Source organism: Gossypium arboreum, chromosome 8, assembly GCF_025698485.1.
Source record: "Gossypium arboreum isolate Shixiya-1 chromosome 8, ASM2569848v2, whole genome shotgun sequence".
NCBI lineage: Eukaryota > Viridiplantae > Streptophyta > Magnoliopsida > Malvales > Malvaceae > Gossypium > Gossypium arboreum.
The window spans coordinates 32,736,978-32,809,066 of record NC_069077.1 but is presented as its reverse complement, the minus strand read 5'-3'; the positions used below and the strand labels follow the sequence as shown (position 1 = coordinate 32,809,066).

The following is a 72,089-nucleotide window of genomic DNA, read 5'->3' as shown; positions in this document are numbered from 1 at the left end:
AGTATCAACTTGTATGATGGATTTCTTTTCTCAAGAAAGTTAATCAAGTTAATGCCTTCGATTGAGAAAATTTATACTACCTTGAGCTAATGCAATTGAAATGAACTTTGATTAGTATGATGAGTGAATTTTGCATGATTACATGTTAAATTGTTTTGACAACTGAAAAGAAGGATTTCCTGAAACTTTATCAAGTAATAATTTAGATCGACTTGGTTGTTCAGTTTGTTTGGGTTATTGTTTGAAAGATTTAATGGGATATTTATGTCTGAAATTTTTCCCAAGTCTGAGAATAAGATTTTATCTCTCTAGGTAAAAGACAGATAGTCTAAATGAAAGTGTATATATCTTAGAAGACTTTGATACGATTTAATATTGCTTTGAATGATAAAGTTTTCATCTTGTGAGAGTTGAATGGTCTACTACATGTTGGTAATGATTTGAATATACGAGAATATTGTTAACCGAAGCCTTGAAACTGGTTTAGTCTGTATTGAGCAAAGACTTCTCGTTTTTCAGTGATGTGTTTTAAGACAAGAAGGGCAGTGTGATAGCTTAAAGTATCTGCTGTCATAGAAAGACTTAAGTTGAGATAGTGTAGCTGACTTGAATTGTTAAAGGATGATAAGATAGTTATGGTATGATCTTTTAGAATGAGATTACTATAGATTTCATATCAGAATTATTCCTATCTTTGAAAGAGAAAGATGTCATATGACTTGTTGTTAAGTAATTGATGAATCTGCAAATCATGTCGGTAAGTACTGAATTTCTGCTTATCAGACTTATGGGATTAAGTATCTTTAAGATTGTTGAATTTCTTAAAATGCTAGTTTTGTTAATTGGATTGAGATTCGGGATTTATATCGTGAATTATTGAAAAAGCTAATTGAGGCTATGAATTTTAATGATGACCAGAGGTCGAATTAGTAAACTGTCGGGCTGTATAAAATGATAGAGAACTTAAGGCCATGATGATCGGGCTGGCTACGCCATTTGAATCCGAGAGGATTCAAGTATGATGTGTATATACATATTCTATGACGGTATGGGTTCGACCCTTGTATACATGAGTTCTCTGATAGAAGTTAAGATTCGATTGATGCGTCGTATAACACGGAATTGTTCATGACTTTAGTATGAGAAATTAAAGAGCTAAGTATTAAACATAGCTTGAGTAAAAGTTCTTCAGCAATGATTATGAGATAGTAGAGTTTATGTGAACTACTCTTTTGGTAAGATTTTCGGGGACGAAAATCCCTAAAGGGGGGGGGGGAGTTGTAACATCCCGAATTAGGGCCTAGTCGGAGAAGCGGTGTCGGGACCACAAATCTGACATAGTAAAATTTGTTTTAATTACATTTTTATGGTCTACAATTTCATGGGATAATTTCGTGAAAATTTCGTTCGAAAATTTTGACGTTTGGGCACTCAATTTGGTCAAAAGGACTAAATTGTAAATAGTTCAAAAGTTGAGCTCTCCATGTTAGAGCTACCTAATTGTTATGAAATTTTAAATTGGAGGCCCTTGAATGGTAATTAGACCATTAGATAATTTTTTGAACAAAAATGGACATGAAATGGGTGAAATAGAATATTTTTAAGTTAGGGGCATTTTGGTAATCTAATAATTAAAATGAATTAAAAACAAAATTAAAAGCCAATTTTTGTCTATATTCTACCCCATGGCGGAAACTTGCATGGAGAAGAAATAGCTAGGGTTTTTCAAGCTTCCAAGCTCGATTGTAAGTTCGTTCTAGCCCTGTTTTTAATGATTTTTACGTTTTTGAAATCTTCGTAACAAGATCTACTCATTTCTACCTATATTTTGAGCTAGGGTTTGTGTTTAAAAATTTACCCATGGATGACATGCATGTGTTTTGATGTCTAATGGTAGAAAATGAATGCTCGTTGTGTAATAAACAACTTTTACTACGTGATTTTTGATGAAATTATCAAAAAGGACCGTTTTCCAAAAGTTACAAAATTTGTCATAAAAATGTGATTTAGTGGAAATTAGGGGCTGCTATAGTTATGAAAATGATTCAGCTAGGCTTAAAATGCAAGGAAATTGGATAAAAATCATCTTACGAGCCTTGAGGAAAAAGTGCAAATATTTGAAAGTTTAAGGGTCAAAATGCAAATTTGTAAAAATATGAATTTTGGACCCATATGAATAATGTGACTAATTAGTAAGCTAAATGTGATATTATAGATCAAAGAAAATGAGATTCGGGCATAGATTGAAATGAATGAGATTATGGACTAAATCGGAATATATAACCGTGCTCGCATTCGAGGTAAGTTCGCATGTCAATAATATTGCAATGCTATGTTTGAATTGAAAATTCTATATTATTATTGCACGAATGGCATGATTTAATATATTGAAAAGTAATGAACGAATGATATATAAAAATTGTAAGAATAATGATATATGACTAGTAGCACATTAAATGTTGGATGGTTCAATTATTGAATACTTGCTATATAATAGCTGAATATATTGAGAATTTGATATAACTTGATGTTTTATTAAGTTGGATAACTTGTGAAAGAGTGAAAAGGAAGGAAAGTTTGTATGTAATAATATAACGATTCTTTTTTTTTCATGTGATTATCTTTTGTTATTATATGAGATGTAGCTGCCTATAGAATGATCATTTGATGTAAATTACGAATCAAAATTGACTAAGAATGATTTAGTAAAATGTTGAAAAGTGAAGAATTTCCCTATTGGGCCTTCGGTATAGAAAAGATACGAATGATCCGTTGTGAGAACACATTTGTAGTACTATGTGCAGGCTACTATGTGTTTAAGACGATTTTAGGTCAAGTGTGTAGTACTAAGTGAAGGCTACTACGTGTATCCGTTGGTTAGGTCGCATGTGTAGTACTAAGTGCAGGCTACGACGTGTACCAGATTGTTAGGCCATATCTGTAGTATTAAGTGCAGGCTACTATGTGTACTAGAGAGCTTAGATTGCAATGGTGATAATATATACAGGCAACCAGGTATCTGTTATTATTCCGATGAGTTAAACGGGAAATTTACTAAGTGAAAATACAAATGAACATGACTATGTGATGAACAAGTGAAGGTTCATGTGTGTAAACTTATGAGCAATGTGCTCGATATGTGATCGAACTTTAGTAAGATTGATATGGAGTAAGTGTTTCAATGAAAGTTACTACAAAGAAAACATGAAAGAGTGAAATTTAGTAATAAAACAGTTTTGGACAGCAGCAGTTGTGTGACTTTGAAAAATCACCAAAAATGGTGAAAATCAAATTAGAAGTTGAATAAGATATTAAATAAAATCTTATTGAGTCTATTTTCATATAAAGGAAACGGTGTAAGCAAAAAAAAAGTTATATTATAAGATATTTGAATTCTTGTGAGACAAATTCAGAATTAGTTTGGAATCCCCTATTTTGAATTGGGAAAATCACTAGAAATTGTACAAAAATAATAATGGGTTATAAATTATATGTTTAAAATACTTAATGAGTCTATTTTCAAGGGAAATAGACAGAAGCATCATCTGAGTCTCGTACTATGAGATAATTAATTTGAAGTGAAGAGTAGTAGGAATTTTCAGATAGCAAAACAGGGGTAAATTTAAAGAATTAACTGTGCTTATTGGCTAGACCAAAAATTATAAAAATTTTATGGTAAGAAGATATGTGAGTCTAGTTTTTGGGAAAATTAGCAGTTCTTAATTTGGAGTCCTATAGCTCTAGATATAAATAATTTAGTTACCATGACTTGAGAAAACAGCTTAACTGGACTTTGAATAAATAGAGAGGAATTGAAAATAGCATGTTAATACATTGTTTATTATTTTTCATGCGAGGTTACTAAGCGTAAAGCTTACTCCCTCCTTTCCATTTCTTTTAGTGTTGTCAGGTTGGCTCGGTGTTAGAGATCGTTAGAGGCAGCATCACACTATCAAGCCAATACCTTTGGAGTATTGATACATATGTTAGCAACATCAAGTGAGTGGCATGTATAGTGACCTAGTTTTATGACATGTGTTATTATGATTTGGCTAAATTTATTGGCCTATAGCGAGCTATTGTATATGGCCATGAGAGGTGGCTCATATTGATTATGGTTTGTAAGTCTAGCTAATCATGTTACTTTTAATGCATATGATGTGATGATATGAATATGCTTATTTGCCATGCATGGTTGGTAATATGTCATGTGTGTTGAATACATGTTTTATGACCAATCGAGGTGGTCATGACCATGAATTAAACGTGTTATATGGTAATAAGATGATAGTGCCTTGAAACCATGGATGTTTGATGTATAAATTAGTAACCATAGTTTAATGGTATAAGTAATTAATAAGATGACAAGGTCAAATGAATGTGTAATAATGTGGCTAGACTAGTTTTTCATGAGTAGGTGGAACATATGTATAATGACGAGATAATGTTGAATGTGTCTTGTAAAGGGTGTTTAATCACTAAAATGATGGCATGAGTTGTGAGTTTGATGTGTATAAGGTTGCAAGGGTTTATGGGAAACATAAAGGCTTGGAAAATAGCCTAAACGTTAGCCACACGGGCAGAGACACGGCCAGGTGTCTCAACCGTGTGGAGGAAACGACCTAGCACATGGGCGTATGGCCTGGTCGTGTAGTTCAAATTGTTTTGCTAATGTCACCAATAGAGAGTTAGACGGGTTGAGGACATAGGCGTGTCCCAAGCCACACGGGCGTATGTGACCACACAGTTCAACACACACGGGCGTGTGACTCTCCAAAGCAAGATATTTGCTAAGTTATCCAAAGTTTATCGAAAGTTCTCGGTTTAGTCTCGAACCACCCTAATGTATGTTTTAGGCCTCGAAGGCCCATATAAGGGACGCTATACATGTGTTTCAAAAATTTTAATTTGGACGAAAAAGTTTTGGCACGGTTTTGCATGTTTGTGAATGTTTAAGTCCGATAACACCTCGAACCCTATCCTGGCTTTGGATACGGGTAAAAGGTATTACAAGTATGCATGGTAGTAAACACACGGGCAGAGACACGACCGTATGTCTCAGCTGTGTGGAGGACACAGCCTATGGCCACGGACGTGTGCCTTGGCTGTGTGCCCTAAATTGGTTGCTGACGTCAGAAACAGAATGTCAAGGTTTTTAGACACGGGCTAATACACGGGTGTGTCATGGCCGTGTGAGGGACACGGGCCATAGACACGGGCATGTGTCAGGCCATGTGAAAACCCCTGTAGGCTCGAATTTAGAATTTAATTCACACGGGCTCAGGGCACGGGCATATCCACTTGTGCTTAGGTCGTGGGAACCACACGGGCCATCAGCACGGCCATGCCATATTGGCCACACAAGCGTGTTGCCCTTCCACATAGTCGTGTGCCCTGTTTCAAGGGTAATTTTTTATTAAGTCGGTTTAAGGACCCGAGTTGGTTCTGAAGGGTTTCCAATGAAAGTTTGAGGCCTCGTATGCCCAAATTAAGCCGTTTAAACAAAGCTAGAAAAAGTTATAAATTTGATCAAGTCTTGGTGACTTAGAAACGTTCAAATGCATGCGTTTAAGTCTAGTAACGCCTCATATTCTGTCCCGGTGTAGGGCACGAGTGTGGAGTGTTACATGCTTGGGGCCACAGGGTCGTGTGGCTAGGTTGTGTAACATAGCCTTAGCCCATGTAACTTTTGAACAAGGGACACATGACCATGTCCCAGTCCGTGTCCTCACCTGTGTAACATACTGGGTAGGGTCACACAGCAGTGTAACTCTCTAAGTTGCCCCACATGTCTATGTGCTAAGCCGTGTGCTAGGTCGTGTAACTCACTAACTTGAACCCTAAAAAATCTTCAAATGACACACGACCATGTCACTAGGCCGTGTGCCTCACATAGTTGTGTCACACACTTGTGTTCCAATCTGTGTGAACCCAAAACTTACCTATAAATAAGTCATTTCACAACCATTTCATGCATAACTCACCATACCATTTGTGCACACTTTCAAGGTATTTAAACATCATTCAAAAGAACATAATCTTGCAAATTCAAACAACCTAAATAACCTAACCAATATGCCATTCAAAGGCACCACAATTACATTCAAACACCATTTACTAAAAACATGTTAACATTACATAATTCCATGTATAAAAGAATAATTCAAGCATCATCAAGCTCACATGTTAGTAGATTCATTGACAATCATATAAACTCATTTATAACATAATATATTTCATAAAATACATTACATATGTGTCAAAACTTTCATAAAGTCATGAACTTTTCCGTTGAGTCACTTATCGTTTCGTTCCTTTTCTTACCCATTGAACCATCTAAAATTACATCAGATACTCGGGAAAGCTCACAAGAAGTGTGCTTTTACAAATAACCGTAACCTTTCCTTTACGTCATTGTTCACATGAGCTGTGAAATGAGCCTGCTCACACGAGCTGTGGGTTAGAATGTAAGCTACACGATGCTTCTTACACGAGTTGCGGAGAATCCGCATCAAATGCAAGACCTCAACCATCGGTAGGAAATTCAAGACCAGCACTCGAAACATGAAATCTCTAATGACATGTCATTTGTATCCTAAGAATTCTTAAGGTTCCTTACATTAAAAACAACATAGTAAACATTTAATTTAAATAACATTATAATAATTACAGTTCTTAGAACTTACCAGGCTAAATTGCAGCAATGACTAAGTACATGAACTATTTGGTAATTTTCTCTTCTCCTCGATTTTTCACTCATTCTTGATCTAAAATAATAATTCCATTCAATTCACTAATTCTAATATAAAAATAAATTCATTTTATGAAATTAAGTCCTTTTTGACTTTTTTACAAAATTTCCCCCAACATTTTACTTTTATACAATTTAGTCCTTAAACCCAAAACATGCAAATTAACCATTTTATTCAGTTTCAAGTTTAGTGGATTTGTTTGGAACCCTATTATAGCTCATATTTACTATTATTTTACAGGAAGTCCTTGTACTTTTACTAATTTCACATTTTAGTCCTTAAACATTAAAATTACTAAACATTATTCTACAAAATAGTCCTATCTAGCAACCAAGCTTAAGATTCTACCATAAAATTTTAGGAACATCTCAAATTCATCAATGACACATTTCATAACATTTGAAAATTTAACAAATTGACCCCAAGGTTAGCTAGATTAAGCTAAAATGATAACAAAAATATAAAAATCACTAAAAACGGGTACAAAATGGACTAACATGCACACATTGAAGCTTGGCCGAAATTTAGGAAGTTCAACAATGGTGTTTTATTCGACCAAAAATCAGTGGTAAAATATTGAAGATGATATCATCTTTTATTACTTTTAATTTATTTATTAATTTGCCATTATAACCTTTATAATTTACCTAAAATTGATTAAATTTGCACCTTGAATCTGTCCACTAGTATAAACAAGGTATATTTACCTATTAAAACCCTTAATTCATGGTTCTTTAGCCATTTAATACAATTAAACTAATAGCAATTAACTTTTTCTTCCTTTTATAATTTAGTCCTTTTTAATTAATTAACTATCTAAACATTGAAATTTTTTAACCAAATTTTAATACGACCTTAACAATAATCCGTAAATATTTAATAAAATTTTTAAGGCTCAGTTTGTAGAAGCAAGGTCCCGATGCCTCTCTTTCTAAAATCACTTGACTTTAGGATCATATCACTTGAACCTAATTATTCATTCAAATAGCATAAATTGTCAATTTAAAATTTATTTTAATACCATATTTGACTTGTAAATATTAAAAAATTACATTTATGAATTTACCCGTAGGACTTGTGGGCTCGAAACCACTATTTTCGAAACCACTGATAAACGGGCTATTACATAAATTCAGTGTTATCATATTCAAGTCTTGGACAAGATTTTTGGGGAGAAGCGATTCTCAAAACTTGTCACATATTGAATAGGGTTTCTAATAAGAAGTAAAATAACCCCCTATGAACAATGGAAGAAAAGGAAATTAAACCCTAATTATTTGAGGGTTTGAGGTTATAGAGCTATTGTCAAAGTTCCAACACCTAAACGTAAAAATCTAGGTGAATGTAAAATTAAATGCATATTTATAAGATATGAACATAATAGCAAGGCATATATGTTTATGATAATTGAACCAAATGATTCAATTTCAATTAATATTGTTATTGAATTAAGATATGTTATTTGATGAAAATAGATTTTGTTTTATTTCAAGATAATTACAACCACGTTAATTCATTCTTCAAATGAGAATGAGATTCTATTAGAACAAGTTGATAATGATGATGAATTTTTTCAAGAATTAAGAATAAGTAAAAGAATAAGTAGGTAAAAGTGAAAGTGAAAGTATAGGCAATAAGATACCTTATTGATATAATACGGAATTTGATGCTATTACATTTGAAAGGGCAATGAAATCTCAAGACTATTTTTTGGAAAGAAGCTATAAAATGATGAGATGAATTAAATAATGGGAAATCACACTTAAACCTTAGTTGATCTTCCACCGGATTCCAAACGAATAGGTTGTAAATGGATCTTCAAAAATAAAATGAAAGTCGATGGAATCATTGATAAATTTAAAGCAACATTGGCAGCCAAATGTTTACACAAAAACAAGGTATTCATTACTTTGGTACCTATGCTTCAATAGCAAAAATTGCTATGATTAGACTCTTAATATCACTTACCTCAATGTATAATTTAGTTACGCACCAAATGGATGTTAACACTATAATTTTAAATGGTGAATTAGAAGAGAAAGTGAACAAGGAGCAATCGGAAGGATTTGTTGTTCTAGGATAAGAGCGTAAGGTATGTAAGTTTGTTAAATCTTTTTATGGGCTTAAACAAGCTCCAAAGAAATGACACTAAAATTTTGACTAGGTTGTTCTAGCTAATGACTATAAAATAAATGAATCTGATAATTGCGTATATAGAAAATTTGAAAATGTAAAAGGTGTCATAATTTGCTAATATGTAGATGACATGTTCATATGTTGTACGAATGTGGAACAAGTAAAAAACATAGAGAAGTTATTGTCAAGTAACTTTCCTATGAAGGATGTAGTGTAGCAGATGTTGTTCTTAGGATTAAAATAACTCGAGAGGAAAGCACTATAGCTTTATCACAATCACATTACATTGAAAAAGTGCTTAAAAAGTTTGATCTTTTCAATTGTATACTAGCACCTATACCCATGGATTCTCAAATAAAATTAATATCTAATGTTGGTTGGAAAATTGATCAATTGAAATATGCAAGTCTAACTGGTTGTCTTATGTATATAATGACTTGTACGATACCAGCTATTGCATATGATGTTGGGAAAATGAGCAGGTATACAAGTTATCCAAGTAGTTTGCATTGGAAAGTGTTTGAATAAGCACTTAGGTACTTAAAGAAAACTATTAATTATGAGTTAAATTAGGGGTAGGCGTTCGATCGAATCGAGTGAAAATATTTAGAGTTAATTGAGTTGACGAGTTATATTTTATCATCTTAACTTAATTTGAATTTTTTTCAAATTGAGTCGAGTGAAATGAAATTCATGTTGAGTCAAATTGAATGAAATTGTTCGAGTTAAATTAAAAATTTAAACATATCAAATTAAAATCTTGTTACAGTTTAACTAATTCCATGTTAGAGCATATAAATTTGAAATTATATATATTTGAAAAAAATTCAAAGAAAAAAAAAGAAAAAAAGACACTTTAGTATGATAAACTTGAATCAGTAATTAACTAGTTTAATTCCAAAATTATTATTTTATAAATTTTAAAAATTTTAACTTTCTTTATATATTCTTTATATTTTTAATTATTTTTAAAAATATAATTTTTAGAATTTTATAAATATTTTAATTTTTAAAAATTATTTTGAATTTTGAAAATTATTTTGAATTATTTTAAATTTTTCTTGAGAGAGACCAATTTGCTTATTTTCAAAATTGACAAGAACCAAAGAGGTATTTATACCAGTCTACTATTTGAATTATTTGAGTTATTCAAATTGTAAATTTCAACTCAACTCAACTCGAACTCAAAACTCAATTTATTTATTGAAGTTGACTTGAAAAATCGATCAACTCAAAATTTATTTTTTTCTGATTTTTCTGAATCAAATTGAGTTTTGCTCACCCCAAATGCTAAGGGCCCTTTTTAAGAGGTGACCACCACTAATTTGAAGGAATTATGTATCTCATGAAATGGCTTAGCCATTCACTCAATGTTTTCATAGGATTAGGACCATGTTTAATAGTCCAAAAATTAAAATGTACCTACTCAATTTTAGAATATGTTAGAGTGTTATTATTAGACTTGCTAATTATTAGAAAACTCTAGATGGAATTTACCTATATGAGTGTAAAGTGTGAAATGTGACCACTTCTAGGAGCTCAAGAGCATGACTTAACAACACTAATGAAAAGAAGACACAAACACATGGCCATAATAATGTCCCTAGATACTATGCATTGATCAATTTTGAAATAATTGTGTAAGATGTGTTCGTTAATCAAATGGAATAATTGGTTCAAAGCTTAGACAACCATGCAATTTTGATTAATTTTAACATGTTTTCACTAAGTGAATGTTCAATTGTAAGTCACTTTCATCTATGCAAATTGATTTCCAAGATTGTCAAAATCTAAAATATTTTAAAAATGGGGAAGATTGTTGGAACATTTTGAATATTTATAGTGTTCCAATAACTATAAATGAAATGTTGTAATTAATCAAAAATTATATTTTTTGGTTATTGATCAAGAGTTATGACTATTCATAGTAATAAGTTAAGTCTTTTAAATACAAAGAGTTATATCACTTGATTTTTTGAAAAAAAATTATAACTATTCAAGCAATATTAGAAGAAAATTAGAAGAAAATCACTGAGTATCAATACCCTTGCTTAATGTAACAATACTTTCGAGCTAAAATGGTCAAAAATCACATATCGGTGCCCTTTTCATGCCAAACCAACTCTATTACTCAAATGGTGCTTAAAAGCACACTCAAACTTGCACAAAGCCAATGAAGACACATGCCAAAACATCCATTTTACCATTTCCAAAATCAACCAAACCATTATACATCGATTAGGTACTTAAACATAACATTTTAACCTATGAATTCACAAACTATTCAAATATATATAATCATTCAATTCTATCATTCAACCAAATCATTTCACTTCCAAATTTTTCATTCAAATGCTTCATCTAAGCTTCACATAATACTAAGCATACTCATCGACCCATAGTTGAAGTAACCCGTACTTGATCTATCCTATGAAATGCCAATTATATCTGACTTTGTCCGAAATTAATAAGGGAATCATCATTCAATTTTCAATTATAGTCAATTCATCATTTATCATATTCAATTCGTCAATAAAACAACCATTTTATTCATATAATAACATGAATCATCTTAATTTCAAGTCAATTTCATAATTTCACTAAGTTACACTATTTTAATTTTATTCAATTTAATCTTGTATGTTAAAAACTAATCAAATCCATACCAATATGATTTAATCAATCATAATCAGCCATCAATTCATCTAATATCTCAAATTATAATTCTTCATATTCAATTAATTAGTTCTTTACAATTTAGTCCACATCTCACCTTTTGTACCAAATTGTAAATTTTTCAAATTATTACTAAACATACACAAATTCATAAATCAACTATACAAAAATTTAAATACAATCATACCATATGCACTTACCTAGTCAAATCAATAAAATTTTGAACTTTAAGGACTATTCAATAATTTTGTCTATTCCCAATTATTTCCGATTTGATCCAATTTTTGATCTATATTAATAATTCAATTCAATTTATTAGTTCCAAACATATTATATTATCCTATTTTAAGCATATATCAACTCATTTTCATTATTCGAATACTCCTAAATTTTTACATTTTATTCAATTCAGTCCCCAAATCAAAATTGCAATATCTTTCAAATTTGAGCTTCGGTTTCGAAATCGATCTCAATTACATCCTTCTAAGAACCTCTACTTTCCATAATTATAAAAATTTCATACCAATTTTGAATTATTTACATTTTAGACCTTATGTTCAAAATTAACAATTTTCACTTTACAAATTAGTTATTTTTCAAATCTAAGCTTAAAATCTACCAATTTGACACTAAAAACTTCAAGAAATAAACAATGGAAACTTTTAAAAACTTTTAAAAACTTTAACAATTTTGCAAATTGGCACACGAAATAGCTAAATCAAGCTCCTAAGACCTTAAAAACATAAAAATTATAATAAAATGACTTATTTGCACATACCAATTTTACGTTGAAAGATTAAAGCTTTTGAAACCCTATTTTTCTTTTAAAATTCGGGGAAGAAAAGGATGAATAGAAAAACTATTTCTTTTCATTTTATTTTTTATTTACCTAGATTAGTAATTAACAAACCATGATTAACTTACCTAATATTTAATTAATTAAACTATAAACATATTTAACCAAGTTGGTGGATTCCATTTAACATAAACCACCAATTTTCTATTTAGGAATGACTCAATTTCTCAATTGGTACTCTAATTAATTAAAAATTCATAGTGATTAAGTTTTACCATTTTAATAATTTAGTCATTGTACCTTAATTAACTATCTGATTGACAAAATTAAGGGACCAAACTTTAATTAATCTTTATACTAACCTCGTAAATATTATTATTTTAAACATTGGAAATGCGAACTGAAATTGCATTTGTCAATACCATTGACTTTCGGATTGTTATAAGCTTGATACATGTATTGCAGCCTTGTCCTATATTTTCGATTTTCTATTCGACTTTTTTGTGTGTTCAAGATTTTTCTCACCGAATTTTCGCTATAACATGTTAGCAACAATGATGAATTGTAGTATTGCGAATAATGTCATTCACAAACTCAACTATGATTTCTCTCATAGAGTGGAGGCTATTGGTTATTCGGGTGGTATTTGGATTCTTTAGGGTGCCTCAATTTCAATTAGAGTGGTTTTTAACAAAATCAATTTGTTCAATTATATATTATTTATCAGAAGTGGGAGAAGGTTTTTTTTATTTTTATTTTATTTTTACTATTGTTGATAAAAGTTCCTTAGTGTAAGAAAAGAAGAAAACTCCAAGATTTATTGGTTTGTGTCACTACTTCCTTTTTGGGACCTTAGTTGTTCGTGAGTGACTTTAATGTCATTCTGTAACCTAACGAAAAGCAATGGGATTCGACAAAAACTATGTCTAGTTGTAAACTCTTTTAGAGGTTTATTTTGGGTCATGTTATTACAGACATTGGCTTTGTTGGACCTTGATGTTGGAAATTATAGATTGCAAATTAATTATTCATAAGCACTATTCAAATTAAAAAGTGATTATTTATCATCTAATGGATAAATTTCAATTGGACATGTTTCTTCTAAGAATTATGTCCAACATGAAGGGTTGTGACTCTTCAAAATAGTATCCATTGAGTGCATATAAATAGAGGGACTATGGTGCTCATAATGTACATTAAAATCAATCCGATTTTAGAAATTAGAGTAAGAGTTAGACAATTCTTCGATTTTACTAATTAAAGGAAATTCAAAAGCTTAGTTGTATCCTGGGAGGACCTTTGTCTTAACCTTTTAGTAACTTTGTGTAAAGGCAAATAGTTTTCTTTGGAAAGCGTCACCCGTGTCTCGAAGTCTATTGTTTAATTCCATATAATCTTCGGATCTATTGTCCCCACTCAATATCTCCAACAATTAAAGAGAACTATTTTGGAGATGGTGACGGAGGCTACCACCGTATTCAAACTTATGATCCAAGAGTTTGTGAAACTTGACAAATTTGATGGCTCAAACTTCAATTGCTAGAAGGACAAGATGTTGTCCTTTATTATCGTCTTAAATGTGGCTTGCATTCTAGATCTAAAACTACAACCCATAGAGGATCCCGCCCCCAATGCAAACCCTGAGGAAATTGCGAAAGTGGTCAAACTTAAGAAACGCAAAAAAGATAATTTCACATGTCAAGGACACATCCTCAACTCCTTGTCTGATGAATTATGTGATATCTACATGTCGATGCAATCCCCAGTGGAAATATGGAAAGCTCTTGAAGAGAAATACAACGCCGAGCAACAAGATACTGATAAAATTTTAATGATGAAATATTTTGAAATCAAAATGCTTGATAGTATCCTAATCATGGATCAAGTCCATGAGCTACAAGTCGTTGGAAGCAGGCTTTGTGACTTAAAAGTTATTATTCCAGAATTGTTACAAGTCGGGGCTATCATCTCGAAGTGGCCCTTGTCTTGGAACAATTATCGGAAGAAACTTCTTCATATGGAAAAAGACTTCACTGTAGAGAAAATATTTAGGCATTTGCGTATTGAAGAGGACACTCAGAAGTGTATCTTCCCAAAAGTTATAAAGTTAACCATGTTAGTGAGTTCAAGAACTTTTGAAATGGTAAGCAAAAGGCTACATCCGAAACTAAGGATGTGCATGACAAGAAGAAGAAATCTCTTAGTTGTTATAATTGCAATAAGAAATGACACTACATTAAGGATTGCAAACTTCTCAAAAAGAAGCATGATGTCACAACTTCCAAAGCCAATATGGTGGAGGACATGGACTTAATGGCCATGGTTATAGAAGGGATCAAGAGTTTGGATACTGGTATGATTACTGAACTCAACATAGCCATGACCGATAAGTACTATAATTGGAGGCTCGACTCTAGAGCTACTATCCATGTGTGTAATGACCGACAACAATTCAAAGGTTATGAATTAGTGGCAAACCATGAAGTGCTTATGGGAAACTATCAATCGGTTCAGATGCCTGGTCGAGGGACGATGGAACTCAACTTCACATCTGGAAACAAATTGACTTTGACCAATATGTTGTATGTTCCTGATGTGAGAAAGAATTTAGTGTCCGCAAGTGTTCTGTGTAACAAGGGGTTCAAAGTTATCTTGGAATCTTGTAACATCCCTAACCAGTCTCTGTCATTAGATTAGGGTTCATTACCGAACAATCGGAACAACATTTAACATTATAACATTTAATAAATTACTCTTATTAAAAGCCAATCAAACATATGCATTTGGCCTGTAAATCAAACCTTCGAGGCCTTAAAAATAGCTTAGAAGCAATTCGAGACTAATTTGAAACAACATAAAAGATTTGGGAAAAAAGTTGAAAAAGTTGAAAATAGGGGTCACATGGCCGTGTAACATAGCCCAGGCTATGTAACAATCGAACAAAGGGACACACGATCATGTCGCAGGCCGTGAAACTCTTTGACTTACAACACATAGCTGTATGCTAAGCCATGTGCTAGGCCGTGTAACTCACTAACTTAATACACTGGAAATTTACAAATGACACACAATCGTGTAAAAAAACCGTGTGACAACTTGTGTCTCAGGCTGTGTGATCCATAAATTGACCTTAAATTCAAGCCATTTCAAGGCCAAACTACACCTAACTAACCATTCCATTTGTGCACACCTTCAAGAGACTTAAATATCATTTAAACACATCTAAACATCCCAATTCAAACATCCTATTTCATCGAACCAACATGTTATTCAAAGGCACCACATATATATATCAAAACATGATTAATCAACAACTCAATATGACCACACTTCAAGCACAAAACCTAGTTCATTTATCTACCAAATGATATCACCAATGACCATTTACATGCCATTACAACATACCAAAAATAGCCTTATAAACAAGCACTTAAGAATGGCCAAAATGACTCATCAAACCAAACATAAACTTCAAAAGCATATGCATACCAAATCAACCAATACATATTTAAGAACTACCATAATAAAAGAGTCCTATACATGCCATATATAAAATTGGCCAAAATACTCAAAAACTACCAAAATGGTTGCTGGATAGTGTGATAGGTCTCTGACAAGCTTTCGATTATCTATAAAATAAAGGAAAATAACTACGTAAGTAACTAGTTCTTAGTAAGCTCGTATTAACTCAAACATAACTTATCGTTTCTTTAACACAAACTGTAGAATAAGCATAATGTCATTACCAAAACCATAAGCTTAATAAAAGCCTATACAAGCACCATCGAACTCACAAGTTAGTAGGCTCATTAATGATACAAATGAATTCAATCATATAGTAAGTAAATTTCTTATACACATCATTTAACTCATCAACCTTCTCATAAGATCATGAACAATTTCATTTGTATACTTACCATGGCATTTCCTTTACTTACCAGTTGAACCATCTAGAATTGCATTGGATACTCGAGAATGCCCACACATAGTGTGCTTTTCTATATAACAGTAACATTTTCTTTTCAATAGTGCTCACAAGAGCTATGAAATAGGCCTGCTCATATGAGCCGTGGGTCGAAATGTTAGCTATACGATGTTGCTTACACGAGTTGTGGAGAATCCATAACAAATACAAGACCTTAGCCATCGGTAGGGCATTTAAAACTAGTACTCGAAACATGAAATCCCTAATGGCATGTCATTCATATCCTAAAAATTCTTAAGGTTCAAACGAGATTCATTGTCTGTCAATTTTTCAAAACATCGATACATATGCATTTTCAAGTCCGTTTATATTAACACGATATAGTAAATAATCAATTTAACTATCATTAATACAACCACAATTCATACGAACTTACCTCGATAACTATGGTCATAGAAGTAGAATTTGAAACTAATTTGAAGCTTTCGCCTTCCCTCGATTTAAGTCCGATTGTGGTTTATCTTGATCTAAATAGATAATTTCATTCAATAAAGTACTTCAAATATTCAATTCAATTCAATTCAATCCATAATTCATATTTATGTAAAATTACAAAATTACCCCTAATATTTTAACTTTTCACAGTTTAGTCATTAAGCTCGTAACTTGAAATTTAACCATTTTAACCTAAATCCTATTTAACCAATGCTACAAGCTACCTTGGTACAACCCATAATTACCAACATTTCACAATAAAACCCATAGATTTACACTTCCAACAATTTAATCCCTATTTCAAAATTCATCAAACATCACTTAACAAAACAAGTTTATTTAACAACCAAGATTAATAATCTTTCAAATAACTTTAAAAACTATTCAAAAACAACCATGGAAAGTCCCTTAACCTTTAATAATTTTGCAAATTAACCCCCGGGCTAGCTAAATTAAGCTAAAACAAACTCAAAAACATAAAAATCATTAAAAACGAGACAAATTTACATACCATGCATGAAGGATTTCAAAACTGAAGCTTTATCCCCTTTAGTGGAAAATTTTGGTTCAAAAATAAGAAAAAAGAAGAAGATAAAGATACCATATTATCCTTTTAAAACTATTAAAATTTCATTAAAACCTATCCATGCACATCCACTAGCATACAATATGATATATTTACCAACTACATCCTTCCATTTACCTTTCCATAGCCATTTAACCCTTTTAACTAATAGATACCCACTTTTGCAACCTTTATGATTTAGTCCTTTTTACCAAATTAACCATTTAAACTTCAAAATTTATTAACAAAATTTTAATACAACCTTAAAATATACTCATAGACATTAAATAAATATTAAAATAATAACTCACTCATCGGAATTGTGGTCCTAAAACCACTATTTTTGATATCACTAACAACGGGCTGTTACAAATATGACAAGTTAGTCTTGCTTAAGGATGATATATATGTAGGAAAAGGATATTGTAACGAAGGCATGTTCAAGTTGAGCATTGATATGATTAAAGTTAATTCTTCTATGTTGAATCTTATCCTTTGTGGCATGTGCGCTTAGTACATTTTAATTTTAAAAATTTACAATATTTGAAAAATAATGATTATATTTGTCTAAATAATGATAAGTTTGTGGATAAATGTGAAGTGTTTATTCAATCAAAAATTACCAAGAAGCCATTTCCTAATAAGTGTGAAAGGAATTTGCAAGTGTTAGATTTAATCCATTCGGATGTTTGTGAATTAAATGGAACTCTAACAAGAGGTGGAAAATAATTTTTTATCACTTTTATAGATGACTTCTCTAGATTTACTAATGTTTATCTCATGAGAAGTAAAGGCGAGGCTTTTGATATGTTGAAACGTTTTAAAAATGAGGTTGAGAATTTATTTAGTAAGAAAATCAAAGTGCTTCGTAGCGATAGAGGTAATGAATATTTTTCAAATGAATTTAATGTATTTTATGAGGAACAAGGTGCGGTGAATGAGTGTTCCGCATCTTGTACTCCACAACAAAATGGTTTTGCAGAAAGAAAGAGCCATACTTTAACAAATATTGTAACATCTCGAAATAGGGCCTAAATGGAATAGTGGTTGTGAAACCAAAAATCTGAGATAGAAAAGTTTATTTCGATTAATTTTTATGATTTACCGAGTGATTAGATGCATGTGTTAGAGTATTGATAAGACATTTTATAGATTGCATGTTTAATTTGCCTATTAGGGCTTATTTGCAGAAGTTGCTGTAACAGCTAGATTTAGGGCCTAAATGGAACGATGGTTTTAGAACCATGAATTTGAAGTCAAAAAATTTATTCCGATTAAGTTTTAAGGTTTATTTATTGATTAAAATATTGTGTAAAAATATTGTTAAGTAATTTTACTGATAAAGTGCTTAATTGGACTTTTAGGACTAAATTGAAAAGTTGCAAAATATGTGTTCTAATTCATAAGTACTTGATTGAAATGGAGGTTTAAAGAGGAGGTCCTTAAATAGTAATTAGACCATTATATTTTATTTGGACAAAAATGGGCATGAATAGGACAAAATTTTAAAGAAAGGCCTTAAGGGCATTTTAGTCATTTGGTAATTAAAAGAAATAAAAAGGGAAAATAAAGCCAAAATTGACTCATCTTTTTTATGGAGGCTGAAATTAGCATGGGGGAAGCCATGGCTAGGGTTTTCAAGCTTTCCAAGCTCAATAGTAAGTTCGTTCTAGCCCCGTTTTTCAAGTTATTTACGATTTCGGAATCCCGGTAACTTGATTAAGCTTATTCTAGCAATAATTTAAGCTAGGGTTCATATTTTGAAAAATACCCATAGGTGAAATGTGTTTATTTTGATGTTTTATGGTAGAATATGAAGACTGAAATTATGTTAAACAACTTTTGCTAAGCGGTTTTAAGCAAAAATGAGTAAAACAACTTAATCGATAAAAGTTGTTATTGTTCATAACTATGTGTTAGAGTGAAGGGAAAAATGATCAGCATGTTATAAAACATAAGAATAAGGGATGAAGTTTAATTCCCGAGCCTAGGGGAAAAAGTGTAAATATGCAAAAATTTAGGGGCAAAATTATAAATTTTCTAAAGTTTGAGTTAAGGACTGTTTTGAATAGTACATTAATTAAATAAGTAAAATATAATGTTTTAGATCCTGGAAAACGAGATTTGAATCTAGAATGGGAGAAAAATCGAAAATCGGGAAAGTTGGTAAAATGACCGTTTTAGTATCGAGGTAAGTTCATATGTATAATAAGCATTAATTTATGCATGTTTCAATGTAAAATTGATATATTTACTATGATTTCCGAGGTGTTGAAAGTAAGTATAATTATGATGATTTAAATGTTCAATATTAATTCGACATGGAAATGAGAAAGTATGTAAGTTTGTATGTAAATAATACTTTATCTTTATTATGTTTTTGTATTTCAGAATATTTTATTTATTGTAACTGATTTTTGAATCATAATTGACTATTGGAAGTATGGAATCAAGTATTAGAAAGAGAGAGAAATCCCGGTTGAACCTTCGGAAAGATTGGATGATACAGGTGGTATGTAGCTAGGTCACATGTATGGTGCTGAGTGCACATCATGTGTACAATAGAGCTACGAGACATTATGATGTAGCTAGGTCGCGTGGGTGATACTATGTGTACACTATGTAGACAAGAGAGCTACGGGATATATGTAGCTAGGTCGCATACGTGGTTCCAGGTGAAGGACACCATGTAGACAATAGAGCTACGAGAGAAACTGGCTAGGTCACATGGGTGGTACTAAGTGTTCACCATGTGTACAAGAGAGCCAAAATTATGTGTACAATCAAGCTAGGTCACATGAGTGGTGCTAAGTGAAGGCCACTATGTGTACAAGAGAGCTTCAATTTTAAAGGTGGGCTGTGTGCGATACCATCGCGTATCTATTATTATTCCGAAGCGTTCAACTGGGAAATTGATTAAATGAAATTATGTATGAATTTGTGATGATAAGTGTAAGTATATACGTGCGTAACTTATGAGCAATATGCTCGATATGTGATTGGAAATTGGAAGGATTGTTATGGGAAAGTGATGAATACAATTGAAGGGTGAAAGATCAAAATTGACAATAAAACTGTTCTGGATAGTTGCAGTGATGCGAATCTAAAAATTTGTCAAAAATAGTAGAAATTGAATTAGAGACTGAATGAGATATCAAATTAGAGATTAATGAGTCTATTTTCATATAACAAAAAAAGAGAAAGCAAAGGAATTCTATATTTTGAGATATTTAAGTTTTTGAGAGATTGGTTTAGAATGACTATGTGATCCCCTGTTCTGAATTGGAAAAATCATTAAAAATTTTAAAAAAATAATTATGGGATATAATTTATATGCTTGAAATCCTTAATGAGTTAGTTTCAACTAAAATAAACGAGAGCATCCTTTAAATTCTTTATGATGAGAAAATTTATTCGTAGTGAAGAGTGGTCAGAACAGTTGAGTAGTGAAACAGGGTTAACTTCAATGAATAAACTGTACTAATTGGATAAACAAAAAATCCTGAAAATTTTATGGTAAGAATATATGTGAATCTAGTTTCAAGGAAAATTAACGGTTTGTAATTTGGAGTTCTGTAGCTCTAGAAATAAATAATTTAGTTTCTGGTACTCTGCTAGACAGCTTATTTTGAACCTGTTTATGATTGTAATAGTGAAAGTATGTGTGTTTGTGATGGTAATATTCCGGGAACATATTGTGACTTTGTTTAAAGTATGATAATGTATTGTTTATTAATATTTACATACTTACTTACTAAGCTATAATGCTTACTCCCTTCCTTTCCTTTTTCCTATAGTGTAGCAGATGTTAGCTCGAGTTGGAGGTTGCCGGAGGTTAAATCACACTATCAAACTATTGATCGATATATAAAAGTTTTAAAGTATTTTAAGTCTTTGGCATGTATGGAGACTCGTTTAATTGTTATTAAGTTGCTAGGAATTGGCTTAAAATACTGACCTATGTTATTTGAAGGTCTCTATTGTATAAAGTCATTTAATGTAGATAGTCTTGATTATGTTATTAATTAAATGATGCAATTTATGAATTGCATGCTTGCCTATGTGTGTGGTTGAATTAAAGCATGATATGGGCCTTGTAAGCTCTTTTTAAGGGACAGCTTGAATGTGTTTGAAAAAGTTTTAAATTAGAGTGAAATTATGAATTAGTTTTTATACAATGATTAGTGATTAAGTCCAGTAATGCCTCGTACCTGTTCCGGGGTCGAACACGGGTAAGGGGTGTTACAAATATGGTTAACTTGATGTTGTTAAATGCGAAAGTTCTATATTATCTATAAGGTGAAACATTATTGGCTGCTTGTTATATCCTTAACAAAATACCATCGAAAAAAATTCAAAGTATCTCCATATGAGTTATGGAAGGGTTAGATGCCAAACTTAGATTATTTCAAAGTGTGGGGACTTTTGGCTTACTATAGAGTTCTTGACCAATGGAGAGCAAAGTTAAGACCAAGAGCCGTCAAGAGTGTATTCGTTGGATATGTCCAACACTCTAAGGCTTATCATGTTATTAACTTAGTGTCAAATACGATAATTGAAATAAGAGAAGTTCTATTCATTAAAAATAATTTTTTAATGATTCATCCGCTTTGAAAAAGAATATCAACCAAGGATCTCAAGTGATCAAACCAAGAGAAGTTTTTGTGACAATAAGGATACGGAGTCGAGGAAAGTCAAAGAGTGAGAAAAGTAAAGGACTTTGGTCCCGATTTAATTTCCTTACAATCTCTAGCATTTCTTCTTGAGGGAAATAAAGAATCCATCATTAGGAAGCTCCCCACAATGTTTAATGTGGATAGTGATCCACAATCCTATCGTGAAATCACAACTTTTAGGGATGCATCATTTTGGAAAGAGGTGATCAATGATGAAATGGATTCAATAGTGTCCAACAATACTTGGATTCTAGTTGATCTTCCTCAAGGATTGAAGCTTATCGAGTGCAAATGGGTGTTTAAAAAAGAAGAATACTCCAACAGAAGGTTCTCCAACCTTTAAGGCTATTTTGGTGGCTAAAGGATTTAGGCAAAAGGAAGGCTTATATTATTTTGACACCTATACACTAATGGCTGTGATTGTAACAGCCCGATTTAGATCCTAACCAGAACAGTGGTTTCGGGACCACAAATTCGAGTCAGAAAAATATTTAAAATTATTTTATATATTTATTTTGTGTGAATTTATATCTGTGAAATTTTCGTGATTTAATTTTGTCGTTTAAGTGTCCGATTAAATAAAAGGACTTAATCGCGTAAATTGAAAAGTAGGTAGTTTATTTTGTAAAGGGCTTATTTGTTAATGGCTTTCTAAGTAGGGCTATTTATGGTGAAATTATCCCATTATATATATATGATGTTAGACGGTAGTGGATGATTTTATAATATATTAACTAAAGTTAAAAAGAAAGAAAAAAAAAGGTAACATAATAATAAGTTAATGTATATTATTTATTATAAAATAAAAAGCCATATCCATGTTATTTCTTCATCCTTGCACCGAAACTAAAACAAAGAAAAAAGAAAGAAAACAAAGTAGGGTTCGGCCTTGTTCAAGCTAGATTAAGGTAAGTGTTCAGCTCGGTTATTGATAATTTTTACGTTTTTGAGATCGTTGCTTCGAGTACTACAAAACCCATGGTTAAATTTTTTATTTGGATGAATATTTTGAGTTGTGCCATTGTTGATAGCTTGTGATTTTTGTGGTTTGATGGTGAAAAATGAAAGATATGTTTTAGCTTAACATATTTTGTATTGGAATTTTTGATAATTCTAAGTAATTAGGACTTAATGGCAAAAATAATAATTTGAGGGACTAAAATGTGAATTTAATGAAATATATGGACTCGTATGGTAATGGGTAAGATTCGGCTAAACATGGGTAATTGGAAATTTTGTGTATTTTGTGTTTTGTGCAATAGGGACTAATTGTAAAAATTATAAATGTTAGGGGTAAAATGATAATTTGCCTATTTATGTGTTTTTGGACTAAATTGAATGAAAATATGTTTGAATGGGCTTAATTTGAATATTTTTAGATCAAGAACTAAAGAAATCGGATTTGGATCGGGGAAAAACAAAAGTTGTCGACTAGCCGCCCGATTTCATTTTGTACCATTCGAGGTAAGTTTATAAGCAAATAGACGTGTTTATTAGTAAATTAATGTTATAATTATATGCTGTTATGGAATGTTAGAATTTAATTGTGCTATGGCCGAATATGTATAAATGTGGTTACCACACTTTCGAGTTCAATTCGACCGAGATACGAAGTCCAAAAGCCCTGTATGAACCTTAAGAATAGTTAGGATACATATGTCGTGACAAAGGATTCCGATATATGTGTGCGAGTAAGACCATGGCATCGATATGTGGTTTCGATATGTGTTTACGAGTAAGACCCTGTCTGGGACAGTGGCATCGGTATGTGGCTACATGTAAGGCCATGTCTGGGACGTTGGCAGTGTACGACTTGTGTAATTATCTGAGTGTCCTTTCCAATTCTGAATGGTTCATCGGGCAAAGGTAAATTGTGATCGGATTTGTAAAACAAGTTAAATCTCAAGTAAGAATTTATTTGATATTTACATGAGATAAGGTAAGTAAATATTAAGAATATTTGTTGTAAATATTGTGCAGTGCAAATAAAGAATATATGAGTAGGTGGTATATGTATTTGACTTGTGAATGTATAAATCGTGTACTATAGAAATATTTCTTAGGTATGTGCACTTATGATTTAGTATAATCGGCTTTATATATGATTCTTATAAGTGATGTTATTCTGTTATTCTTACGTTTAAATATGTGGGTAATTGGATGCATAGTTTATTAAGATTAATTGTTTGGAAGTGGATAAAAAAATATGTTAAATAGCCTTGTGAATGTTCGGCTTAAATAGGAAATTGTTGATAAAAGTGTTTTAAATATGAAAATGTAATTCAAGATCAAGTATGGTAATGATAATGTTAAATGTTAATTAGAAAAAAAAAATGGACAATATTAATGAGTTATTTATTTGCTTATAATTTACTAAGCTTCAATAGCTTACTTTATGTTTTATATGTGTTTTCATTTTATAGATTTTGAATTCAAGCTACGAGCTCGGGGTCTGTCAGCCAAGTTCATCACACTATCTACTACTTTGGTACCTAATAAACTAAACTCGAATTATGGCATATATAGGCTGGTTTTGTAGTTGGTTATTTTGGAAATATGGTTGTATAAAAGCCATGCGAAAATGGTTTAATTTAATGTTTGCATTTATATATTTTGCTTAAGATTTAAGTATACCTTAGTTATAATGCTACGTTCTGTATTTGCATGGTAGTTGTGGTAAATAACATATATGCTTGAAGTGGATAATGATTACTAAAAATATTTGTGCTTAGTTTGACTAAGGTTATATATGAGTATAATGCTTGCGAATAAAGTATTTGACTAGTTCCATCATGTGATGTGTGTTTGGAAATTTGTTGGTGCTTCGTGTATTGCTTATGCATACATCCAGGTTTGTGACATATCAGTCAAGGTACAAGACATGTTCCTGTTCATTGACATATTAGTTGATTTGGATATAGTATATATTTTTGTAATTCAATGAATGTTGGCCTACATGTCCTGGTTGTACGGTAGTGGAAAGGCATAAATTAATTTCCTTTAGTGATGGAGAAAATAGGCATGATAATTGAGATGGTTTGATATATATTATTTAAATTAAATACTTGCAAGATCAATGATAGAGTTGAGATAAATGGTAAATCGAGTATAATTTATATTGATTGATAGATATTATAAGCAGTACTTTGTTGTAATTATATTCGATCATCATGACGTAACATTCAATAAAGTCATAGAGATTAGTTTTATGAATGAGCCATTATATGATTATAACATGTATAAATATTGGACTATTAAAAAATATAAAAAATATGTGACTCATGTGGTTGCTCTTGAATAGATATTTTGTAATAATTTTGTTAGTTACTTGTATATTTATAAAGATAGTAATTTGTATAATATACCGATATTTGATTTTTAAGTATTAATTTAATAGCCAATATATATATATATATATACTCATGCATTATATTAATTAGATGTTCGTTAGAGTTTATATTTTATCCTTGTTATATCGGCATAAGCTAAATATTTTCGATGATATATTATACTTTATTGCTTATAAGTGATATAACGCATAAATATGAGATGTGAAATGTTTTCAAATTTTAAGAGTTGTGTTAGTTTATGAAATAAATTTGACCTATCTTCGGAATTTATTCATGTATATATATAACTGTTCGGAATTATGTTATCATTCTGTAATGTCTTATGACTCTATTTCGACGAGGATACAGGTTAGGAATGTTACATTTTATTGGTATCAGAGCTACGGTTTAGTCGGTTCTAGGACTACGTAGCGTGTGTGAGATTAGCTATACATAGCATAATTATATATTGTGATAGTGTGATGACTTCTGACATTTGAAATGCGTTTCCATATAGTAAATAGATCCCGATAGAGCTGTAGCTGATGATGTCGAGAGTGTAGCGCTTGCTCCCACGCAAGGGATAGTGTAAGCTGATTCTCGATCGACTTCGAGTAATCCAGAAGGTGAGGCTAAACAAGCCTTCTATCAAATGATGAATGACTGGTTCACTCAATATATCCGGACTAACCCGGCTGCACAACAACCTCCACCCTCGACTAATCCATCTTCCGTGCCTGCTGTACCTCAAGTAAGTGATCCATTGCAAATGAATAGACCACCTGTTAATAAAATCAGAAAACATGGAGCTGAAGAGTTTAAAGCCACTGATGCTGATGACGCTGAGCGGGCTGAGTTCTGGCTTGATAATACCATCCGTGTGTTTGATGAGTTATCTTGCACTCTAGATGAATGTTTAAAATGTGCTATATCCCTACTTCGAGACACAGCATACCACTGGTGGAACACCCTAGTATCAGTAGTTCCGAGAGAGCAGGTGACTTGGGAATTCTTTCAGACTGAGTTCCGTAAGAAATATATCAGTCAGAGATTTATTGACCAGAAGCGTAAAGAATTTCTGGAGCTGAAAAAGGGTAGGATGACAGTGACGGAATACAAACGGAAGTTCGTGAGACTTAGTCGGTATGCTCGAGAGTGTGTTTCTACTGAAGCCATAATGTGAAAAAGATTTGAAGATAGGCTGAATGAAGATATCAAATTGTTAGTTGGCATACTTGGGATAAAAGAGTTTGTGGTACTAATTGAGCGAGCTTGCAAAGCTGAAGAGCTCGGGAAAGAGAAAAGGAAAGCTGACTTTGAAGCTAGAGATGCACGCAAAAGAACATCCAGTATGTCATTCCAGTCGGCATCAAAAAAGTTTCGAGATGATTTTACCCGTTCTAAAGCCACTTCAGGTTACTCCAGGCGGGATCAGAATAGACCACTAGTACCTCAGTAGCGAGTGTGGGTAATGTCAGATCAAATCAACCCAAGTGTAAGCACTGTGGTAAACAACATCCCGGCAGTTGCAGGTTACATGATCGGGCCTGTTTTAAATGCAGATCGACGGATCATTATATTCGAGATTGCCCAATGTTAGCCGAGGAAAATCCAGTGCAGAATACAAGATCGGGTAACATTGCAGCTCGAGGTAGACCACCCATGTAACACCCCGAACCCGTGACCGTTACCGGAGTTGAACACAAGGTGTTACCGGGCTTACTTCACTTATTTCCCCCTTTATTTATTAATTTTTTTTTCTGTTCTAGGCAGGCTAGCTAACTGCGTCACTGTCACCTTAAAAATCATATCTCGAGTTCCAGAACTCGAAAACCAGTTCCTTAAATTTTTCCTGAAACTAGACTCATAATTACATCTACACATTTTTTCTAGAATTTTTGGTCGAGCCAATTAGTACAGTTTATTAGTTAAAGTTTCCCCTGTTTCAGGGTTCGACTACACTGACCTTTGCGCATTACGACTTGGATATCTTCCTGTACAGGGCTCCAACACTTATACCGTTTATTTCTAAAGAAACTAGACTCACAAAGAAATCTTTACATATAGAGCATAACTTCTAATTATCTCTGGTTAATTTATAGTGAATTTTCAAAGTCGGAACAGGGGATCCAGAAACCGTTCTGGCCCCGTTTCGCGAAAACATGGATATCTCTTAAAATCCGGCTCATGTGACTGTTTTGTTTCTTCCATATGAAAGTAGATTCATCAAGGTTCAATTACTTAATTTATTCACTATTTAATTCCACTTCTACTATTTTTAGTGATTTTCAATCTCACATCACTCTCTTTGTCAAGACATCATTACTAAAGCAAACAATGCCTATTTCATAATTCTTCCATGACCTAACTAATAATTCATCATACATATCACAAATTATGACCACCTTATCAAAATTAAAATTTCTAAGACTCGTGAATAAGTGTTTTGGAACCAAATTCAACCGACCATATGGGCCATTTTCGCATGGCTAAAAGTTTACAACCCAAAGTTCAACAAAACAAAAGAGCCTATACATGCCAAATGTTCTCCTAGATCAACTAAGAAGACAATACCAAAAGATTGCTAGCCGGTGTGATGACTTCGATGACGGTCCCGAGCACGCAAAAACAGGTGAGTCCAAGAAACCTAAAATAGGTGACAAGCAAATACCGAATGAGTATATAACTCAGTAAGTCATAAGCATTCCACAACCATCCATTAACAAAATTATCACAAAATGAAACAATGAAACGAGGCTAAGTACTCCATCCATACCGAACTATACCATAGTTCCTTGGACCTTTCGGTTCAATCTCATACCAATTCACCTAATGACATTTCATATACTATTCAATAAGGTAATTGAGACATTTCCATACATCATCTCATTTCCGCAACAATCATGCAAACAAATGAACTTTCATCTATTCCACGATACCTTATTTACGTGACTGCAATTGTAATCATCACATAGATTTAAAACTTACCAAGCTCAACCCCGAGCATGAACATAGCGCCTATCCACCATGAGCTCAAGGTACTTACTCTTTCCGCTGTCCATGATCAACTCGATAAAGTCACACCCTCCATATAAAATAATCGATCGAAGATATGTATTGAGTTCGCACACATAGTACTTAATAATCGATCACGCACACTTAGTGCCATGTGATTTAAGCTCGCACACTTAGTGCCATACATTTCAAGCTTGCACACTTAGTGCCAATCTTGTCACCATGCACACTTATTGCCCGCACACTTAGTGCCGAAACCAAACACTCTACACATTCACTACCTTTTTACATTCAACAATGTCACCATTCCATACACATACATTTTTATATACATTTCGTTTTATTGAACGTAATCGCATAAATATCATGCTCATTTAAATCGACATCAAACATGTGCTTAATGACTTACCTTGTGTTAGGTAAAACGGTTCCAACTGGGCTACTCGATGTTCTTCCCTTTGCTTTTGCTTGATTCGCCTCCTCTAACTTCTTGAGCTTAATCAATAAATTAACTAGTTTAACCGTCTTGCTAAATATTTATATCAAAATATTAATGATTTCATAGCATAGGAGACACATGGCAAATTTATATCTTTCTACCTTATGCTTTTGAGCTATTCGGCTAATAACCTTATGCAATCACCATACTATCAATAATTCGATCACACATGCATATGCATACTTGGGCATTCGGCAATCACCTTTGCTAATTTTAAACTCAACATCACATAAGCTCCCAAGTGATGGCCGAATATGTATATCTATACTATCACCTATAATTCATCTAATCACAAAATTTTATCTCATGAACATTTGACCCATTTTACCCCATATGGCGAATGCTTCATTCATTACCCAACTAGCCATTCAACAATTTTCAACCTCATTACCACCCTTTTATGTCTAATTGTCTAAATAAGATCATCAACATGCCTAACTATAGCCGAATGTGCAACATTAATCTAGCATTCCCATTGCATTTAACACTTAACATTTACCACATCTAGGCCGACTTTGCTAGCACACAAGCCTTTGGCCGAATGTCCTTGACCTCTAGTCACCCAAAATTTCTTTGTTCTTTAAAATTCATCCAAGACCACATTCGGCACCTCCAACTAATAATTTAGATACTCTCAAGCTCATTCACAAGTACTATTATATATCACATTAAGCATTAATCATTTTGCAACATGAATTCTATAGCATGGCCGAATACTTATGCACATACACACATAACAACAAGAACTCAATGACACAAAAATCTCCTTTTATTAAACATTCGAACTCACTCATCTTCATGCTTTCATCACAACAACATCAAAACACTAACTAAGAAAGACAACATCCATGGCCGAAATTTAACTCACCTAAACAACCTAGTTTCAATCCAAGATTCAAGGAAAATTTGAACCAATCCTCCAAATTATGCATGCATTTTCAAGAGTGGCATAAAACATACCTTCTTGTATCAAAACACCTTAGCAATTTCAACCAAAGTTTTTCTTCTTTCTTTCTTCTAGTTTGACAATGGAGAAGTGAGGATGAACACTTTGGTTTTTCCTCCCACTTCTCCTTAGTTTATTTCCTTTATTCCCATCATTTCTTTAGTTGAAATTTAAAATTATTATAAAATGCCCATAATATGCCTAAATGCTCACCATGGCCACCACTATAAAAGAATTGGGCAATTTGACATGCAAGTCCACCCTTATGTTAACATGCATTAATGAACCATTTAAAATTAGCCTATCATATTTCACTATGTCTCATATTGATCCCTATTTAATAATTTCTCATGCAATTGGCAAAATTAGGGAATGAAACTTCCACATATGCATGTACACACATAATAAGCATAGAATATAACAATTAATTATTTTTATGACTTGGTTTTGTGGTCCCGAAGCCACTTTCCGACTAGGGTCATATTAGGCTGTCACAACCCAGAAATGTTGGTAATACGAGTGGCAGTCAGAGAGGGACTAAAGATGCGGCAATCAGATCTGAGGCTCGTGCACCTGCCAGATCTTATGCTATACGTGCACGAGAGGAGGCTTCATCCTCAGATGTTATTACTGGTACATTTAGTCTTTATGATACTAATGTAATTGCATTGATTGATCTTGGTTCTACTCATTCATATGTATGTGAGACATTAGTATTCAGCAAGACTTTGCTTGTTGAGTCTACTGAGTTTGTGATTGGAGTGTCAAACCCCTTGGACCGGTTTGTTATGGTTGATAAAGTGTGTAAGAATTGTACCTTGATGGTTCGAGATCTGTGCTTTCTGGCTGATTTGATGTTTCTGCCATTTGATTAGTTTGATATAATTCTGGGTATGGATTGGCTGACTTTACCTGATGCTGTTGTGAACTACAAAAGGAAGACCATTGATCTACGGAGCCAGAAGGATGAAATTATCCGGATTGAATCTAGTGATTTGTATGGGTTACCAGCAATGATTTCTTCAATGTTAGCTCAAAAATATGTGAGAAAAGGGTGTGAAGCTTATTTTGCATATGTACTCGACAATAAAGCGGCTGAAAGAAACATTGAATCAGTACTTGTTGTATGTGAGGTGTTTCCAGAAGAATTACTGGGTTTGCCGCCTATTCGGGAAGTAGAGTTTGGTATTGAGTTAATGCCTGGGACGACTCTGGTATCCATAGCTCCGTACAGAATGGCACCTACAGAATTAAAAGAATTGAAAGCTCAATTATAAGAATTGGCAGATAGAGGTTTCGCGCGACTGAGTTTCTCTCCGTAGGGTGCACCTGTGTTGTTTGTGAAAAAGAAAGATGGAACTATGAGAATGTGCATCGATTACAGACAGCTTAATAAGGTGACTATAAAGAATAAGTATCCGTTGCCATGGATTGATGATCTGTTTGACCAACTGAAAGAGGCCACAGTATTTTTGAAGATAGATTTGAGATCAGGCTACTATCAGTTGCGAGTTAAAGATTCTTATGTACCGAGGACTGCTTTCAGAACGAGGTACGAACACTATGAATTTTTGGTTATGCCTTTCGGACTCACTAATGCACCTGTTGTTTTCATGGATTCGATGAATCGGATCTTCAGACCGTATCTGGACCAGTTTTTGGTTGTATTTATAGATGACATTTTAATCTACTCTTGTGATGAAGCTGAACATGCCGAACATCTGAGACTTGTGTTGCAGACCTTGCGAGATAAGCAGTTGTATGCAAAATTCAGTAAATGCGAGTTCTAGTTAAGTGAAGTCAGTTTTCTGGGTCATGTAGTATCAACATCGGGTATTCGGGTTGATCCGAGCAAAATTTCAGCTATACTGGATTGGAAACCTCCGAAGAATGTTTCTGAAGTCCGAAGCTTTTTGGGACTTACTGGTTATTATAGACGATTCGTGAAAGGTTTCTCTATGATTGCAGCACCGATGACAAAGCTATTGCGAAAATATGTTAAGTTCGAGTGGTCAAAGAAGTGCCAGAAAAGCTTCGATCAGTTGAAAGCCCTTTTGACAGAAGCTCCAATGCTAGTTTAGCCGGAATTGGGTAAAGAATTTGTTATTTATAGTGATGCATCGTTAAATGGTTTGGGTTGTGTTCTGATGCAGGAAGGCAGAGTGATAGCTTATGCCTCGAGACAGTTAAGGCCACATGAAAAGAATTATCCGACACACGACTTGGAATTGGCAGCCATTGTGTTTGCGTTGAAAATTTGGCGTCACTATCTGTTTGGTGAGAAATGTCATGTTTATTCTGATCATAAAAGCCTGAAATACTTGATGACTCAAAAAGATCTGAATTTGAGACAACGCCGATGGTTAGAACTGCTAAAAGACTATAAGCTTGTGATTATTAGAACTGCTAAAAGACTATGAGCTTGTGATTGACTATCACCCGGGAAAGGCTAATGTTGTTGCTGATGCTTTAAGCCGAAAATCACTGTTTGCTTTGCGTGCAATGAATACGCATTTGGCTATGTCTGATGATGGTTCGATAGTGGCTGAATTGAAAGCTAGACCGTTGTTTGTTCAAAAAATATGTAATACCCAGAAAGTTGATAATGAATTGGTTGTGAAGCGAGCTCAGTGGGTGACGGATGCTGATTTAGAGTTCAGAGTTGATGCTGATGAGTATTTGAGGTTTAGAGACCGAATATGCATCCCTAGGAATTCAGAACTGATTCAGGTGATTTTGAATGAAGCTCAAAGCAGTCAGTTATCTGTTCACCCAGGTAGTACAAAGATGTATAATAATCTGAAACAACTCTATTGGTGGCCTAGCATGAAACGAGACATCTCTGACTTTGTTGCAAGATGTTTAGTCTGTCAACAAGTTAAAGCCAAGCATCAGGTACCTTCAGGGTTACTTCAGCCGATCATGATACCTGAGTGGAAATGGGATAGAGTTAGGATGGATTTTGTATCTGGTTTACTGTTGACACCGAGCAAGAAAGATACAATCTGGGTTGTTGTTGATAGATTGACCAAATCGGCTCATTTTGTCCTGATACGTACAGACTACTCACTTGATAAGCTGGCTGAATTGTATGTTTCTTAGATTGTGAGACTACATGGTGTGCCTATAACTATTGTTCCAGATAGAGATCCGAGATTTACATCGCGGTTTTGGAAGAAATTGCAAGATGCACTAGGTACAAAATTACATTTCATTACTGCTTTCCATCCGCAAACAGATGGCCAATCTGAACGAATCATACAGATACTTGAGGATATGTTGAGATGTTGCATTCTCGAGTTCGAAAGTACGTGGGAACGATACTTGCCTCTGATTGAATTTGCGTACAATAAGAGCTATCAATCGAGTATCAAAATGGCACCTTATGAAGCTTTGTATGGTCGAAAATGTTGTACGCCATTGTACTGGACTAAGCTCAGTGCAAATAAGATATACGGGGTTGACTTGATTAGAGAAACTGAACAGAAAGTGAAAGTGATCCGTGAAAGTTTGAAAGTAGCGTCAGATCGTTAGAAATATTACGCGGACTTGAAACATAAAGATATAGAGTTTCAAATTGGAGATAAAGTTTTCTTGAAAGTCTCACCGTGGAAGAAAATACTCAAATCCGGTCGTAAAGGCAAATTGAGTCCGAGATTTATTGGGTCGTATGAGGTAATAGAGCGTATTGGACTAGTTGCTTACAGATTAATGTTGCCACCTAAGTTAGAAAAGATCCACACTGTATTCCACGTTTCAATGCTTCGGAGGTATCGATCTGATCCTTCTCATGTGATCAGTCCGTCTGAGATTGAAATTCAGCCTAATATGACCTACGAAGAAGAATCGATTCGTATTTTGACTCGTGAGACTAAAAAGTTACGGAATAAAAAGATCTCGATCTCGTTAGTTAAAGTATTATGGCATAAGTATGAGTTGAGGAAGCAACATGGGAGCCAGAAGATACAATGAAAGAACGTTATCCAAACCTATTCACTGGTAAGATTTTCAGGGATGAAAATCCCTAAGGGGGGGAGAGTTGTAACAGCCCGATTTAGACCCTAATCGAAACGGTGGTTTCGGGACCACGAATCCTTGTCATAAAAATATTTAAAAATTATTTTCTATGTTTATTTTGTGTGAATTTATATCTGTGAAATTTTCGTGATTTAATTTTGTCGTTTAGGTGTCCGATTAAATAAAAGGACTTAATCGCGTAAATTGAAAAGTGGGTAGTTTATTTTGTAAAGGGATTATTTGTTAATGGCTTTCCAAGTGGGGGTATTTATGGTAAAATTATCCCATTATATATATGATGTTGGACGATAGTGGATGATTTTATAATATACTAACTAAAGTTAAAAAGAAAGAAAAAAAAAGGTAACATAATAATAAGTTAATGTATGTTATTACATTATAAAATAAAAAGCCATATCCATGTTATTTCTTCATCCTTGCACCGAAACTAAAAAAAAGAAAAAAGAAAGAAAACAAAGTAGGGTTCGGCCTTATTCAAGCTAGATTAAGGTAAGTGTTCAGCTCGGTTATTGATAATTTTTACGTTTTTGATATCGTTTCGAGTACTACAAAACCCATGCTTAAATTTTTTTATTTTGATGAATATTTTGAGTTGCGCCATTGTTGATAGCTTGTGATTTTTGTGGTTTGATGATGAAAAATGAAAGATATGTTTTAGCTTAACATATTTTGTATTGGAATTTTTGATAATTTTGAGTAATAAGGACTTAATTGCAAAAATAATAATTTGAGGGTCTAAAATGTGAAATTAATGAAATATATGAAATGAAAGATATGTTTTAGCTTAACATATTTTGTATTGGAATTTTTGATAATTTTGAGTAATTAGGACTTAATTGCAAAAATAATAATTTGAGGGACTGAAATGTGAAATTAATGAAATATATGGACTCGTATGGTAATGGGTAAGACTCGGCTAAACATGGGTAATTGGAAATTTTGTGTATTTTGTGTTTTGTGCAATAGGGACTAATTGTAAAAATTATAAATGTTAGGGGTAAAATGGTAATTTGCCTATTTATGTGTTTTTGGACTAAATTGAATGAAAATATGTTTGAATGAGCTTAATTTGAATATTTTTAGATCAAGAACTAAAGAAATTGGATTTGGATCGGGGAAAAACGAAAGTTGTCGACTAATCGCCCGATTCCGTTTTGTATCATCTGAGGTAAGTTTATAAGCAAATAGACGTGTTTATTAGTAGATTAATGTTATAATTATATGCTGTTATGGAATGTTAGAATTTAATTGTGCTATGGCCGAATATGTATAAATGTGGCTACCACACTTTTTAGTTCAATTCGACCGAGATACGAAGTCCAAAAGCCCGTATGAACCTTAAGAATAGTTAGGATACATATGTCATGACAAAGGATTCCGATATATGTGTGCGAGTAAGACCATGGCATCGATATGTGGTTCCGATTCGTGTTTATGAGTAAGACCCTGTTTGGGACAGTGGCATCGATATGTGGCTACATGTAAGACCACGTCTGGAACGTTGGCAGTGTACGACTTGTGTAATTATCTGAGTGCCCTCTCCAATTCTAAATGGTTCATCAGGCAAAGGTAAATTGTGATCGGATATGTAAAACAAGTTAAATCTCAGGTAAGAATTTATTTGATATTTACATGAGATAAGGTAAGTAAATATTAAGATTTGATATTTACATGAGATAAGGTAAGTAAATATTAAGAATATTTGTTGTAAATATTGTGCAGTGCAAATAAAGAATATATGTGTATGTGGTATATGTATTTGACTTGTGAATGTATAAATCGTGTACTATAGAAATGTTTCTTAGGTATGTGCACTTATGATTTAGTATATTCGGCTTTATATCTGATTCTTATAAGTGATGTTATTTTTGATTCTTACGTTTAAATATGTGGGTAATTGGATGCATAGTTTATTAAGATTAATTGTTTGGAAGTGGATAAAAAATATGTTAAATAGCCTTGTGAATATTCGGCTTAAATAGGAAATTGTTGATAAAAGTGTTTTAAATATGAAAATGTAATTCAAGATCAAGTATGGTAATGATAATGTTAAATGTTAGTTAGAAAAAAAAATGGACAATATTAATGAGTTATTTTTTTGCTTATAATTTACTAAGCTTCAATAGCTTACTTTATGTCTTATATGTGTTTTCATTTTATAGATTTTGAATTCAAGCTATTAGCTCAGGGACTGTCAGCCAAGTTCATCACACTATCTACTACTTTGGTACCTAATAAGCTAAACTCGAATTATGGCATGTATAGGCTGGTTTTGTAGTTGGTTATTTTGGAAATATGGTTGTATAAAAGCCATGCGAAAATGGCTTAATTTAATGTTTGCATTTATATATTTTTCTTAATATTTAAGTATACCTTAGTTATAATGCTACGTTCTGTATTTACATGGTAGTTGTGGTAAATAACATATATGCTTGAAGTGGATAATGACTACTAAAAATATTTGTGCTTAGTTTGACTAAGGTTATATATGAGTATAATGTTGGCGAATAAAGTATTTGACCAGTTCCATGTGATGTGTGTTTGGGAATTTGTTGGTGCTTCGTGTATTGCTTATGCATACATCCAGGTTTGTGACATATCAATCAAGGTACAAGACATGTTCCTGTTCATTGACATATTAGTTGATTTGGATATAGTATATATTTTTGTAATTGAATGAACGTTGGTCTACATGTCCTGGTTGTACGGTAGTGGAAATGCATAAATTAATTTCCTTTAGTGTTGGAGAAAATAGGCATGATAATTGAGATGGTTTGATATATATTATTTAAATTAAATACTTGCAAGATAAATGATAGAGTTGAGATGAATGTTAAATCGAGTATAATTTATATTGATTGATAGATATTATAAACAGGTACTTTGTTGTAATTATATTCGATCACCATGACGTAACATTCAATAAAGTCATAGAGATTAGTTTTATGAATGAGCCATTATATGATTATAGCATGTATAAATATTGGACTATTAAAAAATATAAAAATGTGACTCATGTGGTTGTTCTTCATAGATACTATGTAATAATTTTGTTAGTTACTTGTATATATTTATAAAGATAGTAATTTGTATAATATACCGATATTTGATTTTTTTAAGTATTAATTTAATAGCCAATGTATATATACTTATGCATTATATTAATTAGATGTTCATTAGAGTTTATATTTTATCCTTATTATATAGGCATAAGCTAAATATTTTCGATGATATATTATATTTTATTGCTTATAAGTGATATAACTGCATAAACATGAGATGTGAAATGTTTTCAAAATTTAAGAGTTGTGTTAGTTTATGAAATAAATTTGACCGATCTTCGGAATTTATTCATGTATATATATATATATATAACTGTTCGGAATTGTGTTATCATTCTGTAATGTCTTATGACCCTATTCTGACGAGGATACGGGTTAGGAGTGTTACAGTGATGACTTCCATTTGAATTCTTATGGCACTTGTATCTATCCATAAATTACATGTACATCAAATGAATGTTAAAATGACTTTTTTGAATGGTGATCTCAAAAAAGAAGTCTACATGGAGAAACCAAAAGGCTTTGTGTTTCCTAGGAATGAACATAAGGTGTGTAAGTTGTTAAAGTCATTATATGGTTTAAAATAAGCACCTAAACAGTGGCATGAGAAATTTGACTCAGTTATCTTTTCATATGATTTTTAAATAATGGTGCAGATTATTGTATTAACACTAAATTCACCGATAGGTACAGTGCAATTATTTGTCTCTATGTAGACGATTTGTTGATTTTTGGGACGAACATGGAAGATATTCACGAGACCAAAGAGTATCTAGCCCCAAATTTTAAGATGGAGGATTTCAACGAGGTAGATAAAATACTAAGTATAACGGTGCAAAAGCATGAAAGGGGCTTTGCACTGAGCCAATCTCATTATATCGAGAGAGTACTGGAAAACTTCAAACACTTGAATATCAAGGACTCAAACACTCTATACGATTCGAGCTTCAAGTTAAATGAGAATAATGGTAGGGCTATAGCGCAACTTGTGTACGTCAATGCAATTGGAAGTTTATTGTATACAATGCATTGCACTAGACACGATATCACATTTGTTGTGTGCAAATTGATGAGATTTACAAATTGTCCTAGTACAGATCATTAGAAAGAAATTTGTAGGATTTTTGGTTATCATAAGAAAAAAAATTGGGATTATTCTATAGTGATTATCCCGCGGTACTAGAAAGTTACTTGGATGCAAGTTGGATTACAAGTTTAAGTTACAATAAGTCAACATCGAGATGGATTTTTATGATCAGAAGTGGAGCCACTAGTTGGGCCTCCAAGAAATAAACTTTCATCTCGCATTCAACTATGGAGGCTAAATTTATAGCCTTGGTGGCTACTGACAAGGAAGAAAAATGACTAAGAGATCTCTTGCTAGATATAAAGTTGTGGCCACAATGTAGGTTCACCATTTCCGTATCTTGTGATAGTGAATCCACCATGTATCTAGCGTACAATAAGGTGTACAATGGAAAGTCTAGACATATACTTTTGAGACATGAGTATGTGAGACAATTGATTAGGGACAATGTGATAACTATTACATATGTTTAGTCAATTGACATTTTAGCAGATCCATTAACAAAAGGTTTGCCAAGGGATTTGGTAAGAGTGCGACCACTAAAATGGGATTATAATAATTCTAATCGCGTCATTGATAATGGAAACCCTACATTGTTTTAGCTAAAAATTAGTTTCGAGGTTCAAAGGGTAATAATAAATTATTGAATGACAACATGCACTAAGAACTAGAATTTAGTATTTATGTTTTACGACGATGAGTTTTACTCTTAATGAATGGACATTAATTGTCATGAAATCCACCTATATGGACATGAAGTGATGCTGCTTCAACGAGATTTCTTTATGGTTTTCTCTCGTACATGTTCATGAAATGGGATGAGCACAAGGCAATAACGGTGTTAAAAGATATAAACTCTTAGTCTAATACTTTACAGTTATGTGTGAAATTTTTTCGATATTGACTTTTAGAGTGATGGTTCAAGAGACTAGCAACCATTCACTTTGTTGATACTTTGAGAGTTTGCACTAAAGGAAGGTTCAATCGGCGAACTCCCTTCTTTATGCATAATCATTGTGTAGAGGTGTAGATGAACAGAACGTTCGATGAACTGTTCATGAACCATTCGTATAATGTTCATTTATGTTTGTTTATTAAGCTATATAAACAAGTATGAACAAAATTTTTATGTTCGTTTAATAAATGACTAAACACGAACAGAGGTGTGTTTGATTCGTTTATGTTCATGAGTAAGCTCATTTATGAGCTATTTTATGAATTATTTATTAATGATATTTTATTATAAAATATTAAAATAATATCTCTCTATTTCTATATTTAAATTTCAACTCATTAATCTAGGAAATATATATTATATTTGCAATCACTATTGATAATTTGACAAAACAAGTTATGGGTAGTGTGCTCTAAATGTTTTATTCTATTGAAATAAACAATAATATAAAACTTAAAAGTAATGAAAGAAAAACTAAAAATATAATTTAAAAAAGCCTTAGCTGTCATACACTTTCTTTCTTTATGACTAAAAATTAAAATTAAAGTACTCTTTCTTTTTCCTATATCTTTTGGCACGGTGCATTTTGATTTTTTTTTTTTAATTTTGTATGAATCTTTTTCCTTTTTACTTTACTTTCTCTCTCGGCCAAAGATAAGAAAGTGAGAAGTCAAGATTGATTCAACTTAATTTCATCTTCAACTCTAGAATTTGTTGCATCTCTTATAGATTTCATCGTTCAACTTCATCAATCATCACAAATACTTGATTTTTATTTCCGAACAGTATGCAAAATAGTTTTCTTTTCCTTTTTTGTTTCATATGTTAGCAATATGCATATCCTCCTAAGATTCGACTATTTCTAACAGTCTCTCAAAAATTTATGTTTGGGGAGGTCGCAAAGAGTTCTGGGGAGACATTTTTAGAACTTTATTTGTGGTACACCATTATCTTTTATCTTGTTTAGTCAATTTACTATAGTATAAATTAATATTGAGACCTTTCAAGTTGGAATTATAATTTTGTAACTATTATTTTTCTATTATTATATTCAAATTTAGCTTTATGAGATTGCTTGTTTAGCCTATGTGTATTATTCCTTGTATATAGCTTGTTTATTAGATTTGTAGTTATCCATTAATAATGATTTAAGTTTTAATTTTTAGGTATGTCTTATAACTCAAAACAAGGTCATTATTCCTATTCGTGAATTGATTCTTCATCACTGATGGTTGTCATTGAAGGAAATGAAATTTCCAATGATCGAGATACTTGTCATGAAAGACCAAACTGTAACATCCCGAATTAGGGTCTAATCGAAATAGTGGTTTCGAGACCTAAAAATCTTTGAGACCTACAAATCCGAAATAAAAATGATTATTTTATGATTATTTGATGGTCCATGATATGATTGCATGCTTGTGTGAAATTTTCATGAATAAATTCTATGCCTAAGATGTCCAATTTGACTTTAGGGACTAAATTGAATAAGTTGCAAAACTTGTGTTCTAGAAGCTTTAAGCATGAAATTTCATTGGATTATTAATTAGAGCTCCTAAAATAACAATTAGACTAAATTCTAAAAATTTAGACAAAAATGGGCATGAATAAGAAAATTTTGAAAAAAAAGGCCTTAAGGGCATTTTTGTCATTTGGTAAATAAAAGGATAAAAGGGAAAATGAACTGAAAATCTTGTCCATCTTCAAGCCATATCCGAGTTTTACAAGGGTTCATAGCTAGGGTTTTCAACTTTTCAAGATTGATTATAAGTGCTCCCTAGCCCCGTTTTTTATGTTCTTTGCATTTTTAAAGTCCTTGAACTCCTACCATTATTTTGAGCTACATTTCATCCATGAAATTTGAATTATGTGTAACATGGTTGTATTTTGATGTTTGATGTGTGATAAACATCTTTTGCTAAGTGATTTTTAGTGAAAACACCTAAAAAGGACTTGTTTGTAAAAGATGTAAAAATGAGTAGTAGAAAGGTGAAATAAAGAAAAATATGTGATGATATGAGATAGAATATGAATTGGCTAGACTTGGATAACCATGAAATTGCATGCATTTCATTTTATGAGCCTAAGGACTAAAGTGTAAATAAGTGAAAAGTTAGGGGTAAAAAGCTAATTTTACCAAAGTATATGTTATGAGTCTATATGAGTAATGTGTGTATTGAGAAAGTTAAATTTGGCATTATAGATCAAGAAAAACGTGATTCGAGTATTGATCAGAGGAAAAATAAGGTTTACGAGGATTAGGCTCGTTTCTATCATTTTTGTACCGAGGTAAGTTCATTTGCAAATAATGCAACATATACCATACTTTAAATGCTTTAATATTGCATGTATGGTAAGTACATACATATTTAATGTGATGTTGTATCATGTGTTTATTGCCTAAATTGTATCATGAATTATGCTTTGATTTCTTCATCAATATGTAATTTGGTGCTATGAGCATTGAAATCGATGTTACGAGGAAGTTCTACAGAAATATCGTATCGAAGAAACCCGTTTGAACTTTAGGAATATTTAGGATACAAGTGACATGTCACTAGGAATTATGTAATTTGAACTCATTGAGTTGTGTTTGAGTTTATGATATATGTGACATCCGAACTCATTGAGTTGTGGTCTGAGTTTGTGATATGTATGGCACATGTTTTGGCGTCCGGGTATTGGTCTCGTATATGCTATTAATGGCGAGGTAGTCTGACATGTGTTGCAGATACCTGATAGCCTGTATGAGTAGTCCCGTGAGTAGCTCGTAAGTGAGCAACATGTGATCTAAGATATGGAGTAGCATTGGCTCCATACGAGGCATTTAGGTGCAAGTTTCTGATGTGTCCGATAGTATTCCAAGTGTTCAGCGGGTAATTCAAGAGAAGTTCAATGAGCAATCTTAATGACTGCATTAAGACAAGAAAGTAAGTTATTATGTGCAAGTGGCACAGGTATGTACATCGAACTCATGTCAATGGCATGAAATATGATGAGTTTGTGGTAAGAACATGTATATATATATGAGAAATAAGTTCAAGAGATTTGATAAAATGCAAGGCTATGTTCGTTGTGTTAAATGCATGATTTATGTTTGTTAAGTTGCATTTTATTTGCATGTGAACTTACTAAGCTTTATGCTTACCCCCTTTCCTTTTCCTTTCTTATAGTTTCGCCAAGCTAACTCGGGGATCGGAGAACATTTAAAACTCGATCACACTATCAATCGAACATTTGGGTATAGCTAGCCTTATCATTTTGAGTATGGCATTGATAAACGTCAAATTATACATATCTATACCCCAAATACTTAGCATAGTTATGGATGTTTATTACTAGATTTGTGGATTTTGGTGCTCTTAATCCGGTTATTTCATGTTTGGTACTCAGGAGAGCACCAAGAGTCAAAAGGAGCCAAAAACGAGCTAAAAAGGGACAAAATGGACCAAATTGAGAAGATGACATGGCCTAAGCCTTGCCACACGACCATCTCATATGCCCGTGGCCTTTGGGGGTGTCGACCAAGGTTTTCATGATTCACACGGCTTGGCTATTGAGCCCACACGGCCGTGTACAATTTAACGGATCGAACACAGCCTGGTAATCACGTCACACGGCCGTGGCACACGAGCGTGTCCCTTTTTCAAAGAGTTGTATTTTACACGGAAAAGGGTATTTAGGTAGGAAGAAAGCCAATCCAAAGCCTATATAAACACCCTAAGTGTGACCCAGAAGGAGGCCGCTCTTTCTAGAACTTTTCTGGAATACAGAACCACACGCTGGGAATTACTTGAAGGAAGCCAGACGATCCATCTCAAAAGCCGGAGCTACTCCGAGGCTGGAGATCTCTCTTAGAATTCCTTCAGGGGTTTTAGAGTTTTCTTTATGTTTTGTTATTTTCATACTTTTAAGATGTACTCTTATTATATTATGAACTAAACCCCTTAGATACCTAAGGGGGATAAAACCTATGATGGATCTTGTTATTATTATCTGAACTGTATGATAAATACTTGATTTGTTCTTAATTATGTGTTCTTAATGCTTGAGTTAATATTTCGGGTATTAATTCATGATTTGATGTGCTTATGCAGAGGAGGAATATACCCTGCCTAAGAGTAGATTTGGCATAATTAAGCAGAGTTGATTGAATGCCTAGAAATAGGGTTATGAGATTTTACCAAATTAGGGTGAAACCTAATAAGGGGATCCATAGATCGAGTTAATGCAACCCTAGAGTGTTAATTAGAGAAAAGTCATGGTTATTCAATCTAGGGATTAGATGTTATTAGTCTTGAATAGGGATAATAACTTAACTTAAGGATCTCTATAGAACAAGTCAAGTGAATAAATCGTCCGGTTCAGAGTCAGATAACAAGTGAAATCTAGGTGGATTCCTCCTTGGGTGTCGTCTTTATCAATTGCTTTTCTTCAAGTCTTTTTCAAATTTTCTCTTTGCTTTAATTAAATTAGTTAATTAGTTTAGATAATTAGTTTAATAAACAAACCCTTTTATTTCTAGGTTAGATAATAAAAAGATAGTTATTACTAGTACTTTTGGTTCCCTTGGGTACGATATCCCGGTCTTGCCATTACTATACTATTGTTCAATAAGTGCGCTTGTCTTTTCGTCGTGATAATAGTTAGTCTAGGTTTGATCTTCATTATAAATATTTATTACTTGTTACGAATCACGCGATCAAGTTTTTGGCGCCGTTGCCGGGGAACTGAAATATTAGGAGCACTAAATTTTTATTACTTTAGGCATTTATTTTTCTTGCAATTTTATTTTATTGTATTATTTATTAATTTACTTTTTCTCTCTCTTGGCAGGTTTTTATAGTTTATGACTAGAAAAAACCCATCAGGACCATTACTTTTTGACGAAGAAATCGATCGTACAATTTGCAAAAATCAAAGAGAAATAAGGCGTAGTTTATGATACACGGAGAACGAGCAAGAAGACGATACTCAAACCCCAACCAAAAAGATGGCCAAAAATCCAGGCGATCAGCTGCCTCTTACAATTGCAGCTAATCAAAATCCTGCTCCACGTTCTATGTATGACTATGCTAAACCTTCTTGAACAGGAGCTGAGTCTAGTATAGTTAGACCTGCTATTGCTGCGAATAATTTCGAACTAAAGCCTAACACAATTAAGATGATACAGCGGTTTGTTCAGTTTGATGGTTTGCAGGATGAGGATCCCAACACGCACTTGGTGAATTTTCTTGAATTTTGTGATACATTCAAAATCAATGGTGTTTCTGATGATGCTATTCATCTTCGGTTATTTCCCTTTTCACTGAGAAACAAAGCTAAACAGTGGTTGAACTCGTTACCACGAGGGTCTATCACTACTTGGGAACAAATGACCGGGAAATTTTTACTAAAATATTTTCTGCCAGCTAAAACGGCTAAATTACATAATGACATCTCTTCTTTTGTGCAGTTAGATTTAGAAACACTTTACGATGCATGGGAGAGATACAAAGACTTACTGAGAAGGTGCCCTCACCATGGGTTACTACTTTGGCTGCAAGTTCAAATGTTCTACAATGGTGTGAATCCCTCGACAAGACAAATGATTGACGCAGCCGCTGGCGGAACCATCAACAATAAAACACCGGAAGGTGCCTATGAATTTATAGAGGAGATGTCACTGAATAACTATCAGTGGAAAGTTATGAGGACAAAGCTAACAAAAATAGCCGGCGTTTATAACATTGACTCAGTTACTATGCGGTCAAATCAGGTAGAACTTCTCAATAAAAAGATTGATAGTTTTCTTGGTTCTATACAGGTACATCCAGTAATGAGGTGTGACTCAAGCGGAGGAGGTGTGCAAACAGAATACCAATCCTTCAATCCTACAACTGAAGAAGAACAAGTCAACTATATGGGTAATAATAACTTTAGATCTCAAAATAACCCATACAGTAATACCTATAATGCAGGTTGAAGGAACCACCCAAATTTCTCTTGGGGTGGTCAAGGGAATCAAAAGCCACAAAATCCTCAGGGTTTTCAACAGCCACCTTATCAACAAGAGAAGAAACCAAATCTTGAAGAGATGCTTTCTAAATTCATCTCGGTGTCAGAAACCCGTTTCCAAAATACCGAGACAGCACTTGAGAATCAACAAGCATTGATCCAAGGACTCGAAACTCAGATAGGCCAGTTGTCCAAACTAATCTCTGAACGACCACAAGGTAGCCTACCTAGTAATACTGAACCTAATCTGAGGGAACACCTCAATGCAATTAGTGCCCAAGAAAAGAATGATTCATTACACCTGAGCTAGAACTACAGCAAGACAACGCGATGAACAAAGGACGAGAAGAGGTAAAAAATAATGATCCCAAACATGTAAGTACAAATCATGAACCTCGTGTGCCATATCTTAAAGAAATTACATATTAACTTACCCTTTATTGAAGTTCTTTCGCAGATGCCCAACTCAGCAAAATTCTTAAAGGAACTTCTGAGCAATAAAAGGAAATTAGACACTACATCGCATATGGAATTCAATGCAGTCTGCTCAGCTATTCTAAAGAATGAGCTACCTAACAAATTAAAAGATCCAGGGAGTTTTACAATTCCTTGTTTAATTGGTAGTCTATCTGTGAATAATGTTTTAGCTGATCTAGGAGCAAGTATAAATGTTATGCCGTATAAAATGTTTAAAAGACTAGGTCTCGGTAAACCCAAACAGACTAGGATGATCATACAATTGGCTGACAAAACAGTTAGATTTCCTAAGGGTATTATTGAAGACGTTCTCGTTAAAATTGATAAATTTATGTACCCAGTAGACTTCGTTGTCTTAGATATGGATGAAGATAACGAGGTACCTTTAATTTTAGGACGACCATTTTTAGAAACTGCCAGAACCATTATTAATGTAGGCACAGGAGAGCTAACACTTCGATGTGTGACGACGCAAAGAACACTCCAAGCACACGACTCAGTCAAAACCTCTAAGACTCAAGCTAATGCTATAAAACCTGTCAATGATAAAACTAATATTCAATCTTCCTTGCAGGAACTTCTTCGAACCAAGACAATAGAGACAGTGCACTGCTATCACGAAGAGAACAAAGACGTCCATGACGAACGAAGACTACGAATAGAGGAGCTAGACGAATGGCGAGAACACAAATCGAGAACACATGATAAATCGAAACTACGCAAAAACAAGCCCGATACCTCTCCTAATAAACTTAAGGTTGGCGATACAGTCTTACTAGATGCCGTTGATCCTCACATTGTCACTACCATACCAAATGAGGAAATCTCTCTTATGGTACTCAGTATTTTCCCATTTGGTACGGTTGAGGTGATTTATCCTAAGTTTGGCACTTTTAAGGTAAACAACACCCGTTTAAAACCTTATTTTAAAATTGACAACAAGAATGAGGAGTATGAACTCCTCGAACCATCATGATCATTCAACGGAGAGGTAAGTCAAGCTTAGACTATAAATAAGCGCTTCTTGAGAGGTAACCCGAGCATTTACATATTTTGATTTCTTTATTTTTAACTTCTTACACTTCGAATTAATTAACTTAGTCTTTGAATTGCACAGCTTTTCAGCACACACGGCCAGGCACACGGGCATGCCTAAAGCCGTGGCCAAATAGAGGAAGAAACACGGCCGTGCGATACGGCTGTGTTAAAGCAAGACATGATTTCCCTAAAACATGGAGTGCGATAAATCCCTACGACCGTACGACATGGCCGTGGGTGAACTTGATAGAAGACCACGAGTGTGGGAATGAAAACCCACGGGCGTGCCAGGGACAAGGCTTGATTCTGTTTCTTCGACACAAGCGTGCGACACGCCCGTGCCATTCAGCCGTATACAACAATACACGGGCGTGCTACCATAAAACTCGGGCGTGGGAAAAGCGAACAAAGCTAGGCACGGCCGTGCGATATGGCCGTGTTTGACACACGCCCAAGACACACGGGCGTGGGACAGTAGTCGGGCACGACCTAAATTGAAAAATTCAAAAAACACTGTTCATCTTCCCTATATAAACAAACCACTGTTCATCTTCTCCCCCCTTTCAAAACCCTAGCCGAAAACTCCTCTTCCCTACTCCTTAATCCTTATTCTGGCCACCATTCCCAAAATTCTCACTTCCCCAACCCTCAAACCACCCTGAAATCCATTCCCCTTGCATTAATCCCCACTTTCCCCTCTCTATACCCTTCATTTTTCCCACCACACGGCTTCCTCTCCGCGTCACACGCCCGTGCGCTGCCATACAGCAGCCTTTGGTTCACTTTCTCAACTTTATTTTTTTTCAATTTTGGTTGCTACATTAGATTATACATGTTTTACATAGATATTGTATTATTTTGCTTTAGACAAGTTAGGAATTCGATTTAGAATTTTCTATATTTGAATTATTTAAGCCACTAAATAGCATATACTAGTTTTAGACCTCTTGCTTAACTACTGATGTATCTTGGATTCTATCAATGTTCATATATTTTCAGGTACATTATGTCATCATCAAGAGGAAATAAGGCCGCAGTCCCACCCTCAAAGAGACGTAAGGGACCGGGTTCTTCCTCAGTGCGTGCTATAGCCGAAGTTCAGCACCCGTTCCTTGAATTTCTGAAAGCTTCGCAGGAGGAGCTATTTCAGATATTATGCGCACGACCTATCACCACAGGTTGCTGCATCGACTGGGATGCCGTAGAGCAAGTCCAGCTCGCTGATGCCATCCACGTCCTCTTGTCCACAGACCTATAGGAACGGTTTTTCGCTATTAGCGAGCCCACTTATTTAGAGCTGACTTTAGAATTATGCTCTACTTTTCATTTACAGGTGGTGATTACGAACAATGACGACTCAGGCACCATTCACTTTCGATTAGGCGGTCTAGTTCGTGTGATGAGTGTCCTAGAGTTTGGAGTTGCTCTGGGACTTTACACCAATGAGTTTATGGAGGAGGAGGACATGAATACACTACCACGCAATATCCACATCTCCCCCTCCTTGTGCTGGAAGGCTTTGGTACCACTCTCTCCCACCTACGACCCCAGCCGCTCGAAGGCCTCAGCTCTCCCCCCTTCCTTATGATATCTCCATGCCATATTGGCACACACCTTGATCAGGAGGAGAGAGAGCATTGGCGTCGTCACCACCCACGACGCCTACTATTTATGGTGCATAGCGAATGCACACGTGACCGACTTAGCATACTTCATTACTTTCGCCATTCACCACCAGACCGAGCGACATAGGAAGGGAGTGATCTCCATCGGCCCTTATGTGACGCGCCTTGCCAGACACTTCGGCCTCCTCAACACTGCGGCCCAGTCATCAGTGCTTACCCTGATAGGTCAGATGTCCCCACAAGGCATCACGACTATGTTACACATGAGGATGATGAAGCGTCAATATGGGACCGATTCTCCTCAGTACCGTATTTTGCATGCCATTGACGAGGAGGATCTTAAGGACATCCCTGATGATGTTCCCCCACAGCATGAGGAGCCTTCCACCGCGCCAGCTAGGGAACAACCAGTTCATGCGGCTGTTTCATTGGCACATCTTTCCGACTGACTCGCCCATTTCAAGCAGTATTGCACTACGCAGTTCGAGATGATTCACGAGCGAGATTGGTAACGGGGCCGACAGATGGACGATATGCAGGCCATGATATAGCAACTGTGCCAGCACTTCCACATCGGCACTCCAGCACCACCACCTGAGGGCCCCACCGACGAGGATTATTGAATCCTCCTATTTTTTTATTCTTATTTTTATTTTATTTTATTTTATTTTATTTTTATTTTTCTTTTGATTTTTATTTTCATTTCAATTTTATTTTATTTTGAAAAATATATCTATATTAGTAAATTTTACTTTTTCATTTACTGGTATTTCTAACAAGTAATTCCACTATGCTCTCTTCCACACCAACTCTTAATAAGCTCTTCATGATTCTACAAACTTCCAAGCAAAGCTGCTAGGAATATTTTACGGAATGAGGAAACAAACAGGAAACAATACCTCAAGAGTGCCATGTTCAACGACCCAATTTCTTCATCTAGCCAAGAACAATGGCAACTACCACTTTCCCCGAACACTCCATCCTCAGAATCAAGCTCTGCATCCATATAACAGGGAGTTTCACTTCCCTTCCTCTTATGATTTTCTTTATTCTGAATAATCTATCTTTGTACATTGAGGGCAATGTACATCTTAAGAGTGGGGGGTGAACATGAAACCTAACTTTTTGCATTATTCTCAAATCCCTGAATTTGGTCTTGTGCTTAAGTGATTTTTTCATAATATTGATAGAATGAATTCTGATTGACCTATAATTATTGTTGATATGTTGTGAATTAGACCAAGGGAATTATGCATGATTATTTGATTATAGGACCTTATAGAATCGAGCATGATAAGTTGATATTTTGAGAATTAAAATTTTTTTAGATTATTTTTCTAAATTGAGGTATTATCTTGAAATCTTAAGTATACAGGAATGACATCAAAAACCCAAATTTTTGGTGAGATTTTTGAGCCTTTTGAGCATATAGCTTTCTTTCTTGCTCACTTCTTTTGTGGTTTGAGTGTGTCAACATTGAACTGTTATTCTAGAACTTGCTTCGATTATACATGTCAAGATCACACGTATGATTCGATATACTGAGATGATAAAGGCACTTAGAATTTAACCCATTTACTCCATAAAAAACCTTCCCACATAATTAAACCTTTAGTGAAACCCCTTGAGCCTACTAACCCTTCTTCATTGATTAACCCTCATCATTAACCCATTAACCCATTATTGTTGAAATCCTCCTACTTAATTTGACCCTTTTTATCGAGATTGAATTTAATATTGTTACCTTGCTATGTTCACCTTTTTTTTTACTAAATCATGAAGTATGATTCCTATATTGTATCGACTTGATTTGTAATTAAAAAAAAAACTCAGTATTATATTTCTCAGCAAGCTAAAGTTGTCATGAACTCATGTAAAATAGTTCTAGATATTTTTTTGTGGTTCAGCAATTAAGTTTTTGATAGTGGGGTAATATATTGAAATTATCTCGATTATAACCTTTGTCTCTTCAACTTGTATCCATACCTATAACCTAAACTCCGTTACAACCATGAAAGACCTTTTGATTAGTGTATCATATCATTTACAAGTGGTGGAGATTTGATTTTCATGCAAGCCTATGGTAATAACTTTTCATGTTAGACAATCGAGTGCTTAATCTTGAACCTTAAACACTTTGAGTGATTTGAGTGAATCTTTAGTGCAGATGTCATCTCTTGTATATTTAGGATTGTTTGAAGATTTTAATGCCCCTATAGTTGAATTCTCACTGTATGATTTTCTGTGGAATAACTTGTAACATTATCAGTAATGATTATGTGATTGAGAGGAATGAATTCTAGCAGAAAATGAGAATTTTGCTTGAGGACAAGTAAATGCTTAAGTGTGGGGGTATTTGATAAACGCCAAATTATACATATCTATACCCCAAATACTTAGCATATTTATGGATGTTTATTACTAGATTTGTGGATTTTGGTGCTCTTAATCCTGTTATTTCATGTTTTGTACTCAGGAGAGCACCAAGAGTTGAAAGAAGCCAAAAACGAGCTAAAAAGGGACAAAATGGACCAAATCGAGAAGATGACACGGCCTAAGCCTTGCCACACGAGCATCTCACACGCCCGTAGCCTTCAGGGGTGTCGACCAAGGTTTTCACGATTCACACGGCCTGGCCATTGAGCCCATACGGTCGTGTGCAATTTAACGGATCGAACACGGCCTGGTAATCACGTCACATGGCCGTGGCACACAGGCGTGTCCCTTTTTCAAAAAGTTGTACTTTACACGGAAAAGGGTACTTAGGGAGGAAGAAAGCCAATCCAAAGCCTATATAAACACCCTAAGTGTGACCTAGAAGGAGGTCGCTCTTTCTAGAACTTTTCTATAATACAGAACCACATGCCGGGAATTACTTGAAGGAAGCCAGACGATCCATCTCAAAAGCCGGAGCTACTCCAAGACTGAAGATCTCTCTCAAAATTCCTTCAAGGGTTTTAGAGTTTTCTTTATGTTTTGTTATTTTCATACTTTTGAGATGTACTTATATTCTATTATGAACTAAACCCCTTAGATACCTAAGGGGGATAAAACCTATGATGGATCTTGTTATTATTATCTGAACTGTATGATAAATACTCGATTTGTTCTTAATTATGTGTTCTTAATGCTTGAGTTAATATTTGGGGTATTAATTCATGGTTTGATGTGCATATGCAGAGGAGGAATAGACCCTGCCTAAGAGTAGATTAGGCATAATTAAGCGGCGTTGATCGAACTCCTAAAAATAGGGTTACGAGATTTTACCGAATTAGGGTGAAACCTAATAAGGGGATCTATAGATCGAGTTAATACAACCCTAGAGTGTTAATTAGAGAAAAGTCTCGGTTATTCAATCTAGGGATTAGACGTTATTAGTCTTGAATAGGGATAATAACTTAATTTAGGGATCTCTACGGAACAATTCAAGTGAATAAATCGTCCGGTTCAAAGTCAGATAACAAGTGAAATTTAGGTGGATTCCTCCTTGGGTGTCATCTTTATCAATTGCTTCTCTTCAAGTCTTTTTCCAAATTTTCTCTTTGCTTTAATTAAATTAGTTAATTAGTTTAGATAATTAGTTTAATAAACAAACCCTTTTATTTCTAGGTTAGATAATAAAAAGATAGTTATTACTAGTACTTTTGGCTCTCTTGGGTACAATATCCTGGTCTTGCCATTACTATACTATTGTTCGATAGGTGCGCTTGCCTTTTCGTCGTGATAATAGTTAGTCTAGGTTCGATCTTCATTATAAATATTTATTACCTGTTACGAGTCACGCGATCAGGCATGTATAGAGACTTGGTCTTTTTTTTATGTGTCATATTGATTAGCCAAATGTGTTGGCTTATGATGGTATCATGATTATTTTGTATATGGTCATGAGAGGTCACTCATATTGACTATTTTAGGTTGTAACCCTATTTATCAATGCATGCATGCAAATGTGTTAATGCTTTAATATGGTTATGGTTGATTGTAGTTGATGAGTGTGATGGATAGCATGTACGTTTGGTGAATGAGATATGGTTAATAAGTATGCAATAAATGTGGTGAAATGTGTAACTTGAAGGTAGATTGGTAAATATGATAAATAAACATGTCGAATGCCATATGAAAGTATGAAAATTTGAATGGGTGACTTGTTGAATTTGCTAAGTCATAGTTTAATCATGAATGTGAATGTTTGAGTAATCAAATGTGCCATGTTGCATCCCGTGAAGTGAGTGTAAATGTGTGAGTGTTTAAGGGTGGCAAATGGCTTTGAAAATAGCCTAGAAATTGTCCACACGCTTAAACACACGTACATGTGTCTTGGCTATGTGTGACACACGGTTTACCCCATGGGCGTGAGATCCAGCCGTGTGTCCCCTGCACCCTAATTATGCAAAATAGAATGCCCAGTAGTAAACACACGGGCCACGACACAGCTGTGTGTCTCAGTCGTGTGAAGGACATGGCCTTAGGACATGGGTATGTGCCCAGGCCGTGTGAAGTTTGCACTTAATTTTTGGAATTTAATTCGCCACATGGTCTAAGCACACGGGCGTGTGACTTGGCCATGTAACCTTATTTTGTTGATGACGTCATAGTCAGAGAATTAACGGGCTGAGGACACGAGTGTGTCCCGAGCCACACGAGCGTGTGACTCTACAAAAAAAAAAAAATTTTCTAAGTGTTTAAAAGGTTTCAAAAATTCTCAGTTTAGTTTTGAACCACTTCCGTTGTATGTTTCAGGTCTTATACACCCTTATAAGGGACAATATGCATGTGATTGAAAAGTTTTAAATTGAGATGAAATTTTATGACCCAATTTTATATGAATATTTATGTTTAAGTCCAGTAACGCTTCGAACCCTGTTTCGGCGTCAGATACGGGTAAGAGGTGTTATATTTAGTGGTATCAGAGCTACGATTTAGTCGATTCTCAGATGAACGTAACATGTGTACAAGTCTAACTATAAGACACTTGACAATTTAAAAATATGTTTTCATATAGTAAATGGATCCTGATAGAGCAGTGGCGAATGATGTTAAATGTAACGTGCCTGCTCCCGCTGAAGGAACAATGCCGTCTGATAGTAGACCCACAATTATTAGTAGAGGAGAAGGAGGCAGAGAAGCCTTTCTCCACATGATGGATGTCTGGTACACAATGTTCGTTCGAACGAACTTGAACACTCAACCTCATCCATCCCCTCCATATCCCCAACCCGTGCCTCAAGTGCCTCAAGGCATAGATTTTATAAGAGTTCATAGAACCCTAGTAGATAGAATTTGAAAGCAAGAAACCGAGGAATTTAGGGTCAATGCCGATGATGATCCCGAAAGAGTGAAATTGTGGCTAGAGAATTCCATCTGGGTATTCGATGAAGTGTCCTGCACACTTGATGAATTTCTAAAATGTGTTATTTCATTGTTGAGGGATGCGGTATATCATTGGTGGAAGACGCTAATTTCAGTGGTTCCGAGAGAAAAGGTCACATGAGAATTCTTTCAAGAAGAGTTCTAAATGAAATTCATCAATAAGCAATTCATCAATCAAAAGTGTAAGGAGTTTTTCGATTTGAAACAAGGTCGTATGTCAGTTGTTAAGTACGAAAGAGAGTTTGTCAGACTTAGCAAATATGCTAAGGAGTGTGTATCCTCCGAGGCTAAAATGTGTAAAAGGTTTGAAGACGGACTTAATGAAGACATAAGAGTGTTAATGGGTATTCTTGAGCTAAAGGAATTTGTTGTTCTCGTGGATCAAGGTTGTAAAGCTTAGGAGCTAACCAAGGAAAAGAGAAGAGCCGAAGTTGAGGCTAGAGATATAAGGAAGAGGCCAATGAGTAAGTCACTTCCATCCCAGTCTAAGAAATCCAGAGATATGTATTCTCGTTCTCATGTGTCGGTTGGGCATTCTTACAAAAATTGTAAGAAGCAAAATTCAAGTTTTAGATCTCAGGCTCCCTCTGTGGCTAGTATGGGAAATGATAGAGCTCCCAAACCCGAGTGCCAACAATATGGTAGAGGTCATTTTGGTAAGTGTAGGGTGAGCAATGGAGCTTGTTTTTGATATGGTTCTCAAAACCACTATATCAAGGAATGTCCTAAAATGGCCGAGAAAGAAAAATGTTAGATTACAAGGCCGGGTAGTACGGCTACAAAGGGAAGACATTCAAGAAATGTCGGTAATGAGGCTAGTAGTAAGAATGTAACAAGTGATACAACAGTGAGATCCAAGGCTAGAGCTCCGACTAGGGCCTATGTTATACATGCGCGTGAGGACGCATCTTCTCCGGACGTGATTACGGGTACTTTTTCTCTCTATGACACATCTGCTATTGCCTTGATTGACCATGGTTCTACTCATTCATATGTGTGAATGAAATTGTTATCTAGCATGAATATGTTAGTTGAGTCTACGGAATTTATGTTTAAAGTGTCAAACCCGTTAGGGAAGCATGTTTTAGTTGATAAGGTATGTAACAAATGTCCTTTGATGATTAGAGATCATTGTTTTCCAGTGACTTATTTTATTGACGTTCAATAAATTCGATGTTATATTGGGCATGGATTGGTTAACATTTCATGATGCTATAGTGAATTGTAGACAAAAATTTATTGAATTGAAATGTAAAAATGGTGAACTTTTCCATGTTGAATCAGATGAGTCAGATAAGTTGCCAATCTTGATTTCTTCTATGTTTGCTCAGAAATATATGAGAAAGGGATGTGAAGCTTATTTGGCTTATGTGATGACTACAAAAGAGTCTGAATTAAAGATTGAATCAGTGCCTATTGTATTTGAGTATCCGGATGTGTTCCCGGAAGAGCTACCTGGATTACCTTCGGTTAGGGAAGTTGAGTTTGGCATTGAGTTAGTCCCTGGTATAGCACCTATCTCGATTGCTCCATATAGAATGGCCCCGACTGAATTGAAAAAATTGAAGGCACAGTTGCAAGAATTGACCGACAATGGTTTTGTGAGATCGAGCTTTTCGCCATGGGGTGCTCCGGTATTATTCATGAAAAAGAAAGACAGATCCATAAGGTTATGTATAGATTACCGACAGCTCAATAAGGTAACAATTAAGAATAAGTATCCTTTGCCAAGGATTGATGACTTTTTTGGCTAATTGAAAGGAGTAACATGGTTTTCTAAAATAGACTTGAGGTTCAGTTACTACCAGCTGAGGTTGAAAGACTCAGATGTGCCGAAAACTGCTTTTTGAACAAGGTATGGTCATTGAATTTCTTGTCATGCCTTTTGGTTTAATAAATGCTCTTGCCGCATTTATGGACTTGATGAATTGTATTTTTCGACTGTATTTGGATAAATTTGTGGTTGTTTTTATTGATGACATATTGATATATTCTCGTGATGAATCCGAGCATGCTGAACACTTGAGAACTATTTTGCAAACTTTGAGAGACAAGCAGTTGTATGCTAAGTTTATTAAAAGCGAGTGTTGGCTTCGAGAAGTTAGATTCTTCAGCCACATTATTTCGGTTGATGGTATTAGAATAGACCCGAGTAAGATCTCGGCTATTGTTGAATGGAAACTGCCGAGGAATGTAACTGAGGTTAGAAGCTTTCTAGGCTTGGCCAGTTATTACAGATGATCGAGTGATTTCGTGATAGGTTTTAAATATTTATAATTAATTGTTCTTGAAACTAACTATTATCGCAATGTACGCAAGTGTACCTATCGAACAGTATTATAATTTTAGCAAGACCGAATTGTCGAACCCAAAGGAACTAAAAGTACTAGTAATGACTGTCTTTTTATTAGCTAGCCTAAGAATAATGGGGGTTTTGTTTTAGCTAAGTAATTATCTAAACTAAGAACTCACAGAGAATAGAATTGGGGAATTGCTTTTGGGAAAATCGATTGAATTAAGACAATACCTAAGGAAAAATCCACCTAGACTGTTCTTGTTATTCTGTCTCCGAATCGAACGATTTATTCATTTAACTTGTTCCGTAGAGATCCCTAAGTTATGTTATTATCCCTATTCAAGACTAATAATGTCTAATCCCTAGATTGAATAATTGATACCTTTCTCTAATTAACACCCTAGGGTTGCATTAACTCGATCTATGGATCCCCTTATTAGGTTTCACCCTAATCCGGCAAAATCTTGTCACCCTATGTCTAGGCGCGCAATCAACTTCGCTTAATTATGAAAAATGTACTCTTTAGACAGGGTCTATTCCTCCTCTGAATAAGAGCTTATCTTGAATCAGTATCCTGGGATATCAAAATAAGAATTAAGAACACATAATTAAGAACAAGTTAAACATTTATCAGACAATTCAGAAAATAATAACAAGATTTGTCTTAGGTTTCATTCCCCTTAGGTATTTAGGGAATTTAGTTCATAACTAAATAAGAGAACATCTTAGTAATAAAGAATACAAAACATAAAGAAAACCCAAAACTCCTGAAGGGGAATTGAGGAGAGATCTTCAGTCTTGATGATGAATCCGGCTTCTAAGATGAATTAATCGGCTTTCTTGGAGTAATTCCTTACTCCCTATTCTGTGTGTCCCCTTTTCTTCTCTTCTAGGGTGTATTTATAGCCTTTGGAATGCCTATGAGCCCTCAAAAGTGGCCTTTTCTAAATTGGACTCAACTTGGGTTCGGTAGGGACACGCCCGTGTGACATGCCCGTGCGCGTTTACTTCAGGCCATGTTCGAGCCTGTTTGAATGGCACGGGCGTGTGTTATACCCGTATGAGTCGTGCTTCAATTCTGCTAGATTGACACGGCCGTGTGGGCTGCCCGTGTGAGGAAGTCTAGGTCGTGTTGAGTTCGTACTTTGGACAATTTTCTCTGTTTTTGGCCTATTTCTCGTTCCTTTCGCTCTCCTATGCTCTCCTAAGTATAAAACATGAAATTAAAGCATTAGGAGCATCAAATTCACTAATTCTAAGGAAAAATCATCCATAAAATGCGTTAAGTATGGGGTAAAAATATGTATAAATTACAGTTTATCAACAGACGATTTGTCAAAGGATTCTCCATGGTTGCTACTCTGATGACGAGGTTGTTACAGAAAGATGTCAAGTTCGAATGGACAAAAAATTCCAACAAAGTTTTGAGAAATTAAAGGCATTGTTGACAGAGGCTCCAGTGTTGGTACAACCCGAGTTAGGTAAAGAATTTGTGATTTATAGTGATGCTTCCTTGAATGGTTTGGGATGTGTACTTATGCAAGAGGGTAAAGTCATAGCTTAATCTTCGAGATAGTTGAAGCTTCATGAAAGGAACTATCTAACACATAACTTAGAGTTGGCTGCCACAGTGTTTGCTTTGAAGATTTGACGACATTATTTATTTAGCGAGAAATGACATGTCTATACCGATCACAAAAGTCTTTAGTACTTGATGACTGAAAAGGATTTAAACTTGCGGCAACAAAGATGGTTGGAACTGTTAAAAGATTATGAGCTTGTGATTGATTACCATCCTAGAAAAGTGAATGTAGTCCCCGATGCTTTGAGTAGGAAGTCATTGTTTGCCTTGAGGGCTATGAATACACGGCTGACTTGGTCCGATAATGGTTCGATTCTAGCCGAGTTGAGAGCTAGACCAACTTTTCTTTAACAGATTTGTGATGCTCAGAAAGTTGGTAAAATGTTGCAAGCTAAGAGAATTCAATATGAGTCCAGCAGTGAACTAGATTTTCTAAGTAACTCCGATGGTTGTTTGAGGTTTAATGGTAGGATTTGTGTTCTGAAAGACACTGAGTTGATTCAGAATATTTTGCAAGAGGCACACAACAGTTGTTTGTCAGTTCACCCTGGCAGCATAAAGATGTGTAATGACTTGAAGAAAATGAATTGGTGGAATGGTATGAAAAGTGATATCTTAGAGTTTGTATCAAAATGCTTAGTTTGTCAGCAAGTAAAGGCTAAACACCAAGTACCTTCATGTTTACTTCAGCCCATCATGGTCCCCGAGTGGAAATGGGACCGGATTACTATGGATTTTGTAATAGGGTTGCATTTAACTTCAAGAAAGAAAGATGTCATATGGGTTATTGTCAATAGACTGACTAAATCGACTCATTTTATTCTAGTGCGTACTGATTTCTCACTTGATAAGTTAGCAGAATTGTACATTAGTGAGATTGTTAGACTCCATGGAGTACTTATATCGATTGTATCGGATAGAGATTCGAGGTTCACTTCACGATTTTAGAAAAAGTTACAAGAAGCTTTGGGTACAAATCTGAATTTTAGTACTGCTTTTCATCCATAGACTGATGGACAGTCTGAGCGAGTAATTCAGATCTTGGAAGACATGCTTCGATGCTGTGTATTAGAATTCCAAGGTAGTTGGGAAAAGTATTTACCATTGGTGTAGTTTACCTACAACAACGTTTATCAGCCGAGTTTGAAAAAGGCGCCTTATGAGGCACTATACGGACGTAAGTGCCGAACACCTCTATATTGGACAAAACTGAAAGAAAGTCAGATTCACGGAGTTGATCTAGTCAAAGAAACTGAACAGAAAGTGAAGGTGATTCGTAATTGTTTGAAAGCCGCTTCGAATAGATAGAAATCCTACGCGAATCTAAAACAGAAAGAAGTTGAGTATCAAGTCGGTGATAAGGTATTTTTGAAAGTGTCAACATAGAAAGTGTCACCATGGAAAAAGGTTTTGAGATTTGGCAAGAAAAGGAAGTTGAGTCCTCGTTTTATAGGGCCGTATGAGATTATCGAAAGAATAGGTCTGGTTGCCTATCGGTTGGCCTTACCATCAGGGTTGGAAAAGATTCATGATGTGTTTCATGTGTCTATGTTACACAAATACCGATCTGATCCTTCGCATGTGATTTCACTGACAGATGTCGAGATTTGACCGGATATGACTTATGGTGAGGAACCAGTTAAGATTTTGGCTCGAGAGGTCAAACAATTGAGAAACAAAAGCATTGCCTTGGTGAAAGTACTATGGAAAAGACATGGGGTTGAAGAGGCTACATGGGACCCTGAGGAGGCCATGAGGAAGCAATACCCAAACCTTTTCATTTGTAAAATTTTTGGGGAGGAAAATTCCTAAATGGGGGAAAAGTTGTAACATCCTGAATTAGGTCTACTCAAAATAGTGGTTTTGAGACGAAAAATCTGAAATAGAAATGATTATTTGATGGTCCATGATATGATTACATGCTTGTGTGAAATTTTCATAAATAAATTCTATGCCTAAGATGTCCAATTTGACTTAAGGGACTGAATTGGATAAGTTGCAAAACTTTTATTCTAAAAGCTTTAAGTATGAAATTTCATTAGATTATTAATTAGAGGTCCTTAAATAGCAATTAAACTAGATTCTAGAAATTTGGACAAAAATGGGCATGAATAGGAAAATTTTGAAAGAAAGGCCTTAAGAGCATTTTTGTCATTTGGTAAATAAAAGAGTAAAAAAGGAAAATGAAGTGAAATTCTTGTCCATCTTCTTCAAGCCATAGCCGAATTTTACAAGGGTTCCATAGCTAGGGTTTTCAACTTTTCAAGATTGATTATAAGTGCTCCCTAGCCACATTTTTAATGTTCTTTGCATTTTTGAAGTCCCTAAAGCATGATCTACCCATTCCGACAATTATTTTGAGCTAGGGTTCATGCATGAGATTTGAACCATGTGTAACATGGTTGAATTTTGATATTTAATGGAGGAATATGAATGTTTGATGTGTGATAAACATCTTTTGCTAAGTGATTTTTAGTGAAAACACCTAAAAAAGACTTGTTTGTAAAAGGTATAAAAAGGAGTAGTAGAAAGGTGAAATGAAGGAAAATATGGGCTGATATGAGATAGAATATGAATCGGCTAGGCTTGGATAACCAAGAAATTGCATGCATTTCATTTTACGAGCCTAGGGAGTAAAGTGTAAATAAGTGAAAACTTAGGGGTAAAAAGCTAATTTTACCAAAGTATATATTATGAGTCTATATGAGTAATGTGTGTATTGAGAAAGTTAAATTTGGCGGTATAGATCAAGAAAAACGTGATTCGGGTCTTGATTGGGGAAAAATAAGGTTTATGAGGATTAGGCTCGTTTCTATATTTTTGTACTGAGGTAAGTTTATTTGCAAATAATGCAGCATATATCATACTTTAAATGCTTTAAAATTGCATGTATGGTAAGTACATACATATTTAATATGATGTTGGATCATGTGTTTATTGCCTAAATTGTATCATGAATTATGCTTTGATTTCTTCATGAATATGTAATGTGGTGCTATGAGAATTGAAATCAATGTTACGAGAAAGTTCTACAGAAATATGGTATCGAAGAATCCCTTTTGAACTTTAGGATTAGTTGGGATACAGATGACATGTCACTAGGAATTATGTAATCTGAACTCATTGAGTTGTATCTAAGTTCATGATATATGTGACATCTGAACTCATTGAGTTGTGGTCTGAGTTTGTGATATGTATGACATATGTTTTGGTGTCTGGGTACTGGTCTCATATATGCTATTAATGGCAAGGTAGTCCAGCATGTGTTACGGATACCTGACGGCCTGTATGAGCAGTCCCGTGGGTAGCTCGTAAGTGAGAAACATGTGGTCTGAGATATGGAGTAGCATTGGCTACATATGAGGCACTTAGGTGCAAGTTTCCGATATGTCTGATAGTATTCTGAGTCAAGAGAAGTTCAATGAGCAATCTTAATGACTACATTAAGACAAGAAAGTAAGTTATTATGTGTAAGTGGCACATGTATGTACGTCGAACTCATGTGAATGACCTGAAATATGATGAGCTTGTGGTAAGAACATGTATATATATATATGGGAAATAACTTCATGAGATTTGATAAAATGCAAGGTTATGTTCATTGTGTTAAATGCATGATTTATGTTTATTAAGTTGCATTTTATTTGCATATAAACTTACTAAGCTTTGTACTTACCCCATTTCCTTTTTCCTTTTTTATAGTTTCGCCAAGCTAACTCGAGGACCGAAGAACGTCAGAAACTCGATCACACTATCAATTGAACATTTGGATATAGCTAGCCTTATCATTTTGAGTATGGCATGTATAGGGACTTAGTCTTTTTTTTATGTGCCATATTTATTAGACAAATGTGTTGGCTTATGATGGTATCATGATTATTTTGTATATGGCCATGAGAGGTGGCTCATATTGATTATTTTGGGTTGTAACCCTATTTATCGATACGTGCATGCAAATATGTTGATGCTTTAATATGGTTATGGTTGATTGTGGTTGATGAGTGTGATGGATGGCATGTACGTTTGGTGAATGAGATATAGTTAATAAGTATGCAATAAATGTGGTGAAAATGCGTAACTTGAAGGTAGATTGATAAAGATGATAAATAAATATGAAATTGGTGTGGAATGCCATATGAAAGTATGATAATTTGAGTGGGTGACATGTTGACTTTACTAAGTCATAGTTTAATCTTGAATTTGAATGTTTGAGTAATCAAATGTGTCATGTTGCATGCCATGAAATGAGTGTAAATGTGTGAGTGTTTAGGGCTGGCAAATGTCTTGGAAATTAGCCTAGAAATTGTCCACACAGTTGGACACACGGGTATGTGTCCTGGCCGTGTGTGACACGCAGTTTGCCCTATGGGCGTGTGATCCGGCCGTGTGTCCCCTACACCCAAATTATGCAAAACAAAATGCCCAGTAGTAAACACACGGGAAAAGACACGGCCGTGTGTCTCAACCGTGTGAAGGACATAGCCTTAGGACGTGGGCGTGTGCCCAAGCCATGTGAAGTCTGCACTTAATTTTTGGAATTTAAATCGCCACACGGTCTAAGCGCACGAGTGTGTGACTTGGCCGTGTGACCTTATTTTGTTGATGAAGTCATAGTCAAAGAGTTACACGAGCTGAGGACACGAGCGTGTCCTGAGCCACACAGGCATGTGTGACCACACGGCCTACCCACACAGGCGTGTGACTCTACAAAACAAGAAAATTTTCTAAGTGCTTAAAAGGTTCTGAAAGTTCTCGGTTTAGTTTTGAACCGCTTCCGATATATGTTTCGGGTCTTGTAGACCCTTATAAGAGACAATATGCATGTGATTGAAAAGTTTTAAATTGGGACAAAATTTTATGACCCGGTTTTATATGAATGTTTATGTTTAAGTCCAGTAATGCTTCGAACCCTGTTCCAGCGTCGAATATGGGTAAGGGGTGTTACACAAACCCTGAGGAGGATGAGTGTTTGGATGATATTGAAGTTGCCACTTATACGAGGAGAAATAAAAAGAAGACAGATTGTTTTGCCGAAACTAACCGTAGTTAAGCTTTCTGATGGGATCAAAAATGTGTAATGTAATCACTATAAGATTAAACTTGCTAAGAACTAGGATGGTACAACTACACAATATAAAATATATATAGATGGTTGTGTGAAACATCAAGTATCTTTAAAGGGACAAGGCAATATTTTTCTACTGCCACAAACACCTAGATCTGACAGTGTGAGTGGTATCCAAACTTGGACATATAACCAAGCAAAGATCAAGGAAGTTGTTTCTCACATGGTAATGGGTCATAAATTTCTTCTTGCATTTACTAAGTATGTGTTATTCATTTTGTTTATGAAAACTAAAAGTCCTCACTATGTAAGAATTTCTCGTGCTACAACCAAATCTAATTGTTGGACAAGTTATGAGGTTGAGAAGAAGAGGTTAAAAAGGTTGTTAAAGATAGTGGATAAGATTAGCATTACAACTGATATGTGGAAGTTGAGTTAAAAGATTCAATACATGGTTTTGATAGCTCATTTTTTGGATGAATTGGAATTTGCAAAAAAAAAAAAGAATTTTGAACTTTGTTGATGTGCCTCCTCCGTATAGGTGTTATAAATGACGTATTGTGCAAATGCTTACAAGACTGGGTATTGAAGGAAAAATGTGCTCAATTTCTATGGACAATGCTTCTTACAATGATGTAATTATAAGGATGTTGAAAGATAGCATTTCTTTTCATAAAAAAAAAAGGCTTCATTTGAATGGGAAATTGTTTCATGTCCGTTGTTGTACACACATCTTGAATCTATTGGTGCATGATGGTCTTTCTGAAAATGAAGATGTAATTGATAATATAAGGGAAAGTGTGAAGCCACTGTGCGTTTGACTATGTTCAGTAATATCGTTAAACAACTTTAGTTTCCAAATAAGAGATTGATTTTAGATTGTTGTACACGGTGGAATGTAATATATGCTATGTTGTCATGTGTATTGGAGTTTAAATACAAATTTTCGTGATATGCTTAACTAGATACAAGTTATAAGTATTTACCAAGTGATGAAAATTGGGTGAGGGTTGAGGAAATTTGTTCTTTCTTGGCACTTTTGAATGAAATTACTAACATTATCTCAGGTAAACAATTTAAATATATTTTTATTTCATTATTTCTTAATTTTCATTTATGTTATTTAATTTAATACATGAAATTTCCTTTATAAATATTATGTTCTGAATATTCAACTTCAAATTTGTTTCATTATGAACTTTGGAGTATCAAAGAGTTATTGATGGAAAAATCTTTGAGTGAGGAACTTTGAGTGAGACAAATGACCGATAAAATGCAAAGAAAATTTGATAAATATTGGGGTGAATGCAATTTGTTGATTTCTATTGCTGCTATACTAAATCTTAGGAGTAAGATGACATTGATTGACTTTAGTTTTCATATTATTTATTCTGAAGAGGAAGCTCCTAAACAAATTCGCATTGTGCGTGATAGTCTATATGAGCTTTATAAGGAATATGTGGATGAATATGCAGTAGCTAATGTTGGTACATCAATTGAAAATGATGTGTAAGAAAGTGGTGTCAGCAATGCTTCTACCACTAGTGAAATAAGCAAGGGAAAAGTTATGACAGAGAGGTCCAAGTTTGAGAGATATATTAGGAGAGTGGACACAGTTGACAATGTTAAGTCTAAACTAGATATATACTTGGAAGAATAAGTGTTTATTTGTAAGGAAAACTGTAGTGACATTGATGCCTTAGAGTGGTGGAAGGTTAAAAACCTCAAGTTTTGAATTTTATCAAAAATGACTTGTGAAATTTTGTCTATTCCTATTACCACGGTGGCTTCAAAATCTGCTTTTAGTAATGGTGGTAGAGTGATTGATGCATACTGTTCATATTTAGGAACTAATATGGTGCAAATGTTACTTTGTGGTTTTGATCGGTATCGAAACTATTATGGGTTGAAAAAGAAAGCCAAAGTGAGTAATTTTCAAGTATTTACTCTATTTGTTTAATATTTGAAATATTATTTAATTTGGTCATCTAATTTGAATTTTTATTTAGAGCAAAGTAGAAATTAAAGAGATTACTTTACTTTGAAGTTAGAATTTTGAAGAATTTCAAAAGTAATTAATTTTAATTTGTTTGTCCAATAGCTTTGTATGAATCTATTTTTAACTTTTATGATATGATTATTTTGTAAGGCAATTTTACATTTTAAATAGTTGCACATTTTATAACATTATTTTCTTTAATAATAATAATAATGATAATAATAATAATAATATAATAATAATAATAATAATAATAATAATAATAATGGGAAAAAGAAGTTTTTTTTGTTGTTGCTTTATTGAATTTGATGGGTGAAACTCATGAATTTTTTAATTTGGTGTTTTCAAAATGTGGTATCATTGGATTCATTGCAAGGGAATGTGCTATTGATGTTGTCAATTTTTTTAGTTGGTGTTTACTGCAACATTTTTTGTGTTATCTTTTTGAATTGCTTCTCTTGTAATATGTTTTGTTTAGAATCGATCAAAATACTTGTTTGCAACTTCGTTTTTAATGATATTACAAATGTAAGTTTTATTTGTTTTATTTAATTTTATTATTTGTTTGTTTGGTTAACATTTGCAAACATAAACAAACATGTTCGTGAACGCTAAATGAACATGTTCGCGAATGCTAAACGAATCGAGCTCGAACACACCAAATAATAAACGAATCGACTTTGAACATTATATTAAAAATTTAAACAAACACGAATGAAACAAAAATAAACAAACGAACACGAACATAGCCTTGTTCGTTTGAGCCCGGTTCATTTACACTCCTATTTTTGTGTACTTATTTTCTAGAATTAGCAATCTAGTGGGGGATTGTTGGAAATTGTAGATTGCAAATTAATTATTCATGAGCACTATTCAAATTAACAAGTAAAGATTTATTGTAATAGTCAGATTTTCAGTGGTGACGGAATAGCAGTTTCAAGACCACAAATTTTCATTGTATCGACTCATAAATATTATTTTTAGAATATTTATAGAGTCATTGTAGTCGTATTAAAATTTGGTTTAGAAATATTAACATTTAGATAGTTAATTAAGAGAAAAGGTGCAAAACGTGTTAATTAATACATTTAGATGATTAATGGTTAATTGTTATTTAAGGAAGGACTTAAGGGATAATTAAGCCTTAATTTAAATAGTGGGATGGCTAATTAAAGGAAAATGACAAAATAAAAGGTATTAATGACAATTTTGTAATTTATTCAAAATCAAAGAAACAAATTGAAACAAAAGCTTTATTTTTCTCTTCTTCTTAGTCGAACCTCACCACTGATGACTTAGGAAGCTTTATTCATCTTTTTCCTTCGCAAAGTAAGGAAATTGAAACATTTTCTTGTGATATATATATTTTTTGAGATTGTTGCAACTAGGTCCAACTAGCTCGTACCTTTATTTTTTAATTTGTAAAAAATTTTGGAAGTTACCATTGTTGAATATTGAATGTTCTTGATGAATATCATGTATTTGGAGCTTTGATTATGCTATTTGATGAATTTGTAAAGTGATTTTTGTTAGATTTTGATTTTAGGATTAAATTGTGAAAATGTCAAAATTTTAGGGTTTAATAGTGAATTTGATATTTGCATAAAATATTGACTTGAGAAAAATGGTTAATTTGATGAATTTTGGGTTAAGGGACTAAATTGAAAAAATGGTACAAGTTTGGGGTAATTGTGTAATTTTGAAAAATAAAAGTGTATTAATTGTAAAATGGTTTGGAATTGAAATATGTGCTAATAAATGAATAATTTTATATTTTAGATCAAAACTCCATAGATACTAGTGGAAAAATAAAAACAACGAAACAGTCTTTGAACTTCTACAACAACTACAATTCAGTCCAAGTAAGTTCATACAGTTAAAATTTAACATTTGTATAAATTGATGATTGATATTATATATATGTTCTATTTTTGGAAATAAATTATTGTCGGAATTATATTATCGATTTTAATACTCGGTTTGGATTGAACGCGAGATTTGAGTACATTCATGTTTAGTGTATGATGGGGGTTTGGAATGGAGATGGTATTGAAGGGAGATATCGGCATATTACCCAAGTAAACCAAGGTTCAGCATTGGTTGTGAACTCTCGCGTTATACTTTCAATTTGGCGTGATTCGGGTGGATCAGCTCTTACGAGCTTCTATTCAGCTCTTACAAGCTTCTGTTGGCGTGTTCGGGAAAACTAGCTCTTATGAGCTTCTGTTGATGATGTGGTCTTACCTGTAAGTCATTCTTCAAATGGAAAATCTCAGAAAGGTAGTTCGTTTAATGATTTTCAAAGATATGTTGTTTATTTCATATTAATCTAAATATAGATGAATTAGCGATTAAAGTTGTGAATGACATGTTTCTTTTGAACGGTTATTATTGTTTGAATTATTATAATTAGTTCGATAAGATTTATCGCTTAATTTATTGAACTTACTAAGCTCATTAGGCTTACTTGTTTTGTTTAATGTCATTGTAGATTTTCGGGAGGTTTGACGATCGGATCGGCACTCAAGTCACACTATCCCGCTTATCTCGGTAGTTTTTGAACGTTTAATTCATATTATATGGCATGTATAGGCTTTTGTACAGTTTTGGTCAATGTTTGGCTTATGCAAATATTATGAATGATATTTTGTGCAGATAACCAACTTGCATATTGTATAAGAATGAGTATGGTTGTCATGCTAGTATGTGTGGTATATATATATTTGAATTGTTGTGATTGTGGTAACTTTGTTAGGTATATTGATTTATTATTGCTTGAATGAGTTCAAAAATTGAATTAATTGTAAAATTGTATATACTTGTGGTACCAATGAGGGTACATTAGTTAGACACTTATTAGGTTGGTTTTGATTTGTTTTTAGCTCACTTAATGTCACTTTGAGTTGGTATTTTGGTTGGTATTTGGGTTTCTTAAAGTCCAAGCAACTTGTAATGGTAAACTTGTGTTTTAAGGTTCATTTTGGGGTCACACAGCCTAAGACATGGGCATGTGTCTCAACCGTGTCTCACACATGGCCGTATGACACGGGCATGTGTCCCCTGTAAGTTCAAGGCTTACAAGTCAGGCAGTTACACGGCCTAGCACATTGCCTGGCACAAGGGCACGTGAGGTCATTTCGAGGGGTACACGACCTGGCATACGGGCGTGTGGCTTGGCTGTCTGACCCAAATTAGTGAGTGATATGGGTATAGACACGGACTGGGACACGACTGTGTGTCCCTATTTCGAACGTCCACATGGCCTGAGACACGGACGTGTGACCTCTGCAGTCTAAATTTTTAAATTTTTTCCTAAATTCTTCAAATGTATTTAATTTAGTCCCGAACTGTTTCTATAGTATTTTTAGGGTCTCGAGAGCTCTATTAAGGTACATTATGGATGTATTTGAATAAAATTTGATTATGTTTGTATTAATGTATGATTTGAATTGTTTACTATTTCGTTTGTCCGGTAATGCTCCGTAATCTTGCTCTGGTGGCTGATATGGGTTAGGGGTGTTACATTTATCATCCAATGGATACATTTCCATGGAATATGTTTCTTCTAAGAAGTATGTCCAACATGAAGGGTTATAGCTCTTCAAAATAGTATCCATTGAGTGGATAAAAATAGAGGTACTATGGTACTCACAATATACATTACAATCAATCCAATTTCAGAAATTAGAGTAAGAGTTAGGGAATTCCTCGATTTTGCTAATCAAAGGAAATTCAAAAAGCTTCGTTGTTTGTCGGGGGGACCTTTATCTTAACCCTCTAGCAACTTTGTGTAGGGACAAATTGTTCTCTTTGGAAAGCATCACTCGTGCCTCGAAGTCTACTTTTTAGTTCCATATAGTCTCCAGAACTATCATCTCTATTCAATATCTCCAACACTCGATTCACTTGGAATAGGGGATATGTTAGGTAAAGATCAAAAAAAAATATTCATCTTATCATAAAACAAAAACATACATACTATTTAGGTAAAGATAGAGCAAATGAAATGTTCTACATATTTTAATAACAAAATGAAATATTTCCTTTCTTATTAGTATCTCTTGAATGGATATTCATCAATTCTGTTACTAAATACTTTTTAGTTTTACGAATTGGGTCAGTTGGATTAGTTTTGTTTTTAGTTAATTTGGATTTGATCAATTTTGAGTTTTAAAATTTTAAATCATTTTGGTTGAGGTCATTTTAGGTTTGGATTGTTTTGGATCGAGATTATTTTAAAAACGAATCATTTTGATTTAAGACTCATATTTTTTTGATTGATTCATTAGAAGTTCAGATCATTTTAAGTTTTGAATAATTTTTTATATGGGGAGTTCGTAACGCCCCAAAAATTTAAGAGTTAATTGTGAAAATCTGCAGTAATTAAATTGTTGTATTTCTAGTACTATGCTCTGCTTTTGGGTTTAGGGTCTGGAGTTTAAGTTGCAATGGTAAAATTTTGTGCTTGTTTTAAAAGAACCTTTATCCATGTGTTCCGTAGTTAAGTTCAATTTTAAGTAAGACAGTGACAAGAATGAGCCTGTTGATTCACTAGTTAAGCATCTATCTGTATTATGTCTAGTCCCGAGTTCCAATTCCGTAGTATGCATTAGGAAATAATTTTTGACAATTGTTGAAAGAATGTGGTTAGTTTAAGATAGTCTAAAACAATTCTTCCTTACGTTCTTTTTTTTTTCTAAGATACATTTTTGTTTCTTCTCTTTTTGTTTTCAACCCTTTTCCTTGTCTTTGCGTTTTTCTTCTTCGAGATTCAATTCTACTTTAATTGAGAATTCTACGTTGCCTGTTGGAAAGATCGTGGGATTTTTGAGTAAGTTTGCTGACGGGTTCTTCTCGTTTTTAAGCTCTACGGAGTTAATAATAGTATGTCAAAGCGGGTTTCGTTCGGTTGTTGAATGCTTGTTTTGTGACAGCCTTAAAACAACCCTAGTCGGAATGTGGTTTCGGGACCACAAAACCGAGGCATAAAAATAATTTAATATTTATTTTATTGCCTATAATGTGTGTTAACTCATGTGTGACATTTTTGATGCTTTGATTTAGAGTTATAAATGTGAATTTCACTAGAAAGGACCTAGTAGTAAACTTTGAAAGTATGATGGGAAATGTGTGATGACTAATTAAAGCATGCATGCAAAACAATGGAGTTGCATGTCAAATTTCCCCCCCCAATAGCTAGTGGCCGGCCATGACAAGGAATTATGGGCAAAAATCATGTCATGAAACATGTTTGGTAAGTGGGTTATGTTGGAATAAATAAAATAAGGAGTATGGAATAAAAAAAAATGTGTGTGTGAAGGCTTCTCTTCCCCCCATTGCCGTGTAGGTAGGAAAGAAAACAAAAATTTTTGTTCATCCATTTTCACTCTCTTTGGCCGAAAATACTAAGGATAAGGAAGGAGTTTTGCTTCATGCTTGGTTTGGAAGAGGATTAGGAAGGGTTTTGGCTATACTTGCATCAAGATTAAGGTATGTTTGATGTTGTGCCATGAGATTCATGCATGTTTTTGGTTGCTAACTTGATGTTCTTGTTAGCCCATGGTTCAAACCTTTGTTATATCATGGGGATGGTATTTGGCCAAGGTGGATTTTGTGTTAATGCCATTGCATGTTAAATATGAAGCTTACTAATGATATATGTGATGGTGGATTGATGGCTCTTGGACTTTCTTTTTAGTATTTTTGGGTAAGACATCAAGTTCTTTGTTTAATCATTACCAAAATTATGGTGTTGTGATGTATTCGGCCATGGTACATCCAAAAGTGTGATTTATGCTCATTGCATGGAAAGTAAGATTTGTGTTTTGAAATTTTGTTCGTGTTTAGTTACAATCAACTTGAGATTCGGCTCTAGCATATATATATGTATATATGTTGTACATGATGTATTGGTATGACATATATACTATTTCAAGGTGTATCTTTGCTTGTGATGATGTTTTGATCATGAAGGAAATGATAGATGTGTATTGAGTTACATTATGGAATGCATTAGTTAGTAAAATGTATGCTGTTTTTTTTTGGTGTGGTATAAAGTGTATAATTGGCCTCAACATGGACATGCATATTCGGCCACATGAGGGGAAGTTGGTGTGCATGCACTCGGTTAGAGGCAAGCATATTGATGCCTATTCTTGGCTTAGAAAATTCGGCTAAGAGGAATATTAACTAATGTGTTGAGTTCGATTCATGATTTCGTACATATGCGACTTTGATGCCAAATGAGTATATATATTGGCTAAGTACCTTGAATTCCTCTTTCGATGCTCAAATGATTAAATCAATTTATTTGTCAAAATTAAGCTCAAGAGCAAAGGGGAACTAAATCGGACAAAGGAAAGGATAAAGCAAACGAGTAGCCGAATTGGAACCGTTCTACCCAAAACAAGGTAAGTCATTAAGCACATATGTTTGATATTGCTTAAATGATTGTAAAATCTATGCAATTGTGTTTAATGGGATGATATATATATATAAATGAAAATGTATGTGTATGGAGTGATGACATTTGTTGAATGTAAAAGAAATAGTGAAATGTGTAGAAAGTTTGCTTTCGGCACTAAGTGTCTTGAGCAATACGTGTGTACGGTGTGAGATTGGCACTAAGTGTGCGTCTTGGAAATATATGGCACTAAGTGTGCATGCTGGAAATATATGGCACTAAGTGTGCATGCTGGAAATATCTGACCTTTGGGTGTGCGAGCTCGAAGGGTATGGCACTATGTGTGCGGGCTTAAATCGCATGGCACTAAGTGTGCGAAATCGAGTATTAAGCACTGTGTGTGCGTACTCTCTCTCTCTCTATATATATATATATCTCCGATCGAACAATTATATGGAGGGTGTGTCTCCATCGAGTTGAGTATGGACAGCGGATCGGGTAAGTACCTTGAGCTCATGACGAATAGGAAATACGTTCATGCTCGGGGTTGAGCTTGGTAAGATTTAGATCTATGTGATGATTGCAATTGTATAATTGTGGTGTGAATGAGTTGGTGTGTAAAGTGCCTCAAATATCTTATTGTATAGAATATGAAATGTGGATGTATGACTTGGTATGAGATTGAATCGAAAGGTCCGAGGATTTATGGTATAGTTTCGATATGGATGAGTACCTAGCCTCGTTATTGTTTCACGTTGTGATAACTTTATCAATGGATGGTTGTTGAATGCTTATGACTTCTTGAGTTATAAACTCACTCGGTGTTTTCTTGTCACCCATTTTAGGTCTCTTGGACTCGTATTGTTGCGTGCTCGGAACCGTCGTTGAAGTCATCACACCGGCTGGAAATCTTTTGGTATTGTCTTCGTAGTTGAGCTAGGAGAACATTTGGCATGTATAGGCTATTTTGTTTTATTGAATTGTGGGTTGTAAACTTTAAGCCATGTGAAAATGGCCTATGTGGTCGGTTGAGTGTGATTCTAAAACCTATAGTTACGAGCCTTAGAAACCTAAATTTTGATAAGGTGGCCATAGTTTGTATTATGTATGATGTAAAAGATGGCCATAGAAGATTTATGAAATAGTCATTGTTTGCTTTGGTAATGATCTTGCCAAAGAAAGAATGAGGTGAGATGGAAAAATCACTAAAAATAGTAGAAGTAGAATTAAATAGTGAATAAATTATGAAATTGAACCTTGATGAATCTATTTTCATATGGACGAA

General features: G+C 34.2%; 1 non-coding gene across 1 annotated transcript; it reads right to left on the bottom strand.

Moving 5' to 3' along the window:
- Positions 1-44,375: 44,375 nt before the first annotated feature.
- Positions 44,376-44,481, bottom strand: LOC128279623 (small nucleolar RNA R71). The gene has a single exon (XR_008269822.1). It is a non-coding gene; the product is annotated as a small nucleolar RNA R71 (small nucleolar RNA).
- Between the last annotated feature and the right edge of the window lie 27,608 nt (positions 44,482-72,089).